Here is a 72,089-nt window from a genome sequence, read left to right as displayed (position 1 = left end):
TTTTAGTAAAAATAATTAGAATAAATAAAATTTATTATAATTACAATATTCAAAATTAAAATCCAAGAAAATAATTTAAATTATTAATTTTAAAATTAATTAAAATTACGTAAACTGAAAATTTCGAATTAAAATTTCAAAACGATCTAATCGCAACGCAACAACCTCACGCATCGCACGCCCATGGACCACACACACACAGCCATCGCTGGCCATGTGCGCGCGGCCCATGCGCTGCCTTGCATCGCTGCTGCTCACCATCGCAAGGCATCACGCATGGTGCTCGCTGCGCGCGCCAGCGCTCGACGCACGAGCATGCTGCCGCAGCCCATCGCTGGGCGCAGCGCTCGTCGCACGTCGCAACACGCACCCGCACGCCATCGCTGGGCGCAGCGCTCGTCGCACGCACAATAGCGCTCGCACGCCATCGCTGGGCGCAGCGCTCGTCGTACGCACAACAGCGCTCGCTGCGCGCGAGCGATCGATGCTTGGCGCAACACTCGTGGCACGCGAGCTTACGCTCGCTGCGCGCGAGGCTCTGCTCGCTTGCTGCCCACACGCGACTGCTCGTGCCTTGCCCTCGCCCTCGCCCATTCGCCCATCGCATACAGCCCACGACACAACGCAGGGCTGCTGCCTTGTGCTCGTGCACCATGGCCTTGCGCATTGCATTCGTACCGCATGGGCGACGAGCTCCCTTGCTCGTCGTCACATGCCCGCACTATACAACACCCCTTAAGGGTAACACGTAGCGTCCATTGCTTTGTGCGTGAAAGTTATATGAGCGAATCGCATAAAAATTTAAAATTTATATTCAAAATTAATGACAAATTAATAAATAATATTAATTTCATAATTTTAGGGCGAAAAATCGAAAATTTATTATTCAATTGATTTCCGATTAACATGGATTCAAGTCTAGGTCATAAAAATTTAAAATTTAACATAAATTTACAATTTTTATGGTGGTTTTTAATCATAGTGAAGGAAATAATGCCCTTGGTCCAAGTATGCATTCTATGTTAAGTCTAATAAATGCGGTTCAGTATTAATTAACAAGTTAATAATTCAGTGAGATCAAGTGAGCTGAATGCCTAGCTAGAGGCCGCTTCAGTTCAAGTGGAATTAATGATATTAATCCACAGCTTACTCTTGACTGAACCCGTAGGGTCACACAAATAGTACGTAAACGGATCAAGTATTTAATGGCATTAAATACTCCATCTATGAATATTCGGAACCGACGGATCTTGTTTTCAGTGGGAGCTAAGATCGTCACAGGCAAGAAATGAATACTCCGGAAATGATGATATTGCCGGAAACGGAAATATGGATCGTATCGGAAATATGAATATTATCCAAGTCGTAGATGTTGCCGGAAACGGAAACATGGTACGTATCGGAAAATATTATTGGAAATGGAAATATTACCAGAATCGGAAATATTGCCGGAAACGGAAATATTGTCAGAATCGGAAATATTGCCGGAATCGGAAAATAATTCCGGAAACGGAAATATTAAATATTTGTTCGAAACAGAAATTAATTCCGGAATCGGAAATATTAAATATTGTTCGTATCGGAAATAGATTCCGGAAATGGAAATTTAATCGGAAGCGTATCGTACGAATTAGCATCGGACGAGGCCTGCCAGACGAAGGCCCAGCACGAAGCCAGGCCGTCGCCCAGCAAGCACGCACGCCACAAGCCCAGCGCGCGCCAAGGCCACGGATGCGTGGGGCCTTGCTGCGTGGGCTGCAGCTCGCACGCATGGGCAGTCCTTGTGGCTGCCGTGTGTGTGTGAGTTTGTGCTCATGCGTGATTCCTGAATCTGCAAGAGTCAGTGTATGATTAAATGTCTATTCCTAATTGGATAAATTAATTAAATAGAATTCATGTAGGATTCTAATTCCAATTAATTCGCATCCTACTAGGATTACGATTCCTTTTCCATAACTCTATAAATAAAGGCCTAGGGGTCATAATTTATATACAAGTTTCAAAATATTCAAAAGTGAGTTTTTTTTTTTTTTTGAGAGAAAATTAAAACACATCTTGCTCATAAAAATGCCGAATTTTCTAGAACCTTAAGGGCGATTCTAGTTGGTCAATCTTAAGGCGGATCCGGACGTGCTGTGGACTATCTACGGAGGGACGACATTTGGAGTCCTAAAAGACTTGTTCTTGTTCGGTTCGGGCGCAGCTAGGGAGGGCACGCAACAAAGAGTATGCATCTAATTATGCTATATGATTATGTGTAAATAATATGATTCCTGGGTTAATGGTTGTTTCCGCATGATTTATGTAAATGTCATATGTATCATAACCTAACAGTGGTATCACGAGCCCCTTATTATTTTCATAATCTAAATTGCATGAACATGGTTAAATATTACAAATTTGCAAGAATTAAAAGGGGTGATTAATTTTCGTAATTGTTAATTAATTGCAAATTGCGTTTATTTAATTATATGTACGCAGTTTTTCGGCAGTTTCTTCATTACTCATCCGAATTGAGTGATTTTTGTGTCAATTCCGCATGTAAAAGGCATTCTAAAATTTTGACAAAAATAGTATTTTTCTGCCGAACCCAGAATTCTCAAATTCGAAGCCTAACTATGACTTTTCGAAGGTTTTAGTTTTTCGGATGCAAAATTTCGTAAATTTAAGATGTTAAATTAAATATTTGCGATTCCTGTTGATAAATCTTGAATTTTTGATTGACCTACTGCATATGTTTAACAAGTTTGAATGCCTAGTCTTGTTAATTATGCAATCTAATTTGTAATTATGATTAATTTGTTGAAAATTAGAATAATTTAGAATTAATTTGATTTTCATAATTAATTGTAATTTAATTAGAAACCTATGATTAAAAACCACCATAAAAATTGTAAATTTACGATAAATTTTAAATTTTTATGACCTAGACTTGAATCCATAACAATCGGAAATCAATTGGATAATAAATTTTCGATTTTTCGCCCTAAAATTATGAAATTAATAATATATATTAATTTGTCATTAATTTTAAATATAAATTTTAAATTTTCTTGCGATTCGTTCAAATAACTTGCACGCACGAAGCAATGGACGCTTCGTGTTACCCTTAAGGGGTGTTGTATAATGCGGGCATGCGACGACGAGCAAGGGAGCTCGTCGCCCGTGCGGCACGAATGCAATGAGCAAGGGCGTAGTGCACGAGCGCAAGGCAGCAGCCCTGCCTTGTGTCGTGTGCCACGAGCAATGAACGTATGGGCATGGGCGAGGGGCGAGCCAAGGCAGTCGCGTGTGGGCAGCAAGCGAGCTGCGCCACAACGCGCGCTGCCTCGCACAAGTGCGCGCAGCCTCGCGCACAGCGAGCGCAAGCTCGCGTGCCACGAGCGCTGCGCACAGCATCACTCGCGCGCACAGCGCGCGATGTCGCCCGCCCAGCGAGCGATGTCGCGCACCAGCGAGCGATGGCTCGCGCGCGCGCAGCGAGCGATCTCGCGCGCCAGCGAGCGATCTCGCGCGCCAGCGAGCGATCTCGCGCCCCAGCGAGCGATGGCTCGCGCGCGCAGCGAGCGAGCTTGCGCGCCCAGCGAGCGATCTCGCGCGTCAGCGAGCGATGTCGCGCGCGCGCGCTGCGAGCGATAGCTCGCGTGCGATGGGCGCTATGCGGAGGCTTGCGTTGGGACAGCAGCAGCTATGCTACGAGCGCATGGGCTGCGCGCACATGGCCAGCAATGGCTGTGTGCGTACGGCCCATGGGCGTGCAACGCGTAGGGTGTTTGCGTTTCGATTAGATCGTTTTGAATGTTTAATTTGAAAATTTCAGTTCACGTAATTTTAATTAATTTTAAAATTAATAATTTGAATTAATTTCTTGGATTTTAATTTTGAATATTATAATTATAATAAATGGAATTTATTCTAATTATTTTACTAAAATTAAAATCATGAATTAATTTAAATGCGACTGAAATTAAATTAAATTTTTGGATTCAATTATAAATTTATATGAGCTTTAAATTTTAATTAAATTTGTATGTTTCCGGTTAGACTAGAAATACAATTTTATGTTTAAAATTAGTAAAGCATATGAATTTATTGGTTTGAGTGGGAGCGTTTTTAGTCATAAACTCTTGATTAGGTCTACAAATCCTTAAGGTTAAAACAACTCGATTAGAATTAATAAGGACTGAATAATTGGTAGATTATTGGTGACCTTGATTAATTGCTGCAAATGTTTACGTGATGCATAATGTGTTTTACTAACCAGCTATGTGGGCCATTCATGATAATGAATGGGTGAATGGTATATATTGTATATGTACTGTTTTGCAGGTTATGAAGTGACTAGTATGGCCCAAATAGGATAGAAAATATGGTCTGCGTACCATTAATTTGAATGTAATTGGTCTAAAGTACCAAAGTTATTTTTCAATTCAAATATGGTCTGCGAACCATCAAATAGTTGTAATTGGTTATAGCTTATCCTATTTGAAGAAAATGGTGCCTCCCACGGAGATTTTCAAGACGGACTTTGAAGTCAAAGCTTCAAGATGAAGTCGGGCCATACTAGATCACAAATATCTTATGCATGTTTTAAGTTATTTATTGCTTTAAATATGTCTTAAAATGCATGAGATCAAAAGCTTGATTATGTTGCATGATTAAGGATTTTAGTTCACTTAAAATCTAACCAACATAGTAAGAGCCTTAAGTTCCAAACTTAAAAATTGAGTTAAAAGGTGCCATGCCAAAATATACACTTGCTTGGATATCCTTTACATCAATCTAGTAATAGTTTTCGCTCAGCGAGGTGTTACTTATTGGTCCTAAAGGGGCAAGGTACACAAATAATTGTGAGTACATGTTAGTTTTGGTGAAACTCAACGATATAAGTAAGGAGTCCTTTTATGTCGTGGCAAATTCGATAGGTTTACCTAATAAGTTCTTAGACGTACCTATCAACCAAGAATAGTTTCTAGACTATTAGCAAAAGGCTTTTGCTTACCTAAGATGTTCTAGGATTAAGTCGACAAACTGTGCTTAGTTCTTCAATGATTTTAGGATCTTGGAATCATTTTATTCACACCTGCCGGAACACATAACTTGAATAAAATGCTTAATAAACATTGAATTATGCATGTATGCTAGAATTTAAGTTTATTAAGAGAAACTGTGAATGGTTATTTATTTGTTTATTCTTTTCAATTGTAGTTTTAATATGGCAAACAACAATCAAAACATCATCATGGGTTCTGAGCTTATGGTCAAGCTGAACCTGACAAATTTTCTTGAATGGGAAGCTAAGCTAGTTGAAATAGTCAAACTCAATGGACTTGAGTATGTACTATCACATCCCATGCCAAGCTACTATGCCAGAGACATGACCCCTGAGAGATTTTACGCCTGGGATGCGGATCTCAAAAAGGTTATGAGTCTCATGCTGAACAATATCCCTGATGATTGGGCTAGAAGGTTTGTAGCCTATGAACCTTTTACGCTCATCAAGAATCTGAGGGATATCTGTCGTGGAAGTACGGAGGACAGGGACCTGAACGTCCATGAGTTGATTGAATCAATGTCTGGGCTAAAGGTTAGTTCTCCCAACAGGTGTTATAGGATGGAGGTCCAAGAAACACATGTTCAGCTCCTTCGCACTAAACAGAGGGTAGGCGTCCCACTGAGGTTCCATGTGGATCTTATGTGTTCATATTTTGATCGCCTAAGTCTACTAGGAACACCAATAAGCGAAAGGATGGCAGTCTCTGTCTTGCTCAATTCACTACACAGTGGGTTTGGTCGCTTCAAGCAACAATACCTAAGTGAACCAAGAGAAGAAACAGTTGCAGAATTTATTCACCTTGTCAGAAAGGCTGAAATAGTACTGGACTGTGAAGCCAAAGATTTACTCAAGGCTAGAAAGAGACCATTCAAGAAAGGTGGAAAGTCCAAGGGCAATGCTAAATCAAAGCAGGACAAGTCCACATCAAGCTGTCTTTATTGTGATGGAATAGGCCATTACAAAAGAGAATGTCCAAAGCTAAAGGAAGATCAGAAGAACGGAACAGTCGTTCCATCTTCAGGTATTTTCGTTATAGACTGTATACTTGCTAATTCAACTTCTTGGGTATTAGATACTGGTTGTGGCTCACACTTATGTTCCAATCCACAGGGACTAAGAAGAAGTAGAAAGTTAAGCAAGGGTGAAGTCGACCTACGAGTGGGAAATGGAGCACGGATTGCTGCATTAGCTGTAGGAACTTACTATTTGTCGTTGCCCTCCGGGCTAGTTTTGGAACTGGAAGAATGTTTCCATGTTCCAAGTCTTACTAAAAACATCATTTCAGTTTCTTGCTTAGATGCTAAGGGATTTTCCTTTATAATAAAAGACAATAGTTGTTCGTTTTATTTTAAAGAGATGTTTTATGGATCTGCTAGATTAGTCAATGGACTTTATTTATTAGATCACGACAAACAAGTATATAACATAAATACCAAAAAGGCCAAAAAGGATGATTCAGATCTCACCTATCTGTGGCATTGTCGATTAGGCCATATAAACTTGAAACGCTTAGAAAGACTTCAAAGGGAAGGAATTCTAGAACCATTTGACTTAGAGGATTATGGTAAATGCGAATCATGTTTACTTGGCAAAATGACAAAGCAACCTTTCTCTAAAGTTGGAGAAAGAGCAAATGAACTATTGGGTTTAATCCATACAGATGTATGTGGACCAATGAGTACAAATGCTAGAGGTGGTTTCAGCTACTTTATCACTTTCACTGATGACTTCAGTAGGTATGGTTATGTCTACCTAATGAAGCATAAGTCTGAATCCTTTGACAAATTCAAGGAATTTCAGAGTGAAGTAGAGAATCAATTAGGCAAGAAGATCAAGGCACTGCGGTCTGATAGAGGCGGTGAATATCTGAGCTATGAATTTGATGACCATCTGAAAGAATGTGGAATTCTATCAGAATTGACTCCTCCTGGAACACCACAATGGAACGGTGTGTCAGAACGGAGGAACAGAACCTTGCTAGACATGGTCAGGTCAATGATGGGTCAGGCCGAACTTCCATTAGAATTTTGGGGACATGCACTAAATACAGCTGCACTCACTATAAATAGAGCTCCGTCTAAAGCTGTCGAAAAGACTCCATACGAATTATGGTTTGGAAAGCCTCCAAATATGTCTTTTCTTAAGATTTGGGGATGTGAAGTATACGTCAAACGATTAATTTCAGACAAACTTCATCCAAAATCTGACAAATGTATCCTTGTGGGCTATCCAAAGGAAACAAAGGGGTATTACTTCTACAATACATCTGAGAACAAAGTGTTTGTTGCTCGAGATGGTGTCTTTTTGGAGAAGGATCACATTTCCAAAATGACAAGTGGGAGAAAAGTAGACCTCGAAGAAATTCGAGTCGAACAACAAACTCTAGAGAATGCTCAAGATGACATTCAGGATGAAACTCAGAGATCTTTAGAAGAATCTGGTGAGAATCATGGTCAATCTAGAAATGTTACCCCGCGTAGATCGCAAAGATATAGATCTCAACCGGAAAGGTACTTAGGTATTTTGACGAACGAGAGCTATGACGTTCTATTACTTGAAAGTGATGAACCTGCGACTTACAAGCAAGCTATGACGAGCCCTAGCTCCAAGCAATGGCAAGAAGCCATGCAATCTGAATTAGACTCCATGTCTGAAAACCAAGTATGGGATTTGGTCGATTTGCCAGATGGCTACCAAGCCATTGGAAGCAAATGGGTTTTCAAACTGAAAAAGGACAAGGATGGGAAACTTGAAGTTTTCAAAGCTAGATTGGTTGCAAAAGGTTACAGGCAAGTCCACGGTGTGGATTACGATGAAACCTTTTCACCAGTTGCAATGCTAAAGTCTATTCGAATAATGTTAGCAATCGCTGCATATTACGATTACGAAATATGGCAGATGGATGTCAAAACTGCTTTCTTAAACGGCGTTTTAACAGAAACTGTGTTTATGACACAGCCTGAAGGTTTTGAGGATCCAAAGAATGCTAAAAAGGTATGCAAGCTAAAGAAATCAATCTACGGATTGAAGCAGGCATCCAGGAGCTGGAATATACGTTTTGATCAAGCGGTCAGTGACTTTGGTTTCATCAAGAACGCAGACGAATCTTGTGTATACAAGAAGGTCAGTGGGAGCAAAATTGCTTTCCTAGTATTATATGTCGACGACATATTGCTTATCGGAAATGACATTCCTATGTTGAACTCTGTCAAGATTTGGCTTGGGAAATGTTTTTCGATGAAGGATCTAGGAGAAGCACAGTACATATTGGGCATCAAGATTTACAGAGATAGATCTAAAAGGATGATTGGACTTAGTCAAAGCACTTATATCAATAAGGTGCTTGATAGGTTCAAGATGGCGGACTCCAAGCGAGGCTACCTACCCATGTCTCATGGAATGACTCTAAGCAAGACTCAGTACCCAAAAACACTTGATGAGCGTAGACGAATGAGTGGGATTCCATATGCATCATTGATTGGTTCAATAATGTATGCTATGATATGTACACGCCCGGATGTTGCGTACGCACTCAGTGCTACGAGCAGATACCAGTCAGACCCAGGAGAGGCGCATTGGACTGCTGCCAAGAACATTCTGAAGTACCTGAAAAGGCACAAAGATGACTTCCTGGTCTATGGTGGAGATGATGAATTAATTGTTAAAGGCTATACGGACGCAAGTTTCCAAACCGACAAAGATGATTTCAGATCACAGTCTGGGTTTGTCTTCTGCCTCAACGGAGGAGCAGTAAGCTGGAAAAGTGCTAAGCAAAGCACCATTGCGGATTCTACAACTGAAGCGGAGTACATTGCTGCACATGAAGCAGCAAAGGAAGCTATATGGCTAAGGAAGTTCATAGGAGAACTTGGTGTAGTCCCCTCCATTAAAGGACCAATAGCCCTGTATTGTGATAATAACGGAGCTATTGCACAGGCAAAAGAGCCTAGACACCACCAGAGAGTCAAGCATGTACTTCGTAGATTTCACCTTCTACGAGAGTTCGTTGAAAGAAAAGAAGTCGAGATAAGCAAAATTGGAACTGATGACAACATATCAGATCCATTAACTAAACCTCTGCCGCAAGCGAAGCACAACTCGCACACTGCAGCTATGGGAATCAAGCATATTGGAGAATGGCTTTGATGTCTCTGTTTAATGTTTTAAAGTTTTAGAGTTTAAATCTTTGTAAAACATTATTGGTTAATCATTCACAATAAATGAAAGGAATTCATTTTTCCATTTAATTTGTGGTTTATTAAATGATGAGTCCCTTCAACTTGACGATATATTCAAGATAGACTGTCAGGACCAGTCCTGTGACTAAGAAATGTCTATCAAGTGAACTTGAATGTCAAAAGTTGAAAATGGTCCCTAATCGGAGTTTTCTATAAAATTGGACGCATAGAAAACGTTAGACGATTAGAATGCAAGATGACTAGTAGTTCTGTTTCTTGAACTATGTGGACATGGCAATGTCATAATCATTTGCATAGATACTTACTTTGGGAAGACTAGTATCGGACAAGACCTATGAAACTTTACTGTAAGAGATGAAAGTCTGTCATAAGTAAATTTCATTAAATTATTAGACACTAAATCCTCAATACCTGAGTGATTTGAGATTACTTGTTTGAGAACTGGTTGCTTTGACGTTGACCAACCGTCGCACCGTAAAAGGAGGCTATAAAGGCAACGCTCAGGTAATCACCTATCAAACGAAGTCTAATCTCAAGATCGCAAGATTGGGATTGTCCTCCCATAAATCGGGATGAGATGCTTAAAAGTTGTACAAGGCCACTCGGAGAGCTAGAAACTGTGAAATGCATGGCCGTGCTCGGATGAATCATAGGCTATGATTATCTGTTTATTTGATCAGTTGAACTCTGAAACCGAGGAACACCTCTGGACATAATAAGGATGACAACTCTTACCTTATGTTCAAGAGCAAGCATCGAGCGACAAAGGAATTAGGAAATACACACTTGTCCCTAAGGACAAGTGGGAGACTGAAGGAAATAATGCCCTTGGTCCAAGTATGCATTCTATGTTAAGTCTAATAAATGCGGTTCAGTATTAATTAACAAGTTAATAATTCAGTGAGATCAAGTGAGCTGAATGCCTAGCTAGAGGCCGCTTCAGTTCAAGTGGAATTAATGATATTAATCCACAGCTTACTCTTGACTGAACCCGTAGGGTCACACAAATAGTACGTAAACGGATCAAGTATTTAATGGCATTAAATACTCCATCTATGAATATTCGGAACCGACGGATCTTGTTTTCAGTGGGAGCTAAGATCGTCACAGGCAAGAAATGAATACTCCGGAAATGATGATATTGCCGGAAACGGAAATATGGATCGTATCGGAAATATGAATATTATCCAAGTCGTAGATGTTGCCGGAAACGGAAACATGGTACGTATCGGAAAATATTATTGGAAATGGAAATATTACCAGAATCGGAAATATTGCCGGAAACGGAAATATTGTCAGAATCGGAAATATTGCCGGAATCGGAAAATAATTCCGGAAACGGAAATATTAAATATTTGTTCGAAACAGAAATTAATTCCGGAATCGGAAATATTAAATATTGTTCGTATCGGAAATAGATTCCGGAAATGGAAATTTAATCGGAAGCGTATCGTACGAATTAGCATCGGACGAGGCCTGCCAGACGAAGGCCCAGCACGAAGCCAGGCCGTCGCCCAGCAAGCACGCACGCCACAAGCCCAGCGCGCGCCAAGGCCACGGATGCGTGGGGCCTTGCTGCGTGGGCTGCAGCTCGCACGCATGGGCAGTCCTTGTGGCTGCCGTGTGTGTGTGAGTTTGTGCTCATGCGTGATTCCTGAATCTGCAAGAGTCAGTGTATGATTAAATGTCTATTCCTAATTGGATAAATTAATTAAATAGAATTCATGTAGGATTCTAATTCCAATTAATTCGCATCCTACTAGGATTACGATTCCTTTTCCATAACTCTATAAATAAAGGCCTAGGGGTCATAATTTATATACAAGTTTCAAAATATTCAAAAGTGAGTTTTTTTTTTTTTTTGAGAGAAAATTAAAACACATCTTGCTCATAAAAATGCCGAATTTTCTAGAACCTTAAGGGCGATTCTAGTTGGTCAATCTTAAGGCGGATCCGGACGTGCTGTGGACTATCTACGGAGGGACGACATTTGGAGTCCTAAAAGACTTGTTCTTGTTCGGTTCGGGCGCAGCTAGGGAGGGCACGCAACAAAGAGTATGCATCTAATTATGCTATATGATTATGTGTAAATAATATGATTCCTGGGTTAATGGTTGTTTCCGCATGATTTATGTAAATGTCATATGTATCATAACCTAACACATAGGTATCTAATTAAATTATAATTAATTATGAAAATCAAATTAATTCTAAATTATTCCAATTTTCAACAAATTAATCATAATTACAAATTAGATTGTATAATTAACAAGGCTAGGCATTAAAACTTGTTAAACATATACAGTAGGTCAATCAAAAATTCAAGATTTATCAACAAGAATCGCAAATATTTAATTTAACATCTTAAATTTACGAAATTTTGCATTCGAAAAACTAAAACCTTCGAAAAGTCATAGTTAGGCTTCGAATTTGAGAATTCTGGGTTCGGCCGAAAAATACTCTTTTTGTCAAAATTTTAGAATGCCTTTTACATGCGGAATTGACACAAACATTACTCTATTTGGATGAGTAACGAAGAAACTGCCGAAAAACTGCGTACGTATAATTAAATAAACGCAATTTGCAATTAATTAACAATTACGAAAATTAATCACCCCTTTTAATTCTTGCAAATTTGTAATATTTAACCATGTTCATGCAATTTAGATTATGAAAATAATAAGAGGCTCGTGATACCACTGTTAGGTTATGATACATATGACAATTCATAAATCATGCGGAAAAACCATAAAGCCAGGAAAGCATATTATTTACACATAATCATTTAGCATAGTTTAGATGCATACTCTTTGTTGCGTGCCTTCCCTAGCTGCGCCCGAACCGAACAAGAACAAGTCTTTAGGACTCCAAGTGTCGTCCCTCCGTAGATAGTCCACAGCACGTCCGGATCCGCCTTAAGATTGACCAACTAGAATCGCCCTTAAGGTACTACTTATTTTCGGCTAAATGGGCAAGAGATATGGCTGATTTTTCTGCTTAAAAATCCTAGCTTTGAATACTTGAAAACTTGTTTATAAACAATGACCCTAGGCCCTTATTTATAGAGGTATGGAAAAGGAATTGGAATCCTATTAGGATACTTATTTATTTAATTAGAATCCTGCTAGGACTCTATTTAAATAAACTTTATCTAATAGGTTTAGGATTTAATCTTTTATTGAATCCCGATAGCTTTAGGATTCGCACACGAGCATCGCACGAGCACCGTACACCCGCGCAGGCCTTGCGGCCCACGCTGAGCGCACAGCGCTCGGCCCATGCTTCTGTCCGCGCGCGCCCATGGCTTCGGCTGGGCCTGGCTTGCCCTGGGCCTGGTCGAGGCTTTGGCGTGTGTTGGTGATGCGTGTGGCTTGTTGGGCGATGGCCTGGCTTCGTGCTGGGCCTTCGTCTAGCGAGCCTCGTCCGATGCTAATTCGTACGATACGCTTTCGATTAAATTCCCGATTCCGGAATTTATTTCCGACACGAACAATATTTAATATTTCCGATTCCGGAATTAATTTCCGTTTCGAACAAATATTTAATATTTCCGTTTCCGGAATTATTTTCCGATTCCGATAATATTTCCGTTTCAGACAATATTTCCGTTTCCGGCAATATTTCCGATTCCGGCAATATTTCCATTTCCGATAATATTTTCCGATACGTACCATGTTTCCGTTTCCGGCAACATCTACGACTTGGCTAATATTTATATTTCCGATACGATCCATATTTCCGTTTCCGGCAATATCATCGTTTCCGGAGTATTCATTTCTTGCCTGTGACGATCTCAGCTCCCACTGAAACCAAGATCCGTCGATTCCGAATGTCCATAGATGGAGTATTTAATGCCATTAAATACTTGATCCGTTTACGTACTATTTGTGTGACCCTACGGGTTCAGTCAAGAGTAAGTTGTGGATTAATATCATTAATTCCACTTGAACTGAAGCGGCCTCTAGCTAGGCATTCAGCTCACTTGATCTCACTGAATTATTAACTTGTTAATTAATACTGAACCGCATTTATTAGACTTAACATAGAATGCATACTTGGACCAAGGGCATTATTTCCTTCATCAAGTCCTCCTGTTACTTCTTCAGTTTAGAAGTATGTCCTTTTTTCCTTTTCCATCAACTCTTTACATATTTGCTTCTAACCTCACCTCACCCCTTATTGTATACTAATACTAGACAAGTATTGCCTTCTAGGTGTTTACTATACGAACCTGTCCAACTATACAAGTACACTCTCCCCCCTTAAAGCACTACATTGAAAAAATAGGTATTGTTAGTTTGGATGAACACAAAAACAGCCTGCCAAGTCAAAATTCCTTATAGTAATTCGAAGAAAGCTTGCTCTTCTACTACATCTTTTAGGATGTTAGTTGTAATGCGGTACTCAATGAAAGAGTGGATTTATAAATGCTTTATGTGGAACTTAAAGACTCTGGTGAAATTCCTGCTACCAGAACACTCATTAAGCCACCAGTTCCTGCTACATAGTAGCAATACACTTCTAGCTCTTCTTAGTTCTCATAACTAGTTTTCCACGTGTCCATTCTCATTCCTTTCGTCAAATCTTTGAACGGCTATTTGTCAAGAAATGTAAGTTAGTGTAGCAAAACTAACAGGAAATCTAAGGAGATAACTGAAGTAAATAGGTGAAACGTACCTTGATTTCTAAGGGATATTGTTGGCAAGTGTCAGCCAAGGCAACATCAATTTTTTCATGAGGGTATCTATCAAAGATGTCCTCGAGCCTCTTTTCCCAGTTATCCAACACAGCTGAGTCCATGAGACAGGAATTCGGACCATCCACCAGCTCATCAATCCTCTGTGTCCAAGTTGTCAACCAGGGCAACATAGTATTATCCGCGGAGCCTCGGTGAGAAATATATATCTCAAAAAAGAAAAGAAAAAGATAGCATGATTACACTTCAAGTGAAATGATATATGTTATTTGGAATTGGATAGGTTTTAATCCACTGTGTAACTTATGGCCAGAGTGCAGCTAGCTCCTAGGTGAAAATTAAGACAATATCTATGACAAAGTTCTTGTTTAAGTAAGACAAAATCTATGGAAACAAAGATAAAAGTAAAAAAACCAAACAGATGAAGTTTGCATTTTGTAAAGTAATACAGAAAACAAAATTTAAAAGCCTCCACATTTTAGAGTTCCAAGTTTCAATTCTGTTGAGTATTCTCTATGAACCTGCTTAATATTTGCGCCAAAATCCTCTAATACAACAATTAGCGTCCAAAATCGGAATTAGGGTAACCTATTCATCTCAATCATCAGCCAATAAAAGTAAATATAGGAGAGAGATAATATGCAGTTATCCATATTGCGGTTCTGATGTTGGGGAGACAGCCATTAGAGGTTAGATTGTTGGGTTGGTGATGTTAGGTTATGATACATATAAACGAATATTAATCATGCGGAAAAACCATAAACGCCAGGATTCCAAATTAATTGCCACATAACAATTAGCATAATTAGGATGCATACTCTTTGTAGTGTGCCCTCCCTTGCTGCGCCCGAACCGAACAAGTCTTTAGGACTCCAAGTGTCATCCCTCCGTAGAAAGTCCACAACACGTCCGGATCCGCCTTAAGATTGACTAACTAGAATCGCCCTTAAGGTTCTAATATTTTCGGCTATTATGGGCAAAGTGTATGACTGAAGTTTGCTCAAATTCTTACCTTCGAATACTTCAAAACTCGTTAAAAATTATGAGCACTGATCTCATATTTATAGGCTATGGAATAAGCAATCGAATCCTACTAGGATACGAATTAATTAAGTTAGAATCCTAGCAGAACTCTTATTTAATTAATTTATCTTTTAGGATTAGGAATTTAATCATCAAACGAATCCTATATGCTTTAGGTTTCGTATGTGAACACAAACACACACGCACACACAGCAGCCCACGAGGGGTACCATGCGCGCGCGCGCGAAGCTTGAGCAGCGACGCAGCCCACGCGGCCACGAAGCCCACGAGGCTTGCCTACAGGCTTGGGCGCGCGCTGGGCCTGCCTTGCGGTGGGCCTGGCGCAGCCTTGGGCTGTTCGTGTGTGGCGCGCCATTGCTTGCTGGACGCGGGCCTGGCTTCGTGCTGGGCCTTCGTCTAGCAAGCTCGTCCGATGCTAATTCGAACGACGCGCTTCCGATTAATTTCCCGATTCCGGAATTCATTTCCGATACGAACAACATTTAACATTTCCGATTCCGGAATTAATTTCCGTCTCGAACAAATATTTAATATTTCCGTTTCCGAAATTATTTTCCGATTCCGATAATATTTCCGATTCTGACAATATTTCCGTTTCCGGCAATATTTCCGATTCCGGCAATATTTCCATTTCGGATAATATTTTCCGATACGTACCATGTTTCCTTTTCCGGCAACATCTACGACTTGGATAATATTTATATTTCCGATACGATCCATATTTCTGTTTCCGGCAATATCATCGTGTCCGGTGTCTTCATTTATTTGCCTTTGACGATCTCAACTCCCACTGAAACCAAGATCCGTCGATTCCGAATATCCATTAGATAGAGCATTTAATGCCATTAAATACTTGATCCGTTTACGTACTATTTGTGTGACCGTACGGGTTCAGTCAAGAGTAAGCTGTGGATTAATATCATTAATCCACTTGAACTGAAGCGGCCTCTAGCTAGGCATACAGTTCACTTGATCTCACTGAATTATTAACTTGCAAAATTAATACTGAACCACATTTATTAGACTTACCATTGAATGCATACGTGGACCAAGGGCATTATTTCCTTCAGTCTCCCACTTGTCCTTAAGGACAAGTGTGCATTTCCTAATTCCTTTGTCACTCGATGCTTGCTCTTGAACATAAGGTAAGAGTTGTCATCCTTATTATGTCCAGAGGTGTTTCTCGGTTTCAAAGTTCATCTGATCAAATAAACAGATAATCATAGCCTATGATTCATCTGAGCACGGCCATACATTTTACAGTTTCTAGCTCTCCTAGTGGCCTTGTACAACTTTCAACATCTTATCCCGATTTATTGTAGGACAATCCCAATCTTGCGATCTTGAGATTAGGCTTCGTTTGATAGGTGATTACCCGAGTGTTGCCTTTATATCCTCCTTTTACGGTGCGACGGTTGACAACGTCAAAGTAAGCAGTTCTCAAACAAGTAATCTCAAATCACTCAGGTATTGAGGATTAGTGTCTAATAATTTTAATGAAATTTACTAATGACAGATTTTCATCTCTTACAGTAAAGTTTCATAGGTCTGTCCGATACTAGTCTTCCCAAAGTAAGTATCTATGCAAATGATTACGACATTGCCATGTCCACATAGTTCAAGAAACATAACTACTAGTCATCTTGCATTCTAGCCGTCTAACGTTTTCTATGCGTCCATCTTTATAGAAAACTCCAACCAGGGACCATTTTCAACTTTTGACATTCAAGTTCACTTGATAGACATTTCTTAGTCACAGGACTGGTCCAGACAGTCTATCTTGAATATATCGTCAAATTGAAGGGACTCATCATTTAATAAACCACAAATTAAATGGAAAAATGAATTCTATTCATTAATGTGAATGGTTAACCAATAATGTTCTACAAAGTATTAAACTCTAAAACTTTAAAACATTAAATAAGGACATCAAAGCCATTGTCCAACATGCTTGATTCCCATAGCTGCAGTGTGCGAGTTGTGCTTCGCCTGCGGCAGAGGTTTAGTCAATGGATCTGAGATGTTGTCATCAGTTCCAATCTTGCTTATCTCGCCTTCTTTTCTTTCAACGAACTCTCGTAGAAGGTGAAATCTCTCTGGTGGTGTCTAGGCTCCTTTTCCTGTGCAATAGCTCCATTATTATCACAATACAGACCTATTGGTCCTTTAATAGAGGGGACTACACCAAGTTCACCTATGAACTTCCTTAGCCATATAGCTTCCTTTGCTGCTTCATGTGCAGCAATGTACTCCGCTTCAGTTGTAGAATCCGCAATGGTGCTTTGCTTAGCACTTTTTCAGCTTACTGCACCTCCGTTGAGGCAGAAGACAAACCCAGACTGTGATCTGAAATCATCTTTGTCGGTTTGGAAACTTGCGTCCGTAAAGCCTTTAACAATTAATTCATCATCTCCACCATAGACCAGGAAATCATCTTTGTGCCTTTTCAGGGGAGAATGTTCTTGGCAGCAGTCCAATGTGCCTCTCCTGGGTCTGACTGGTATCTGCTCGTAGCATTGAGTGTATATGCAACATCCGGGCGTGTACGTATTATAGTATACATTATTGAACCAATCAATGATGCATATGGAATCCCACTCGTTCGTCTACGCTCATCTAGTGTTTTTAGCACTGAGTCTTGCTTAGAGTCATTCCATGAGACATGGGTAGGTTGCCCCGCTTGGAGTCTTCCATATTGAACCTTTCAAGCACCTTATTGATATAAGTGCTTTGACTGAGTCCAATCATCTTCTTAGGTCTATCTCTGTAAATCTTGATGCCCAATATGTACTGTGCTTCTCCTAGATCCTTCATCGAAAAATATTTCCCAAGCCAAATCTTGACAGAGTTCAACATAGGAATGTCATTTCCGATAAGTAATATGTCGTCGACATATAATACTAGAAAAGCAATTTTGCTCCCACTGACCTTCTTGTATACACAAGATTCGTCTGCGTTCTTGATGAAACCAAAGTCACTGACAGCTTCATCAAAACGTATATTCCAGCTCCTTGATGCTTGCTTCAATCCGTAGATTGATTTCTTAAGCTTGCATACCTTTTTAGGATTATTTGGATCCTCAAAACCCTCAGGCTGTGTCATAAACACAGTTTCTGTGAAAACGCCGTTTAAGAAAGCGGTTTTGACATCCATCTGCCATATTTCGTAATTGTAATATGCAGCGATTGCTAACATTATCCGAATAGACTTTAGCATTGCAACTGGTGAAAAGGTTTCATCGTAATCCACACCATGGACTTGCCTATAACCTTTTGCAACCAATCTAGCTTTGAAAACTTCAAGTTTCCCATCCTTGTCCTTTTTCAGTTTGAAAACCCATTTGCTTCCTATGGCTTGGTAGCCATCTGTCAAATCGACTAAATCCCAAACTTGGTTTTCAGACATGGATTCTAATTCAGATTGCATGGGTTCTTGCCATTGCTTGGATCTAGGGCTCGTCATAGCTTGTTTGTAAGTCGCAGGTTCATCACTTTCAAGTAATAGAACTTCATAGCTCTCGTTCGTCAAAATACCTAAGTACCTTTCCGATTGAGATCTATATCTCTGCGATCTACGCGGGGTTACATTTCTAGATGGTCCTTGATTCTCACCAGATACTTCAAAAGATTTCTGAGTTTCATCCTGAATGTCATCTTGAGCATTCTCTAGAGTTTTTTGTTCGACTTGAATTTCTTCGAGGTCTACTTTTCTCCCACTTGTCATTTTGGAAATGTGATCTCTTTCCAAAAAGATACCATCTCGAGCAACAAACACCTTGTTCTCAGATGTATTGTAGAAGTAATACCCCTTTGTTTCCTTTGGATAGCCCACAAGGATACATTTATCAGATTTTGGATGAAGTTTGTCTGAAATTAATCGTTTGACGTATACTTCACATCCCCAAATCTTAAGAAAAGACACTTTTGGAGGCTTTCCAAACCATAACTCATATGGAGTCTTTTTAACAGCTTTAGACGGAGCTCTATTTATAGTGAGTGCAGCTGTATTTAGTGCATGTCCCCAAAATTCTATTGGAAGTTCGTCCTGACCCATCATTGATCTACCCATGTCTAGCAAGTTTATATTCCTCCGTTCCGACACACTGTTCCATTGTGGTGTTCCAGGAGGAATCAATTCTGATAGAATTCCACATTCTTTCAGATGGTCATCAAATTCATAGCTCAGATATTCACCGCCTCTGTCAGACCGCAGTGCCTTAATCTTCTTGCCTAATTGATTCTCTACTTCACTCAGAAATTCCTTGAATTTGTCAAAGGATTCAGACTTATGCTTTATTAGGTAGACATAACCATATCTACTGAAGTCATCAGTGAAAGTGATAAAGTAGCTGAAACCACCTCTAGCATTTGTACTCATTGGTCCACATACATCTGTATGCATTAAACCCAATAGTTCAGTTGCTCTTTCTCCAACTTTGAAGAAAGGTTGCTTTGTCATTTTGCCAAGTAAACATGATTCGCACTTACCATAATCCTCTAAGTCAAATGGTTGTAGAATTCCTTCCTTTTGAAGTGTTTCTATGCGTTTCAAGTTAATATGGCCTAATCGACAATGCCACAGATAGGTGAGATCTGAATCATCCTTTTTGGCCTTTTTGGTATTTATGTTATAAACTTGTTTGTCGTGATCTAATAAATAAAGTCCATTGACTAATCTAGCAGATCCATAAAACATCTCTTTAAAATAAAACGAACAACTATTGTATTTTATTGAAAAGGAAAATTCCTTAGCATCTAAGCAAGAAACAGAAATGATGTTTTTAGTAAGACTTGGAACATGGAAACAGTCTTCCAGTTCCAAAACTAGCCCAGAGGGCAACGACAAATAATAAGTTCCTACAGGTAATGCAGCAATCCGTGCTCCATTTCCCACTCGTAGGTCGACTTCACCCTTTCTTAACCTTCTACTTCTTCTTAGTCCATGTGAATTGGAACATAAGTGTGAGCCACAACCTGTATCTAATACCCAAGCAGTTGAATTAGCAAGTATACAGTCTATAACGAAAATACCTGAAGATGGAACGACTGTTCCGTTCTTCTGATCTTGCTTAAGCTTTGGACATTCTCTCTTGTAATAGCCTATTCCATTACAATAAAGACAGCTTGATGTGGACTTGTCCTGCTTTATCTTAGCAAGGGTCTCCATTTAGCCTTGAGTAAATCTTTGGTTTCACAGTCGAGTACTATCTCAGCCTTTCTGACAAGGTGAACAAACTCTGCAACTGTTTCTTCTCTTGGTTCACTTAGGTATAGTTGCTTAAAGCGACCAAACCCACTGTGTGGTGAATTGAGTAAGATAGAGACTGCCATCCTTTCGCTTATTGGTGTTCCTAGCAGACTTAGGCGATCAAAGTATGAAAGCATAAGCTCCACATGGAACCTCAGTGGGACGCCTACCCTCTGTTTAGTGCGAAGGAGATGAACATGTGTTTCTTGGACCTCCATCCTATAACACCTGTTAGGAGAACCAACCTTTAGACCAGACATTGATTCAATCAACTCATGGACATTTAGGTCCCTGTCCTCTGTGTTTCCACGACAGATATCCCTCAGATTCTTGATGAGCGTAAAAGGTTCGTAAGCTACAAATCTTCTAGCCCATTCATCAGGGATATTGTTCAGCATGAGACTCATAACCTTTTTGAGATCTGCATCCCAGGCGGCAAATCTTTCAGGGGTCATGTCTCTGGCATAGTAGCTTGGCATGGGATGTAACAGTACATACTCAAGTCCATTGAGTCTGACTATTTCAACAAGCTTAGCTTCCCATTCAAGAAAATTCGTTATGTTTTGATTGTTGTTTGCCATAGTAAAACTACAATAGAAAAAGAATAAACAAATAAATAACCATTCACAGTTTCTCTTAATAAATTTAAATTCTAGCATACATGCATAATTGATCATTTATTAAGCATTTTATTCAAGTTATGTGTTCCGGCAGGTGTGAATAAAATGATTCCAAAATCCTTAAATCATTGAAGAATTAAGCACATTATGTATTTAGACTCAATTCTAAAATATTTTAGGTAAGCAAAGCCTTTTATAATAGTCTAGAAACTATTCTTGGTTGATAGGTACGTCTAAGAACTTATTAGGTAAACCTATCGCATTTGCCACGCCATAAAAGGACTCCTTACTTATATCGTTGAGTTTCACCAAAACTAACTTGTACTCACAATTATTTGTGTACCTTACCCCTTTAGAATCAATAAGTAACACCTTGCTATGGCGGAAAACTATTACTAAGATTGATGTAAAGGTTATCCAAGTAAGTGTTATTTTGGCATGGCACCTTTTAACTCAATTTTAAAGTTTGGAACTTAAGGCTCTTACTATGTTGGTCAGATTTTAAGTGAACTAAAATACTTAATCATGCAACATAATCAAGCCATAAACTCATGCATAATTAAGACATATTTAAAAGCAATAAATAACTTAAACATGCATAAGATGTAAATGTGATCTAGTATGGCCCGACTTCATCTTGAAGCTTCAACTTCAAAGTCCGTCTTGAAAATTGATTGGAAACTCCGTCTTGAATTTCACCATGGGAGGCGCCATTTTCTTCAAATAGGATAAGCTATAATTTAAACTAATTACAACTATTTGATGGTACGCAGACCATATATAAATTGAAAAACTTTGGTGCATTAGACCAATATTACATTCAAATTAATGGTACGCAGACCATATTTTCTATCCTATTTGGGCCATACTAGTCACTTTCAATAACCTGCAAAACAGTACATATACAATATATGCCATTCACCCATTCATTATCATGAATGGCCCACATAGTTGGTTAGTAAACCACATGTTATGCATCACATAAATATTTGCAGCCATAATCTCATGCATAATTAAGACATATTTAAAGCAATAAATAACTTAAAACATGCATAAGATATAAATGTGATCTAGTATGGCCCGACTTCATCTTGAAGCTTCAACTTCAAAGTCCGTCTTGAAAATGGATTGGAAACTCCGTCTTGAATTTCACCATGCATGGGAGGCGCCATTTTCTTCAAATAGGATATAAGCTATAATTAAACTAATTACAACTATTTGATGGTACGCAGACCATATTTAAAAGCAATAAAATTTGGTACTTTAGACCAATATTACATTCAAATTAATGGTACGTAGACCATATTTTCTATCCTATTTGGGCAATAATAGTCACTTTCCAATAACCTGCAAAACAGTACATAACAATATATACCATTCACCCATTCATTATCATGAATGGCCCACATAGCTGGTTAGTAAAACATGTTATGCATCACATAAATATTTGCAGCAATTAATCAAGGGCACCAATAATCTACCAATTATTCAGTCCTTATTAATTCTAATCAAGTTGTTTTAACCTTAAAGGAATGTAGACCTAATCAAGAGTTTATGACTAAAATGCTCCCACTTAAACCAATAAATTCACATGCTTTACTAATTTTAAACATAAAATTTTATTTCCTAGTCTAACCGGAAACATACAAATTTAATTAAAATTTAAAGCACATATAAATTTATAATTGAATCCATTTAATTTATTTTCAGTTGAATTAAATGAATTTAAATTAATTCAAGGGTTTAATTTTAGTAAAATAATTAGTATAAATTAAAATTTGTAATAATTAGATTATTCAAAATTGAATTCCAAGAAAACAATTTAAATTACGAATTTTAAAATTAATTAAAACCGTTTCCGAACTAAAAATTCAAAATTAAAATTAAAACGAACCAATCGGGTCATGACAGGGCTGTGGGCTTGCGCCCATGCCTCGTCAAGTCCAACAAGCAACAAACCCCTTGTCACTCGATTGATCGTATTGCAAAGCCCAAGCAACGACGCACCAATGCAGCAGGCCCAGCGAGCCACGCTTGCGCGCAGCCCACTCGCCCACCGCACTGGCACGCGGCTGGGCAACGCTGCTGGACAGGCCAGCCAACGCTGCCCGCGTGCACGTTGTGCTGCGCTTGTCGCTGCCTTGGATGCTCCCTTGGCGTGCTTGCTGGGCGAGGCAATGCACGTTGTGGCGCAGCATCCATCGCTGCCCACGCGTGCTTGCCTTGCTCGCTACACTGCTCGCCCATCGCCCATCGCCCCACACGCGTAGCACACAGCCCCTAGGCAGCCATTGCCTTGTGCATGCCACGCTCGTTGCTCGCTGCATTCGTACCGCATGGGCGACGAGCTCCCTTGCTCGTCGTCGCATGCCCGCACTATACAACACCCCGTAGCGTCCATTGCTTTGTGCGTGCAACTTTTATGAGCGAATTTCATAAAAATTAAAACTTTTTAATTCAAAATTAATGACAAATTAATAAAATATATTAATTTCATAATTTTAGGGCGAAAAATCGAAAATTTATTAATCAATTAATTTTCGATTATCATGGATTCAAATCTAGGTCATAAAAATTTAAAATTTATCATAAATTAACAATTTTTATGGTGGTTTTTAATTATGGATACCTAATTAAATCGTCAATTAATTATAAAAATCAAATCAAATTCTAAATTATTCGAATTTCAACAAATTAATTACAATTACAAATTAGGTTGTATAATTAACAAGCTTAGGCATTTAAATTTGTTAAACATATATAGTAGGTCAATCAAAGATTCAAGATTTAACAACATGAAGCGCAAATATTTAAATTGAACATCTTAAAATTACAAACTTTGCGTTCGAAAAACTAAAACCTCCGAAAAGTCATAGTTAGGCTTCGAATTTGGGAATTCTGGGTTCGGCCGGAAAAGATTAATTTTGTCAAAATTTTAGAATGCCTTTTACATGCAGAATTGACACAAAAATCACTCGATTTCGTTGAGTAACGAAATATAATTAAATAAACGCAAATTTGCAATTAATTACAATTACGAAATTAATCACCCCTTTTAATTCCCTGCAAATTATAAAATTTAACCATGTTAAGCAATTATTATGGAATTAATTAGAGGCTCGTGATACCACTGTTAGGTTATGATACATATAACTGAATATAAATCATGCGAAAAAACCATTAAAGCCAGGAATCCAAATTAATTGCCACATAACAATTAGCATAATTTAGGACGCATACTCTTTGTAGCGTGCCCTCCCTTGCTGAACCCGAACCGAACAAGAACAAGTCTTTAGGACTCCAAGTGTCGTCCCTCCGTAGAAAGTCCACAGCACGTTCGGATCCGCCTTAGGTTTAATTAACTAGAATCGCCCCAAAGGTACTATGTGTTTTCGGTTTTATGAAGCAAATAAATGACTGAATTTTATGGCTAAAACTCTTATGAATACTTGGAAAAAACTCGTTATTAATTGTGAACTATAATCACATATTTATAGGGTATGAATCGGGTATTAGAATCCTACTAGGAAACGAATTAACTAATCTGAATTTAATCTAAATTCTATTAATTAATTTATGTAGTAGATTTAGGAATTTAATCTTTAAACAAATCCTACATGATTAAGGTTTCGTACGCAAGCACAAACACACACGAGCATGACCCGCATGCGCGCAGGCCATGCCCGCGCATACGAAAAGCCCGCAGCAGGCTACGAAGCCCACGCGTGCTCGCTGCCATTGTGCTCGCAGCCTTGGCGTGCTGGGCCTGGCCTTGCGTTGGGCCTGGCATGGCCTTGGGCTGCTGTGAGGCGCGCTAGGCTTGGTGGACGTGGGCCTGGCTTCACGTTGGGCCTTCGTCTAGCAAGCTCGTCCGATTTTTATTCGTACGACGCGCTTCCGATTAATTTCCCGATTCCGGAATTCATTTCCGCTACGAACAATATTTAACATTTCCGATTCCGGAATTAATTTCCGTTTCGAACAAATATTTAATATTTCCGCTTCCAGAATTATTTTCCGATTCCGATAATATTTCCGATTCTGACAATATTTCCGTTTCCGGTAATATTTCAGATTCCGGCAATATTTCCATTTCCGATAATATTTTCCGATACGTACCATGTTTCCGTTTCCGGCAACATCTAAGACTTGGATAATATTTATATTTCCGATACGATCCATATTTCTGTTTCCGGCAATATCATCGTTTCCGGAGTATTCATTATTTGCCTTTGACGATCTCAGCTCCCACTGGAACCAAGATCCGTCGATTCCGAATATCCATAGATGGAGTATTTAATGCCATTAAATACTTGATCCGTTTACGTACTATTTGTGTGACCCTACGGGTTCGGTCAAGAGTAAGATGTGGATTAATATCATTAATCCACTTGAACTGAAGCGGCCTCTAGCTAGGCATACAGTTCACTTGATCTCACTGAATTATTAACTTGTATAATTAATACTGAACCGCATTTATTAGACTTACCATTAAATGCATACTTGGACCAAGGGCATTATTTCCTTCAGCCATAGGGAGTTTGGCCTTGATAGCCTTGCCCCCTATAGTTTCTCCGACCTTGGTGATCAAACCCTCCTCCTTGGCCTTGGTCTTGGTAGGAACTACCTTGGTAGGCATGCATAGAAGGTCCTCTAGGTGCTTGTTGCCTATTGAAATTAGGGTTTGGGGGGCCCATCGTACCTAGTTCTTTCATTAACAGCATTTGCATACTCAACATCAAAGTCTTGCTCATAAGATGAGTCATGTTCAACAAAGGAAACATTTTGCAATAGATGACACATATTAGGAAAATGATCGTGTCCAACGCAAATATCACAAAACGATGTATTAGGAGGCATGCTGCTGTAGGAACTAACCTTGCCCTTTCCTTTAATGAGAAGGGTGGCCGACGGTGGAGGAATTGTCGATGGAGATATTGGTTGACTAAGAGCACTCTTAAGCTTTTCTAGGCGTGAGTTAAGCTTAATTTTCAATGATGTTTGCTTTCTCCAATGCATAAATCGATCCTTTCCCATCTTCACACTTACTTTTACCCTCATAGTTCCTCGTTTCTACGTACCAAGCTTGATAATTCTGCACCACATCCTTAATGATCTCTTCAATTTGGTCCTCCGTTTTGTTCATGATTGGACCACCCGCCCTCGTATCAAGGCTAGTCTTTGAAGTCGGGCTAAGTCCCAAGTAGAAGTTTTGGAGGAGGAGCCACTTGGGAATCCCATGGTGCAGACATTCTCTTTGGTACTCTTTGAATCTATCACAAGATTCGAACAAGGACTCATCTCGTTTCTGCTCAAATGATTGTATCTTGTGCCTGTATTCGGCGGTTTTCCCATGAGAATAGAATTTGCTAAGAAAAGCACTAGTGACCTCATTCCAAGTTCGTAGTGAGTTTGGCTTGACCTACTTGTCAAGACAATCACTAGATCTCCCTAGAAGCGAAAACAGAAACAACTCAAGCCTCACATACTCGGAAGTGACCCCATTATGCGTGATCGTGTCGCAATAGTGCTCGAATTGCTTCAAATTCTCATGCGGCGACTCACTAGCCTTCCCGCAAAATGGGTGGCTTTGGACTAGTTTGATCAAAGCAGGCCTATTCTCGAAAATTATTGGCATTTGTAGTTGGTGCTTGAATTCCACATGTGGCTTCAAAACCCCCCAGAATTCCCAAGTTCTTCACCGGCAAAGCCATACTCTCAATTGTAGGACTTATAGGCTCTTGGTCCGGATTCTCGCTTAAGGTAGCAAATCTGTTGTAGCTTGAAGATCGGGTTCGAATTCTCCTTTAACTCTGCAATGTCCTCTCTAACTCCAAGTGGAGAGGATAGAGAGGTCGATGACGGCTTCGCCCTCGATCTTGCATACAACTCAAAGAAAACGTGAGCAATGACTATTACACTAAAGGCAAGAAGTAAACTAGTTAAACTAGACTCAATGTTAAGCTAAAATCAAATACGACTACCGTTCCCCGGCAACGGCGCCAATTTGATAGGACGCTTTTTGGTCGTTGAAACGAACTCCGCCTACCAAACAAAATTTATAAAACTCCTAATCCGACACACTATATCAACTATAGCGGCAAGTTTAGGGATCGTCCCAAGAGAACGAAGCGACTTGAGTTTAAAACAAACAAGCTATCTTAGAAGAGTGGTTGAATTGGTTTGGACGAAACTAACGAATCTAAACGTATATGGTAAACAATCAATTATGGAAAAGCTAGGGGGATTGGGGATCCACTTGAGTTTCATTGGGGAAAACGAATCGAATAACATACATGATGATACAAAGACATACCTTCTAGGGAGCAACAACCTATATTAGCGATTCACCCCTCTCGGTTAGAATGCCTTACCAATTCTAGTTCCTACGGCACGCTCTCGCGTCACCTAAGTCCTAAAATGGTTCATGAAATCAACTAGCTACTCATATGCAATCAAACACTCTCAATATCTTGACAAGCATATGATGAACACTCCAATTTCAATAACATTCATGGCATTTGCAACTACCAGTCATGCCAAACATGGAATTCCCATCTAGCATATCACAATTTAATCACAAAATCAACAATAACTCAATTCTACATCCCCAACTACTTTTCAAGCATCACCCCTAACCCTAGCATGAAAACTACTCACTAAACATTGGAAGAGAAATTAAGCTAAGGTTTAGAACTATACAATTGAACATGTTGATAGAATTGAAAGCAAAATTGAGAATCAAACAAGAAATTTGAACATGAAATCCTAAAATTCAATGCAAATCACAACCAATAGAAAGTGTAGAAATCAAGAACTCAAGAAATTAAGGAAAGCAATGAAAGTGCAAAAGCAAAAGATTTAAGGAAGAAAGAATTACTATGAAGCTTCAGAAATCTTGAACAAAACTTGAGAATTGAAGAACAAACTTGAATTTAATTGAGTTTCTCTCTTTAGAAATTTGGGAAATTACAAAGTGTTTAGAGAAAAGGCTGAAAAACTAAATCGAAACTAAAATGAAAGCTTCCTTCTGAAAATAAGAAATGAAATCCTTTTTATATGCTTCCCAAAAATAGAGGTTTACATTACGAAAAAGAGCCAGCCCGCGTCATCGTGCGGGCGCACAAACTAATGTGTGTGGGCGCACAGAATTTTCGTGCGTCCACACAAAGCAAAGAGTGAGAAGTCGCGCACTGTGCGTGCGCACAGAAATTCTGTTTGGGCGCACATTTTAAAATCAGGCTTGGGCTTATTCCAGCTCTTGTGTGAGCGCATAACAGAGTGTGTGGGCGCACATGGTAGTTAGTGCGGGCACACCGTTGAAAACTGTGTGGGCACACGATTTTTGCAGGAAGTCTTGAATTTGGGACTTCAAATCTGTGCGAGCGCACAGAAAACCTGTGCGGGCGCACTGTCTGGAAAATCGTTCTATGACCCTTTTTCTTCACCGTGCGCACGCACAGCTGACTTATGCGCGTGCACATGCCTGTTTCCTGCACTTTCTACCTTGGAATTCCACGTTTACTCAACATTTTACCTATAAAAGATCAAAGTGGATAAAGCATATAAATGGCCAATACATTATACAAAATCACACAAAATGTAATAAAAATGGCAAGAAATCCTAAGCTAAGAGCGACATAAATGCCGCTCATTAGTATTTGACATGAAAGGTACTTTGAGGAGACCTACAGTAGAATTGACAATTATAATCATCCCAGACATTTGATGACCATTTTCTTTTGCGAGTCTCAGATGACGCATTAGTTACTTGTCCACTCTCAGCACCACCAGTTGTATCACCAATGCCCTTGTACCACCCACAGTAACATTAGGCTCAACTCCTACAAAGAAATTAAAATGATACTGCTGTTAGAATTTAGAATCAGAAGGCAAAATGTCCACTTGACTTGTGTTTTTAGACTCATTCTTAATTTTACAAAAATACACTCCAGAAGCTGCTTTTTAATTTTACAAAAATACACTCCATAAGCTGGGATTTATACGAGGTCATCAATCATACCAACTTTTGTTCACAATACAATCATGAAATCAAACAACTTTCCTCATTAGCCATCAACTTCAAGCAAACAAATCAAACAAGATGCGGGTTACAATACAAACACGTAGAATTTGATTATTTTCCTAGTTGCCAAATTAATTTAATTAACAACATGCAGGTTACATTCCAATTAAAAATATTTAGCCCAAATAATCAGAATTGAATCCAGGTAACCTGCATGTTGTTAATTAAATTTAAGTTGACAACTTGGCAAATAATCATATTCTACCTGTTTGTATTGTAACCTGCATCTTGTTTGATTTGTTTGCTTGAAGTTGATGGCTAATGAGGAAAGCTGTTTGATTTCCTGTTTGTATTGTGAACAAAAGTTGGTATGATTGATGACCTTGTATAAATCCCAGCTTAGGGAGTGTATTTTTGTAAAATTAAAAAGCAGCTTCTAGAGTGTATTTTTGTAAAATTAAGAATGAGTCTAAAAACACAAGTCAAGTGGAAATTTTGCCTCCTGATTCTAAATTCTAACAGCAATATCATTTTAATTTCTTTGTAGGAGTTGAGCCTAATGTTACTGTGGGTGGTACAAGCATTGGTGATACAAGTGGTAGTGCTGAGAGTGGACAAGAAACTAACGGGTCATCTGAGACTCGCAAAAGGAAATGGTCATCAGATGTCTGAGATGATTATAATTGTCAATTCCACTGCAGGTCTCTTCAAAGTAACTTTTATGTCAAATACCGGTTTCCCTTTGAAAAGGATCTTTGTAAATTTGGTTGATATGGACAGGGATAAAATTTGATTTGGATATTTGGGTTACAATGAAATTTAATTTAATGAATCATAAATTCATAATGTTCCCTGATTTTGCAAGCTTAATTAATGGGGATTAATTCATTTGACTTATTGAAAATCTAATGGAAACAGAGATAGTTTACCACAGTACCAGTCTACCATGGAGATTTCATGCACGTAGTCAACCACTAAATTCAATTCTTGATAAAAAGTTGGTGATATGATAGAGCGCGCTTAACTTGTAATTTTTCTTTTATGTTGCATTTGTTCAACCCGAACCCGTAAGAAAAGCATCTAATAGTAAAAAAAAAGGCGTTATAAAAAAAGGCGCTAAAAAATCTCTAAACCCGTTGGGTCAACCCGAACCGAAACACTCTGGGTCCTGAACAAGCATTTGTCAACCCAAACCCGATAGAACCCAAACCTGATAGAACCCGAACCCAAAAGTGACCTACTCTAACCGACCCGACTCGACCTGTTTCACAGGTCTACCTGCAATACATAATAATATAAAGTTTTTTAAAAAAAACTTTGCTACCAATCCTGCTGCCAATCGAACACCCAACAATGTAAAACTAAAAAAAAAAAAAAAAAGGACCACTACCATAGCTCAGTAGCTTACTCTTCCACCTATTTCCACACCTAAGCCACCTACACCACAACCCGCGTTTACCAGATTACTTTCTCTCACCTCCTCCCCCTCCACCACTTTAATGGTGAGAATAATCACCACCTTTTCCCGGTGAAATATACATTAACTATTCCATAATCAACAATCTATCACAAAGCTAATTCAATTTGAAATAATAGCAACAAATTAATTAAAATTGATGAAGAGGCATTGGCGGAGAATCGTGCTGAGCACAACGAGGAAGGGGGAGAAAGAAAGAGGCATTGGTGGTGAGATTTTAAAGGAGAGAAAAATAAACGCCAATAGAAGGGGGAGAAATTAACGGCAGGGAATGGGGAGCGGTAATAATAGTAGGGAAGGGGTTGGTTAAATGTCAAAGGCTATAAGCCACCACATCATCAAGTTAACCTATTTCAGCAGGTAAAAAATGTCACTTGACCTGTTATTAGAAGACTCTAATTAAACGTTGGATTAATTAGAATTAATCGATTTTTCGTACTGTTACTAGAAGAGCGGGAAAATATTGGATTATTTTTATCAAATTTTCCTAATATTAATGGTTTATCCAACATTAAATAAGAAGTATGTTTTAAACAGCCCCATCACCATTAGATATCGCCAAATCGGGGTATCAAATAAGTCTCAAAAATAAAATAGTAATTGGATCTCACCACTGGACAATAAAAAGTACTTATGTAAGGTTAATGATCTTCAAATAAAGGCTCACCATTGGTGATGCTCAAAGAACTCGGGATAAAATGAAAAGTTTTGGTAGCATGGATAATTACGATCTTCATTCCTAAAGGTTTTTTACGCATTGAAATATGTGTAAAATATGAATACTATGGAGTATGACCGTAAATATCACTAACATGTACATCAAAATATTTTCATGTGAGATTTTGGTGAACTCGCTTCGATATACTTCATCTGTTTCAAAAGATTTACAACACTTTGACTACCCCGTTTGTCAAGATACAACTTTGACTATATTATATCTAAAAAAGCATAAAACTTAATATTATGAAAGTATACATAATTGAATATCTTGCATTTTTTTATGAAACAGAGGAAATATATACTTTTAAGATACTCTTTTTTAAAATATTCCAGATACAAAATTGAATATATTATAATCCGTGGAAATAGTAAGAGAATAACTACTTCCTCTGTTTCTTATTAGATGACACAATTAGGTTTTGGGTGCTATTCACACAAGCTTATTTGACTTGCATTTATGGTTTTTACTTAAGAAAAAACATAGACGTGTGAGTCTTATTAGATTTGTTTCAATAAATATTTTTTAAATCTCAACTTTTATGATTTGTTCTTATCCGTAATATATTAAAGGTATTAATGTTTGAAATCGTACATTAGAAAACGTGACTAAATAATTGTGTCATCCAGAACTGGGAAGTATTAAAAACTTATGTATATCGATCAGAGTATGGCATATAGGATAACCAACCATAGTATTCCTCGTCTTATATATATACATTACGTGTGACAATTCCAATATAATTTAATCAAAAATTATATGTTCAAAATATTAATTCTTTTAAATAACTTTCACTTTATTCATAATTACAAAATTTAGTAATTAAATTTATGCATTGATGAAGGAAAAGTCAAAGAAAAAATATTAAAAAATTGGGAGCCTAATTTTAAGCGAACATTCTTGTTATAAATTTTAATTAGATGGAAAAAACGCATAAGTATTAACACTTGTTTTTTTTTTTTTTACTTATACTATTCACACACTCTCTTTTATCAAAATTTGTAATTTACACATAATGAATTATAGAGTCACGTAAAATCTTGTTATATTCATCATTGGAATATATTTTCAAAATATCAACTTTTATAATTGTAGCTAAAGTCTAATGAAATATTAATAGCTAAAATTTGTATTGGAAAACGTTAAACATCAAATGGTGCAAGTAAAAAACGGAAAAATAATAATATAGAAGAATAGAAGAATGTAATGCATAGCAATTTAATTATACTTTGATTTATCAAAGTGATATATGACCATTTTTAATAATATTTGATTATACTTTAATAATCTAAACATAGTGTTTTTCTAAATATAGTAAATCAACATTGTTCTGAAGAGCATTTGACGAATCATAAACGCTTTATTAAATATAATCCTCTTATTCTCCAAAAGTTAATCAACCCCAAAATAAGTTAGCGTAAATAAAGGATTCAAAACACTTTATTTTTAGAAAAATGTCCACCACATATTAGCATTGGATGCAATTGATGCGCTATATCATTCTTTATTTTCTTTTTTCCTCACTATATAAACAGTTTTTCGTTCATCAATCTCAATCATCATTTCAAAGCCTACTTGGGGCTTCCTCAAATTTCAATAAGAAATAAAAAAATAATAATCTGAGCCCCAGCAGCTCTACTAATAATACACAAAAAACAAAAAGAAAAAAAAATAAAAAGTTGAAAAAATGGCAAAGAGCCCTATTGTTATAGCTATCTCGGCAATATGTGTGGTGGCATGCGTGGCGGCTGTGACAATTGGTGTGTCTAAGTTCGGGCAAAATGATAACGACAAAGCGTCTCCAAAAGGTGGCGATGATCACAAGATTGCCTCTGGTACAAAGGCAGTCCAAAGCATTTGTCAACCAACACGTTACAAGCAAGCTTGTGAGAGCACGTTGACAAATTCTGCAGGTAACACCACTGACCCGAAGCAGCTGGTCCAGGCAGCATTTAGGGTGGCTAAGGATGAAATAACCAAAGCATTGGAGAAATCCAACACTATCAAGGCTGCTAAGGATGATCCTCGTGCCGCCGAGGGTTTGGAGATATGTAAGGAAGTCGTTGGTTATGCCATTAATGATCTTGATAGAACCATAGATTCTATGGGTGCCTTCACTATGGAAAATGTGGATGACTTCCTTGAGGATTTAAGGATTTGGATTGGCGGTGCCATTACTTATCAAGAAGTTTGTTTCGAGGCGTTTGAGAATTGTACCACTGATGCAGGCACTAAGATGCGCAGCTTCTTCAATGTGTCACGTGAGCTTAGCAGCAATGCATTGAACATCATCACTGAGGCCAAGTCTATGCTTCAATACCTTGACATTCCCGGGCTTGACCTTAGTGCACTCGGTAATAATGCTGGTAGTGGTGCTGCTTCTGCTGCTAACAGACGTCTCCTTAAGGAAGGAAAGGGTGTGTGGGTTGCTGGTGAGATGCCAGCTTGGGTCAACGACCCAAAACGCAAAATCATGGATGTCCCTGTTTCTCAAATCAAGCCTGACGCTACTGTTGCTCAGGATGGTTCAGGGCAGTACAAGACCATTGGAGAAGCCGTAGGAAAGGTTCCATTGAACAACCCTACACCCTTCATCATATACATTAAGGCTGGTACTTACAAGGAGTATGTACTCATCGAGAAGAAGCATACAAATGTCGTTTTGGTCGGTGATGGACCTACCAAGACTATCATCACCGGGAGCAAGAGCTTTGCTGATGGTATTCAAACTTTCAAGACCTCCACCGTCGGTAAGTATATACACATATAAATATATAATATATGATTTTATAGAGGTACTGTACGTTTTGGTGTTTGGTTATCTAATATATAATTGGTATTATTTATATTTGAATTTTACAGGTGCTGTTGGAGATGGGTTCATGGCTAGGGACATAACATTTGAGAACACTGCAGGACCCGATGGACACCAAGCCGTAGCCCTAAGGGTGGTGAGTGATTTCGCCGTCCTATACAACTGTCACATTGTGGGAAACCAAGACACATTGTACGCGGTGAGAGGGCGTCAATTCTACAGGGACTGCACTGTGTCAGGAACAATCGATTTCATCTTCGGTGATGCACAAGCTGTGTTCCAAAACTGCAAGTTGTTCGTAAGGAAGCCAGGACCTGACCAACAATGCATGGTAACAGCCCAAGGAAGAACTGAAGAGAAAGGACCAGGAGCATTTGTGTTTGAAGGTTGTACCGTATCTGGTGAGCCTGACTACAAGGCCGTTAAAGATCAGTTCCCAGCTTTCTTGGGACGTCCATGGAAGGAATACTCTCGAACCATCTTCATGTACTCTAATATTGATGACTCCATAGCTCCTCAAGGATGGACAGAATGGAGAGGTACCTTTGCACTAGACACATTGTTTTATGCCGAGTACCAAAACAAGGGCACAGGTGCTGATACAACTAAGAGAGTTAAATGGGCTGGGCTTAAGACTTTGACTGCACAACAAGCTGATGGTTTTACTCCAGCTAAGTTGTTTGTTAATGGTGATAAATGGATCCCTCAATCTGGTGTGCCATATGCTGCTGGAACTTTTTCTGCTGTATAAACTCATTATTCTATTAGAGGGGATAAACAATTTAAATAAATATGTTGCAAGATGAGAAATTCTTTGTAACTATACAAAAAAAAATAAAGAAGTAGAGCTCTTTTTAAAATCATTTATAAATCGGAAATTTAATTTGTTGAATTGTAGCGTACTCCGTATTTTCTTTTGAATAACAAATAATTATTAATTTATTTATATTATTATAATATATAATCATTCTCTATTTTTATTTAAATATTATGTGATTGGTGAAACTTAAAGGATTTATATATAATGTAACATTTGAATTTCGCAGTAGGACGAAAAAAACTTTAAACATTTGATGAATACTGGAAAAAAAAAATTTGCCCTGAAGACTGATTAAATTTATGCATAGTAAATTAGTAATCATATGTTCCCCTCAAAAAAAAATATGTTCATGTTTCCAACTAATGACTAAAGTTATGTCAAAAATAAAAAGATTGAGCAAAGGAAATTAAGTACTCCCTCCCTTACATAAAGTTTCCTTTTACTATTCATGTGTTCAATTTTTTTTATATAACATTGACCGTAATTTATATTTAACATATTCTATCCATTTTTTTGACTTGCACCATTTATGTTGGGCACAAACATAAGAAATGGATTAATATAAAAAATGCCTATGTCATAATAAAACAATTAGGTAGAACACGTTAGGAACTAATGGCAAATGTAAAATATGTAAACAGTAAAATAGGTATTTGGTTTGTTCAAAAGCATATGATCGAATGCACCATAAAAGAAAATGGTGCAACTAAATTAAATGAAACTTGCAAAAAAGGAAAATTATGCAACTAGAAAAGGAGGAAGTATTAAATAAATTATTACTATGTATATTGTTGGATGTCATTGGACTCACTTCAATACAAATTGTTTTAAATATCAAACTATATAAATTTTACTAATACATATTTAGAGATATTCGTGGTCAAAGGAGTGCATTGGAGACCGCACATAATGCAAAAGGGAGAAAATATGAAACAGATGGAGTACAATTTAAATAAGCATATGATAAATGAAATTAAATATTTCCTCAAATTTTCTTTACTTGTACCATTTGGGTTGGACACAAAGATTAAGAAAAATTGTAAATATCAAAATTGCCCATATGATAACAAACAAAAGAGAAGGGGCACGTTAGGTACACTACAAGAAATTGATTAATTTTCGACCGCCAAAAGTAGTTGGTAAAACACGAAATACGGTTGGTAAATGTTTTAGCGACCGCCAACAGTCGTAAAAGGGCGGTCAGTGTTCACCTGGACGGTAATTAAGAAAACTCCGACTGTAAAGCGGTCGCTAAACTTTACCGTCTGAAATAGCGACTGCTTAGGAGTTGGTATTTTATCGACTGCCGTTACAGTCGGTAATTTAATTTAGCGACTGCCATTGCAGTCGCTAATTTAACGACTGCGTTAGTAGTTAGCGGTCGGAAATTTACTAATTTACCGACCAACTAAGCAGTCGGTAAATTACCGACTGCTTAGTTGGTCGGTAAATTAGTAAATTTCCGACCGCTTTGGCAGACGGTAAAGTTAATTAAAAAAATAAAAATAAAAATCAAAACCATCCAACTGGAAAGAAAACCAGCGAATGGTTTTGATTTCTTTAAAGCAAAATCATTTGAGTTGGCGTGCTTCAATGGTCTTCAATATCCAAATCCAAGATTCACAATTGGGGATAAATTAATTCCCAAAACAATAACCCAACTCTTAATTAAGAACAATTACACAGAACAAAGAAAATGGTATGAATTAATTACCAACATACACATATAGAGATAAAATAACAATTTATAAAGAGAGTGCTTAAATAAATCCAATCCAAAAAATAGATTTATATATCTGAATAAAATTAATTACAAGGATGCAAAAAAATAACCACCCAAAAATTAAGACTAATATCAAGAATAATCTTAAAAAATCTAGATCTACAACTAAAACATGAAAATCATGTACAAAAACCACTATTCTTGGATTTTTCACCAAAAAACATCAATCTTGGATTCTTTATCAGAAATCCAAATCTTTTTCACCATAAAACATCAATCGGGATCCTCCATTCTTTGACTAAAACCTAAAAACCAACCTTTTTCAGTGATATTTTGTCGGAGATGGAAATGCAAGTCGGGATCCTCCATTCTTCCACATGTGATTTGGTAGATAGAACGATAATTTTTGGGGATTACAGGGCCGCCGCAACGCGGAGGCGGAGGTCGAAGGTAAAGGGCAGAGAGGTTTGATTAAGAGAGGAGGCGGAGATCGATGGTTGGGGTTGATACTAAAGGTAGGCAAATCGATATAAAACACCAAAGTTTGATGTTATTGTGTTGAATTTTTAGTAGGAAAAAGAGTGGGGGAGATGAAGGGGGAGGTTTCCTGGTGAGAGAAAGAGGAGCTTGTGAGAGAAATAGGGATAAAGAGGCGGAGAGGATGGGATTTCTTAGGGTTTTAACACGAGAGTAGTAAGTTACATATTCTCAGAAAAACAACTTTTTTTACCGACTGTTATTGTGGTCGGTAAATGATTTTTACCGACTGCCTTATGTGCGGTCGGTAAATAGGTTTTTTAGCGACCGTTCAAGCAGTCGGTAAATAATTTTTTAACGACTACCTAGTCTACGGTCGGTAAATTACTTTTCACCGACTGCTTGGGCGGTTGCTAAAATGTTAAATTTATTTTGGAAATAGTCGGATTTTTACCGACTGCTATTTAGTCGGGACACATGGGGGAGAAGTCGTTAATTTAGCGACTGCTGTAGAGGCGGTCAGTAAATGTAAAAAATAACGACTGCTTCTAAACCGGTCGGTAAATTAACGACCGCTTCCAAAGTGGTCGGTAAATTTTGTTTTACCAACTACTTTTCTGGCGGTCGGTAAATTTAGTCGGTAATCAAGCGCTTTCTTGTAGTGGTAACAATGATAAATAAGATTGTGAGTAAGGGTAAAGTGGGTATTTAGTGTTTGAACACACCATAAAGCATGTGAAATTATACAATAAAAGAAAAAATGGTGCAACTAATATGAAAATTCTATAAAAGAAAAATGGTGCAAGTAAAAATAAAATGGTAGAAGTATATTTTAGAAAAACACTAGTTAGCACCCATGCAATGCATGGTTTCATTAAAACAATTATCAGTTAGTTCATTCAAATGTTACATTAATATGAGTAGCAATAGGTAATTTCAAAGTGGAGATTAGTTAATAATTTATAATGCCAACAACTAAAAAAATGAGTTGTATTTAGACGCAATAAAATAAAAGGGACCATCTTCGTAATTTACTCCACATTAAATAGTTTACAATTATTATTTTTTTCAAAAAAAATAAATGAGTGGTTGTACTTAATTTCTAAAAGAGAATTAAATTAAAATATATATTAAAAAAATATGGGTAACGTTTGGAGGGGAAAAAACTGCGCTTTAGTATATATATATATATATATATACACACGAAGTACTTCCTCCGTCTTATAATACTCGCAACGTTTGGACTTTTGCCACTATTCATATAATCTACTTTGACTATTCGTAGCGTTTTTTATATAAGATAAAACATAGTCATGTGGATCTTGTTAAATTCGTCTCAATGTGTATTTTCAAAATATCAACTTTTTATAATTTTTTGCATAAAGAGAATTTAAGATATAAATGATCAAAGTTGTGCATTGGAAGTATAAGATAATGTTTGTCTTTTAGTTAAAACTAGATTTTTGCCCGTGCGATGCAGGGTTCTATTAAATTATTATGTTTAAATAAAACTCCTATGTATATACCAATTTATATATTAGATTATATTAATTTTTTATTTTGCATTGAATTTCATTTTAGATTTTTTTAAAAAATTATGAGAGTGTTTGTTTTTGGATGAAATATATATGCGTAATATTAATAATTAATTAATAAAAATACCTACGTGGCACTTGACTATTTATCTACGTGGCACTCAAATTTTTTAATTCAAAATTTATTTTAAAATGTTATTTTTCATTGGCCGATACCATTAGAATTTCTATGTGGCGCTCTAATATTGGATTAATGTTTGATTTTAAATTGAATTTATTTATTTTATTTTAGATTAGTGTTTGATTTTGGATGAATTTTATTTTAACTTTATTTTTAATTATTAGAGTTTGATTTTAGATGCAGTTGTATATATTAGTAATTAATTAATTAAAATATTTACGTGGTAATCGATTTTTTTAATTCAAAAATAAATTAGAAATCTTATTTTTCATTGGCCGAAACCATTAGAATTTTATTTTAACTTTATTTTTTAATTATTAGAGTTTGATTTTAGATGGAGTTGTATATATTAGTAATTAATTAATTAAAATATCTACGTGGCACCTAATTAATTATCTACGTGGCAATCGATTTTTTTAATTCGAAAATAAATTAGAAATCTTATTTTTCATTGGCTGAAACCATTAGTAATCCCAGGTGGCGCTCTAATATTTCAACAAATATGCCTCCTTTATATATATATATATATATATATATATATATATATATATATATATATATATATATATTAGATTGGTATACTTAAAGTTTCAATTCATAGAGCAATAGCAATATAGAAAACGTGAACAATGTTTATTTTATGCCACATCATCATTTTTATAACCTTCACTTCTAACAAACCTATTTAAAATTTATGTCGGGACTTCTATATCATTGAACTCACACAAAAACTAAATATATTGTTAATAATATATATTTGTTTTTAACTTTATGAGATACAATAAGTTGTATTTCCTTTATGAAAAACTCAGGCTAGCAATAGTAGGGTTTTTATACAAACCTCAGAAACATAAAACAAACCTCTTAAAAAACCTCATAGTGCTATTGCTCTTAATTATTACTCCCTTCGTATTTATATAGAAGTTATAATTACTGTTTTCGGCCAAATTATTTTAGGAGATACAATTCCATTATTTGGTGACTTTTACCCTCCACTTCACAATATATACCTATAATTAAAACTCCAAGACAATCTACGTAATCTCTCCACGTGTCGCGATAAGTTGGGAAGAGAGATGGGTCGCCGCACCATGACATACGTACACATTATTGTTTATCATATCCTCACAAAAAAATATTATTATCCATCTTCGAACTCATGACCTTTCATACGTTAATACAAAATTTTATCCATCACTCTCACAATATAACTTATGAGAAAATTCGTCCTTATATATGTATAATTTTTTAATGTCCAAATTTATGTATTTGAATAACAATTTATAATAAAAATTTGTTCTTCATTTTATTCATTAGATCAAACATAAAGCTAATAAATTAAATGAGAAAAGAATAGAAAAAAAATATTGTTGCGTTTTTTTTAGCTAATCAAATGTGTTTATTTCCTCCAAAATGTATTTTGCCTTTGTAACTCAATATACAAATGTAACTGAAAAATATTTCTTATAAATTATAAGTAAAGTAGTATAGAAAATATATTTTTACTCGATCAAATAATGTAAATTACTCAAAAATTTAGTTTATCGGTTGTTGGTTAACCAATTTTATTCTTAAACTGCATATACATAATGAAATTCATACGAAGTAGTATTCTCAAACTGCATACGAAGTATATAAATAAATTTATAAGTGAATTTATAATGAGTAAAAGAAACTCAAATTATATCCAACACTAAGGAGCGTCGCCCGTGCCTTTAACCCACTAGTTGTTTATTATTTTCTACTTTCCTATTGACCCACTTAAATTAAAAATAAATTCACATTGTTGGTAACTTTTACAACCCGCTAGATTTTTTCTAATTTTTTAATTGTCAACCACCGCATTTATATTAATATTATATCGAATTCAAACTTCCTTAAATTTGTGCAGGTTATCATGTAACTATTAAAATATTACAGAGGGAACACGTGTATTTCATGACTTGAAAAAATAAGTTTATGAAAAAGGAAAAATTAAAAATATTATCTCAGAAGTTTTGTTAAGAGATTCAATAGATAAGAAATTTTACAAATTTAAATCTATCATTTTTGTAGATTACCGCCGACACTTACTTAATTGCCAACTATCATATGCCATGTTACCCATTTTCTACCCACCTTGCATACTATTTCCTCCGTCTCTAAAAGATTGTCTAGTGTAACTTTTTGTGTCAAACTTAGAAAACTTTGACTATGAATTATCATTAGCGTATAAGAAATAATATAGTCATATATGTTTGGACTTGTTAGATTCGTTTCAATGTATATTTTCGAAATATCAAGTTTTTATAATTTTTACACGTGTGTAATTAGATATATTTACGTTTTAATTTGTGTTTTAGAGATCGTGAAAAGTGATATGAGACAATCTTTTAGGGACAGTTGGAGTATCATACAAGGTATGACAATTAAATAAGGATAAAACGATATGCTAGGAGAGTAGAAGGGATTATTCTTGCTTGGACTTTATCCACAATAATATTAGTGTGGACCCAAAATAATAGTTTGCTCTAACATATTTTTACACACATAGAGACCTGTATTGCTCATATAGTGGCTATAATAAATTAAACACTAAAATTCTTAGGTATAGTAACCAATTTTTGAATCATAGTAACCCTATGTTTTTAAAAGTGAATTGTGATTTAAATCAGATTATTCAAGCATAACATGTATCAAAGACACGAATTTGATAAATTTTTTTCAAAATAATCCTAATAAACATGCCAAAATAAATTAGAAATAAATTGTTGACCTTTATTTAGAGTATGGTTTATAATAAATTTAGTGTGGACCAAGTCTATTTAAAAAATAAATGATGTTGGAAAAATATTTAAGTAGAAACTTTCGTGTATTATCTTTGACTAGATATAAATGCACTCTATTGTTAGAATTATTAAAATTCTCTCTGTAACATGTATAGAATATCTAACTAGAATGATTAAATATGCGTTAGGATTAAATACGCATAGAATATCTAGCTGCAAAACTTCAGTTTTCACCTTAGGTATGAGTTGGGATTTACTGCGATCTAATCAAAGTGTGGATTAAATCAACAATAAAAGATCTCATGTAGTACGTAAAAGTCTAGATTAAGCACTCCCGTTTTCTCACGACCAGGTTACCAAAACTCAAGGACACCAATTGTCGTTCCCCTTCAAGTATTCTCCTTTACGTTCGTTAGCTTAGAACGATAGAGAGCTAGATTCACAATGTCACTTACTCAAGACTTGTAATCTATGGCTAAGGATAATAGACAGATCTAGGTATTGTGTTTATCATAATACATACTGTTTGGGCTCCCAATTGATATTCAATTGGGCCACTAAGTCCAAAGCCCAATGGCTCTAAACAACAACATCAAACCTTACCACTATGGCTATTCAGCCATCCATTAAGGCCCAAGGCCCAATAGCAATAAATGACCTATGGGCATTTATTATGCAAACACTATAAATAGGCCACCAAGGCTCACACCTCAAGGTACGTCCAATTTATCGCCTTAAGACTACTCTTCTAGAGAACTTCTCTCTAGAATCCGAGCATCGTTCTTACTTAGGCATCGGAGGGGCTTTCCTCGGAAACACCCCCGAGGCTAGTGACTTTACTCTTGTGCAGGTGAATTCGGACTCAACTCATTCAAGCAAGCAAGATCTTCAACACATACGAAAGGGCCTTCATTCGAAGCCCATTGTTTCCATCTTTACAACACCGGAACAATTTGGCGCCGTCTGTGGGGAAGAATACTTCAAAGCTTTTGAAAGACATTAACCACCTCTTTCTGCAAAATGGTTAATGATGTTATCAACAACAATGATGACGATATGATAGTGCGGTCAGATTCGGAATCTGACGAAGAGGAGCACCCTCAATCGGTGGCGAGGTCACATCCAAGCAGAGCTACGACCGCCACAAACGCAGGACCTCCGATTCCAACTAGGGAAGAGCTCACTGAGGCCATGACCATCATGCAAAACTTCCTCTTCAATGAGAAGCAGCAAGGATTGGCAAAAGACCGCAGAGAAGAGAGGAGGACCAGGCGAAGGCTGAACGAGCCGCCCAGTGTAGAAGTGTCCAGACCCGAACGAGAGCTCCTTCCCTCGACAGGAACACACCTGACGTCGAGATGGATGGAAAGCACGTGGGACACCCATAAAAGGGCACAACAACAACCAGATTGGTTCGCAAGACCATCGCCTACTCCAACAGCTCTCCAAAGCGAATCGACTACTCATAACACTCGGATCCGAAGCTCGGTGCTCAGCAGGTTGAGGCCCTCGGTCCACTCAAGGTTAAGACCCTCGATCCATACGAGACTCGGGGTAGGCGAATCAAGCAGATCTGGCGAACGACCCGAGGTCAGTAGCCGAGAAAGAAGAAGAGACAGGAGGCATGATCGAACCCCTAGCCCCCTTCGTACGCCCGAACGTTCTAATCACAGAACCTCGGCGAACGAAGGCATCAGGGCTAGACTCGGGAAAAGAATCATGACTCCCACGTCACCCCCTTTCTCGGACGAGTTGATCATGGAAGAAATACCGAAGGTGAGACTGCCAGCACACCTGACATATAGCGGAATCATAGATCCGAGGGATCACGTCATCTCCTACGAACAGCAAATGTTCTTGAGCCCCTACTCCGAAGCATGTTGGTGTAAATATTTCCCAACCACGCTAACCGGAGTGGCGGGAGAGTGGTTTAGATCACTGCCGAAGGGATCGATCAAAAGCTGGAAGAAGCTGAAAAAGAGATTCTGCACACAGTTCGTGAGCAACAATCGCCCCGAGCGAACCACAGCAGAACTGACCTCAATCCAACAAGAAAGAGACGAAAGTCTAAGAGAGTTCATGGCCAGATTCATGAAGGAATCAACAAACATACCAAACTTGCAGCCAGACGTGGCCATCTTCGCCTTGAAGCACGCGCTCCAGGAAGGGAAATTCCGTGACAAGCTCTCGATGAAAAACCCCTCCAAAATAGCCGACGTGCTCCAAATGGCTGATGCGTTCATCAGAACCGAAGAGTTCAACAAAGCCGCTGCAAGGTTGAAAGGATCGTCGGATCCGAGAGACACAAAAAATGCCCAGAGCAAGCCCGAGGGCGGCTCAAGGAAAGGGAAGGAGAAAGTAGGAGCTAGAGAGATGAGCCTGAAGAAAGACGGGAGAAGGGGTGAACTTCAACCCAAATACACTAACTACACTCCACTAACTCTGCCCCGAAAGGAAATCTTTAGCCTCAACAGAAATGATGAAAAGTGGAAACTACCTGGGAAGCTCAAGTCCAACCCAGCTCGGAGAAACAAGAACAAATGGTGCGAGTTTCATGATGACTTCGGTCACCACACCGAAGAATGCAACTCGCTGAAAGACAACATTGAGGACCTCGTTCGCCGAGGTTACCTGAAACAATACTTGTTAGACCGAAGGGAGGAAAAAGAAAAGGCCGCAAGTGGCAAACAACACGAGCAACCCCAGAAAATGGTCTACGAAGTAACAGGGCACAAGAAGAATGACATCCTAGTGGTGTTCGGGGGACAGAAGTCTGGCCAGGCCAGCAAGAAACACCTAAGAGCTCTCACCCATCGAGTCAACTTCAGCGCAGTGGGAGACAACCAACCACACCCCCCGAACATGACCTTCACTGCCGATGATTGCTTCGGAGTCCAGTACACACATGACGACCCTCTAGTCATTTCCAAGGACCTCAATAACCAGAACGTACACCGAGTGTTGGTCGACGGAGGAAGTGCCGTCAACATCATCTTCAGAAACTGCTTCGAGCAACTGATCCTCGAAGAGTCAGAGGAAGCATTGACGAAAGTCAGTTACCCCCTGATCGGATTCAACGGATCCGCAGCTATCCCTCGAGGAAAGATCACCCTGCCAGTCACAGTGGGCGAAGGCCAAGCAGCAAAAACCCTTCGGGACGAATTTTTGATCCAACTGCTCAGGGATCACAAAGACATTTTTGCATGGTCAGCAGCAGATATGCCAGGGATAAATCCGAAGCTGATTTGTCACAAGCTGGACGTCAACGCTGAAGCTCGGCCAATCAAACAAAAGAAGAGGAATTACTCCTCGGAGAAAAACAGAGCCATCGCCGAAGAGGTGAAAAAGTTGCAGGAAGCCGGATTCATCGAGCCATCCATGTACCCAAAATGGTTGGCCAACGTGGTGATGGTCAAGAAAGCGAACGGCTCTTGGCGAATGTGCGTGGATTTCACAGATCAGAACCGAGCCTGCCCCAAAGACTGCTATCCCCTGCCAAGGATAGATCAATTGGTTGACTCCACCAGCGGCCATGCACTGCTCAGCTTCATGGATGCCTTTTCAGGCTACCATCAAGTGTTCATGCACCCCGACGACAGGGCAAAGACAACACTCATCACGAGCGCAGGAGTGTTCAACTACAAAATGATGCCCTTCGGCTTGAAAAATGCCGGCGCTACCTACCAGAGGCTAGTTGATCACGTCTTCGCCGACCAGAAAGGGAGGAATGTCGAGGTCTATGTGGATGACTCCATCGTAAAAAGCATCAAGGAGGAAGACCATGTCAAAGACTTGGCAGAGACCTTCGGAAATCTGAGGAAATACAGCATGAAGCTGAACCCAAAAAAATGTGTCTTCGGGGTGAAGTCAGGGAAGTTCCTCGGATTCATGGTGAGCGAAAGAGGAATCGATGCGAACCCGGACAAAGTCCAAGCGGCGTTGGATTTACCCGAGCCGAGGACCAAGAGAGACGTGCAGAGGCTAACCGGCAGGTTAGCCGCACTAACAAGGTTCATATCAAAAGCCTCGGACAAGGGAGCCCCTTTCTTCAAAGCACTAAAACCAAAGAGCCTCCCCGGGGGAGAAGCAGAACCAGTCAAGAAAAAGGGGGTCCCGAGGAAGGTGGATCCCGAACTGATATGGGAGCTGGAGCAAAAAGAGGGTTTTCAGCAACTCAGAGCCCACCTAGCTCAACTGCCGACACTGGCCAGACCAAAGGAGGGGGAAACCCTGTACCTATATGTCGCAGTCAGCCCTGGAACCGTCAGCGCAGTGCTTCTTCGGGAAGAAGAGAAGAAGCAACAGCTAATCTACTTCACCAGCCGAACACCCACAGGGGCCGAAACTCGGTACCCGCTCATCGAGAAAGTTGCATATGCAGTGGTGGTAGCTGCACGAAAACTGAGGCCATACTTCGACTCCCACCAGATCACAGTACTAACTGACCAACCGCTCGAGAAAGTACTCGACAAAATAGAGAGGTCAGGAAGATTGGCTGCCTGGGCCTTCGAACTATCAGAGTTCGGCATCAAATATCAGCCGAGGACCGCCATCAAAGCACAGGCGTTGGCAGACTTCTTGGCCGAGTGCTCATACCAGGAAATGCTGGATGATACGAAAAGCACTTGGGAGGTCTTCACTGACGGATCTTCCACAGTAAACGGCTCAGGAGCAGGAGTTGTACTAATCCCCCCAACGGGGAAAAGCATAGAGTATGCATTGAAGTTCGGATTCAAAGCAACTAACAACGAGGCCGAATATGAGGCCGCAATCGCAGGGATAGAGCTTTGCTTATCCCTGGAGGCCGAGCATGTTTGCCTCAAAACTGATTCCCAGCTTGTAGCCAACCAGATCCGAGGGGAGTATGAGGCCAAGTGGCCCAGCATGACAGCTTACTTAGCAAAAATTAAATCCTTAACGTCAAAGTTAAGATCCTTTGAAGTCATTCTCATCCCCCGAGGACAAAACACGCAAGCAGACGCACTGTCAAAACTCGCAAGCTCAACACTCATCGACCTAAACAGGTCGGTCCACGTGGAAGTTCACCAAGAGAGAAGCATTGACTTGCTACCCACCACAATATGCAGTTTACGTACCGAACCCAGCTGGATGGACGCAGTAATTGCATACAAAGAAAGGGGAGAACTTCCAGAAGATAAGCTACAGGCGAGAAAGCTGAAAAGATTCAACCAGTGGTTCATCATCAGCGCCGAAGGAGAGCTCATGAGGAAATCATTCCCCGCTCCACTGCTAAAATATGTGGGTCCAACAGACGCTGACTATATCCTAAGAGAAATCCACCTCGGGATATGCGGAAACCACATCGGAGGCAGGACATTGGCACACAAAGCCTTTCGGGCTGGATACTGGTGGCCCACTATGGTTTCCGAGGCAAAGCAGATGGCAACGAAATGCGAGAAATGCCAAAAGTTCGCACCAGCTATGCATCAACCAGCTCAAACCTTACAATCAACACTGTATCCCTTACCATTCGCACAGTGGGGGTTAGACATCATTGGTCCCTTCCCCTCAGCTACGAACCAGAAGAAGTGGTTGATTGTAGGAGTCGACTATTTTAGCAAATGGATCGAAGCTGAAGCTGTCTCCTCCATCACCGAACCTCAGGTCCGCAAGTTCATATGGCAGAACATCATCACAAGGTTCGTCATACCAAGACTGATGGTCTTCGACCACGGGAAACAGTTCGACAACACCCCGCTACAAAAGTGGTGCAACCAGTTCGGCATACACCTAGCTTACTCGGCAGTTTTCCACCCACAAAGCAACGGGCAAGCCGAAGCTGCTAACAAACTCATCCTCAACGCACTCAAGAAAAGAGTCGAGGATAACAAAAACAAGTGGTTAGAAGAGCTACCCGGAACGCTATGGTCCCTTCGGACCACCGAGAAAGAAGCTACTGGGCAAACACCGTTCCACCTTGTATACGGATCCGAAGCTGTCATCCCTGTGGAAATCGGAACAGAAAGCTTGAGGATCCAGGCATACAACAGGTATGATGGACTCCAAGGAGAAAGCAACAACCAACTTCTGTCCGAAGCTCTCGACCTACTAGACGAAGCTCGGAACGATGCGAGGACACTCAACGCAGCTTATTTGCAGAGGGTCAACAAGCATTACAATCGAAGAGTCAACGCCAGACCCCTAAAAGTCGGTGATCTAGTACTCAGAAACGCCGCCTCGGTTCAGAAAGGACGGATCCATGGCAAACTCTCAGCCACCTGGGAAGGACCATACATCATCCATTCCGAAAAAAGGCCAGGCACGTTTATGCTGAAACAGTTAGATGGAACAATCTTGAAGAACCATTGGAATACCGATGTTCTCAAGAAATATTTTGTATGATCTCTGTCTGTAAACCAAGTAAGTTGTTTAATGAGAAGAGGAAAGCCGTTTGGCACCATGTGTTTCATTAAACCTATCTCTATATTTCAAATTCATTGTCCCTTTATATATACATGCAGCCTCGGATCTGATCAATCCGAGACTAAAAGCAGGTTGACTTTGCCCATTCCTTGATAAAATGCAAGAAATGACCAAATCATACACTTCGGGGAATCGTCCAGAATCCTCGGATTCGCGATACCCAGAAAAACCTTGTTCGCAACAAACAGTCGCTCGAATCAAGTTATAAAACTTCGGCTCAGATCCACGGATCGCCAAAGTCATAACTAAGAGGCAGACTAGCGATCTCTTGCCCATGTTTCCGAACCACAAGAGATCGGAAGAACAATCCAGACCTCTGAGCAGATTGACGGATTTGAAGAGTCTGGAAATTAAAGAGTCTCTTAGCAGATCTACGGATTTGAAGAACTCGCAAAATTAAAGAGTCTCTTAGCAGATCTACGGATTTGAAGAACTCGCAAAGTTAAAGAGTCTCTTAGCAGATCTACGGATTTGAAGAACTCTTAAAATTAAAGAGTCTCTTAACAGATCTACGGATTTGAAGAACTCGCAAAATCAAAGGGTTTCTTAGCAAGTCTACAAAAAGAAGAGCTCGAAAATCTACAGATTCAAAGACTTAAAACTTCGGAAGTGCAAAAAAATTGAAAAGAGGCAGCCAAGTAACAAACATTCATTTTTCATTCAATATTTGGGGGAAGTACAAATACATCAAACAGCTCGGTACATACCCGAGGACCCTCAAAAATTGAAAACAAAATGAAACAGTTAAAATCGGCAGCCATCAACAGACAATACCGGCCTACCGAAGTACTAAGAAAGCAAAAAGAAACAAGTACAACGCAGCGCCGAGGCAAAAGGGGGAAAGGCAAGCACACATTCGGAAGTCCTCAACTGGAACCGACCGACTCTGAAGAAGATGACTGCCCGAATCCCTAACTCTTGGGAGTCTCAGGAGCAGCCCCTAGGGGAGCATCCTTCGAAGAACCCCCAGCAGTAGTGTCACCTTCGGAATTCGCCTTCTGGGCCCGAGCCTCTGCAAGAGCAGCTTGGCGTTCAGCTTCAGCTTCGTCTCGATCAGCTTGGCACTCCACCAAGTGATCCTGGGCCCGCATCCAGAGAGGAACTTTCTCATTCCAAGGGAAATGAGGCATATGATTCGCAAACATGCGCCGAGCACCCAGGATGCCATTCCAATACTGCTCTCTACACTGATCAGCGGTGTAGAGGTCAACTCGCTCTTGCTCCAACTTCCGAATGGCCGCATCCTTCTCTCGGATCTTCAGCTGGAGAACAGGCACCTTGTCAGCTTGGTTCTGAATAATCTCCCGATGCTTGACAAACTGCTGAAGCCTCGCCTCCGCATCCTGGCTCTGCTTAACGGCCGCCTCAAAGTTGGACGTCATCTCCTTGAGAAGTCTGTCTTTTTCTTCAAGTTCGCTCGCAAACTTGGCGGCCATATCTTTCCTCTCCTTGTCGAAGGAAGCTATTTTTTCAGCATCCTCTTCGACTCGGAAGGTGAGCTTTCCAACTTCGGACCCGATCTGCTCAGCAGAAGCTCTAGCCTCACGACTGTACTGAAGGTACAGCTGCTTGACCTCCACAAGCTCGGAGAAGAGCTGCCCAGCCTTCTGGTCCAAGATAGGAATATCACGAGCATAAGCCTCCTGATATCTCCTCAGTTGTCTCTCCTCAACCGAGCTGCACTCGGAAGCGAACGAGGACCAGAAAACAGCCTTGGAGCGAAGGAAAGATGAGCAGAAGTAGGAAAAACATAAAACAAAAACACAACTCAAAGAGAAAATCCAACACTTACCTCATTCAGGTAGTACTGGGCCATCATAGCCGGGTTCCTCTCTTCAGCTCCAGGAACCCTCCACTGCGGGTTGGCCCGAAGAAGATTCTCCCGAGCAGCTTCGGGACCCACCAAAGATCCCACGTGAGCCATGGGATTCTCTCCCAAAACCGGAGCCCTAGCATATCGAGCCATCGCCTCCCTTACTTCCTCGGGGATCCGCTTCAGCGGAACATCCGAGCAAGGGTCAACATGGATCAATCTATCCAGGGCCGAGGTCGAAGTAGAACCCAAAGTCGAGTGGCGCCTCTTCCTCGTCAGACCCTGTTCGGGCTGCTCCTCCTCAGCAGAGGGAACATCCTTCTCAGCCTCGGGAACCTCAACATCGGGGCCTGTGAGATCCACCATCTCCTTATCTGGACTTCTCTCTCTTTCGAGAGAAACGTCAGCAGATTCCTTCTTCTCCTCGGCCATGATAGGGGCATCCGAGCCAGGAACAAAGTCGGCTTCAATCGCCTCCATCACCTTGGTGATATCCTGGATCTCGATCCCTAAAGCAGTAGACGGCTTCAGCGGAGAGGGGATGGTATCTTCCTCGGCCAACGGTTGATCCACGGGTGGCGGTTCCGCAACCACCACACTCTTTAACTTCTGCCCTGGCAAGGGCATGAAGTGAAGAAGATTCTTGGGAGGAGGCATGTCTTCCGAAACCGTTTCCTACAAAACAAGCGTTCAAAGATCAGCTTCGAAAAAGGGAAAGACGGACTACAAGAAAACCCCCAAGTCAGAGCAAATACCTTCTCCGAGGACTGAGAAACCTTCGCCTTCTTCGGATGCGCGGAAGACCTCAGAAGAGTGCTACCCTTCCTTTTGCTTTGATCCTAAAAAGGGAGACCAAGGGTCAATAAATTTAGAGGAAGACAAAAGAGGAAATAAAGAAAAAAGGTGAAGTACCCGGTTCCTAGATAAAGAGATATCTATCCGAGCCGGAGATGAAACCGAAGGAACGGCACGCGGCACAGCGTCAGTCCCAGGACCCTAGAAAGATGGTCCAGGACCAAGACGTTAGCCGACGGCCAACCAAAGAGAAAGAAAAGACAAAATAAAACCGAGCCTATAGAAACACTCACCGGATCTGAAGTTGTCCTCAAAACAGGAAGCACGACCTTCACTGGAACAGCTTCGGGAGAGGAGGCAGAATCCCACGGATCAGCTCGAACTTCGGATATCCGGGCAACACCCGAAGGAGACAACACGTAATCCTTCAAGCGAGGATTACGAGGATTCTCTTTCCTGAACTTGTAATCAGGAGCCGAATCGTGAATAGTCTTCAGATCCAAAGAGATGCCCAAAATCGCAGGATCAAGGCAGCTAAAGCCGTACTCTGCAAAAACAAAGCACAAAAACGAGTCAGTAAAACGAGGGAAGAAAGAGGAGGACAAACTCACTGAAACACGGTCCCAGCCGAAAGACACCTACCCCTGTCAAAAATCCTGCTGAGACCGGCGACAGCAAGAATGTCCTCCCGCAAGATGTAGTTGAGGTTCGGGAGCCAGCTAGACGGCAGTTTATAATTATCCTCCCGAGCCAAGAACCACTGGAGGAGATCCACGTAGTGGTGATGGTTCCGATCCGGAGCAGCCACGCCCCCCATATCAGGATCAGGAGTCACAAACCACTTTGGAGGGCGATAAAAATTAGGGTGCTTCGGATCCGTCGACACGCGAACAAGCAACCACTCCGTCTTCCAATGATGGTCAGAACTAAGGTAAGGGTATGCCGTAATATAGTTCGGCTCCCCTCTCCTTCGGGACTTTTTGTTGATGATGGTCCATCAACCATACCCATCACCCTTGGAAGCATGGTTGAAAGACAGATCGTGGAGATCCCGAAAAACGGCGACAGAGCAGGGAAAGTTGACGAAGTCGCACACCCTTCTAAATCAGGATGATGTGCCTCATAGATTTGGGTGTAAGTTGGGCCAAAATGATGTTGTACAACACCAGGAGCTCGGAAATGAATGGATCCAAGGGAAAACGGAGACCGTTCTCCAAGTGATGAGTGTACACAGAGATGAACCCCCTCGGCGGATGAGTCACCCGAGGACGCTCCTGATCGGGAAGCTCACACCAGTACCCCAAAGCGTGCTGGATTCCGTATAGCTCCTCGGCCCTCCTATGGTAGTTCCCCAGCTTCGCCTCCACCAACCAGTCACCATTGACCGATTTTTCCAACGGACCATCAATCTTGGTGGTCTCATGCAAGATCGGGGCATACTTGCCCTTCGGATCAGCTTCAGTCCAATGAACTGGAAACTCAGGGTAAGGACGGCGTACACCCGAAGAACCAGCTTTCTTACCAGAAGTAGCACGTTCAGACACACCAGACCCGCCAACAGCACCATCTTTGGAAGCATCCCAACCAGTCGAACATTTCTCCACCGGCCTCTCCGAGGGTCCACCCCTTGAATTCTTATGTACCCTTCCCGAGGGCACATCCTCCCTCTCACTAGAAGAACCAACGACGAACTTACTTTTTCCCCTATTCTTCGCCATGGTCGCGAATTCTCGGTCTAGGGTTTAGATTGAGGAGTAGAGGAAAGAGCGAAAAAGTAAGGAAAATTCAGAAACAAGTTACCTTTCTCCGAAGCGGAATTCGCCGATAAAGCGAACGACACAAGTTCCCGAAGTCCAGAACTGACCAAATTCCGTAGATCTGAAGAAACCCGAAAACTGCGATCGCTAGAAAAAGAGAGGAAATGTGTTTGAAAGAGAGAGAAAGTAAAAGTTTGAAGAGAGCTAAGCGCCCAGTATTTATAGAAAAAAAGAGGCGCACCAACTTCTTTTCAAACCCACGATCTCCACGACACAATACAAGTCCCAACACTTGTCATCAATGCAAATCATCCCTTTTTAAAAAAAGAGAGGGAACTTTTGGACTTCTGACAACTGGAAACCCACCCATTTAATTCTAAATGGACCGGGTCTGGGGGGCATGTTGTTTGGGCTCCTAATTGATATTCAATTGGGCCACTAAGTCCAAAGCCCAATGGCTCTAAACAACAACATCAAACCTTACCACTATGGCTATTCAGCCATCCATTAAGGCCCAAGGCCCAATAGCAATAAATGACCTATGGGCATTTATTATGCAAACACTATAAATAGGCCACCAAGGCTCACACCTCAAGGTACGTCCAATTTATCGCCTTAAGACTACTCTTCTAGAGAACTTCTCTCTAGAATCCGAGCATCGTTCTTACTTAGGCATCGGAGGGGCTTTCCTCGGAAACACCCCCGAGGCTAGTGACTTTACTCTTGTGCAGGTGAATTCGGACTCGACTCATTCAAGCAAGCAAGATCTTCAACACATACGAAAGGGCCTTCATTCGAAGCCCATTGTTTCCATCTTTACGACACCGGAACACATACTACCTCTGTTTCTCCGTTTCATTATGTTCTTTACTCTTTGAAAAATGTGTCCAACAATCAAAACTTGGATCCCAAATTCTCACTATTATATCAATAAAAAATTATCATGAGATATCTTGTTAGATTTTTCTCAAAATATATTTTTTAAATATCAATTTTTAATAATTTTTTGCCATACATAATTGGATATATTAACGGTCAAATATTGTACCGGAGTTCGTGCAAATAGTAAGTGTAAAGATTTTTTGAAACGGAGGTAGTATTAATGTATTATACTTAATGAATAGGATGGGAATATATTATTAATTCCCTTGTGTTTAGTGTATATCCTAGACCTACTAGGATATGACGTACGAGGTGAGCTCCAAAATGGTAGGACATGTTGGAAATAATGCAAAGAAAGGAATTTTACCATTTTGTGAAAATGTCCCACATTGGTAGAAATAAAAATTAGGCATTTCAAGTGGAGTATTTAAAGAAAAGGGCTTTGTCCCACATGGAAAGAAAATGAACTTTTCCTTTTGTTTAAATATAGGGAAGTAATGTTTATACTTTGAAGTACTTCCCCTAGTGGTGTGGGCTAGAAGGGGGCATCCCCACGCGCGCCGCCGTTGCCCGTCCGGCCGGTTCGATTCCTGTTCGTGGCACGTGTGCGGTAGTTATTATGAGACCGTTCAGTTACGTAGCTCACTCCATAGCCTTAATGACATAATCGTAACCGCCGCTTGATTTACGTTAAACGGTTCCATGATTCTTGCCTACGTTTTAATCTCCCATTTAAATTCTGATCTTCGTTTTAAATGTTTTAATTACGTCATTAAAACGTGATTTTCGGTTGCGAAATGTTGTTGCTATATAAATCAGGTTTTGGGATCAATTCAAACACACCGAAAATTCGAACTCTCTTTCTCTTCATCTAAATTCTGAGCATTATTATGAGTTCCAAATTCCTCCTTGCTTGAGTGCACATTTTGGAGGAACGCTGTGTTAAATTTTGGGGGGCAACGCCATTTTTGATTGCACCATAGTCGGGGCGAATTTTGCTTCTAAGACAGTGTTTTATAACACGTCACAGCTTTACATACATCAAATATTCGGCCCACATTTTAGTATCATTTTTAGATTTTACGGTATCATTTCGTACAATTTAGAAGCAAAATTTTCCTACAGTGAAATCTGATTATGGATTCATCACTCATCAAAACTCTTCCTGATCTCTCCAAATTGGAACCTCTTGATGGTACCAATTACAAACGATGGGCTCAAAAATTAATGATCTTTTTTGAGCAATTGGAGGTTGACTACATCCTTGTTCAAGACTGTCTTCAACGTCCTCTCACCGAGACATCTGATGCTGCCACTGCCACACCAAATATTGATGAACATATCGCCAAGTACGAGAAGCACAACAAGTTCGTTAGAGGTCACCTTCTCAGTCATATGGGTAACTCCCTTTTTGATCTTTTCATCAATAACAAATCTGCTAAATCTGTTTGGGAGACATTGGAAAAGAAATATGGTACAGATGATGCTGGGAAAAAGAAGTGTGCTACTGGAAAGTGGCTACAGTTCAAGATCGTTGATGACAAGCCAATCATGGATCAAGTCCATGAGTACGAAAATCTGGTTGCTGATATTCTGGCAGAAGGTATGAAGATGTGTGAGGTGCTGCAAGCCAATGTTCTGATCGAGAAGCTTCCTGATTCAGGTCCAATTACCGCAATGATCTCAAGCACAAGAAGAAAGACATGTCACTTGAAGAATCGGTCAGCCACATGAAGATCGAAGAAGCCAACCGATTGAAGGATAAGGATTCTTCTCCTTATGAACTTTCTATTAAAGCTAACATTGTGGAATCTTCTTTCCCAAAATATGACAGGTTTAATAAACAAAACAAGAATTCTGGAAATTTCAAGAAGAAGAATCAGAATACCAAGCAACTTGGTGTTCAAGGCAAGAAAAGTGGAGACTTCAAGAAAAATGGGAAGTCAGAGAAAGGATCTAGTGGCTGTTATGTTTGTGGTAAGTCGGGCCATAAGGCTCGGCAATGCTACAACCGCAAGGATGTTGCAAGCAATGGCCAGAAACCGGATCAAACCAAGAATCAAGCTCATATTGCTGAAGATACTAAATGTAATTATTGCTGCTATAATTTCTGAAATTAATTTAGTTGATAATAAAACTGAATGGATTGTTGATACAGGTGCAACTAAGCACTTCTGTTCAGATAAGGAACTGTTTGCATAATTCAAAGATGCTATGGGAGGTGAACAGGTCTTTATGGGAAATTCAAGCAGTTCTGAGGTGCTTGGCAAAGGGAAAATTCTCCTAAAGCTGAATTCTGGAGAATCTTTATCTTTGCAAAATGTACTGTATGTCCCTTCTCTTCGCAGGAACTTAATTTCTGGTGCTCTCCTTAACAAAGCTGGTGTGAAACTTGTTTTTGAGGGTGATAAACTTGTTTTATCTCGTAATGGGGAATTTATGGGGAAGGGATATTTGTTTGGTGGTTTGTTTATTTTAAAGACTGTATCTGTTATTGATTTTATGAATAAGACTACTTCTTCTGCTTACTTGCTTGAGTCTGTTGATCTTTGGCATGGTAGATTAGGACATGTCAATTATGGCTCTTTAAAACGTTTGCAAACAATGTCTCTAATTCCTAATCTGAATAGTAATGGTCATAATAAGTGTGAAATTTGTGTTGAGGCTAAGCATTCTAGAACTCACTTTAGACCAGTTACTTCTAGAAAAACTGAATTGCTTGAATTAATTCACTCAGACTTAGCTGATTTTAAGAATACCGAAAGCAGAGGCGGCAAACGGTATTATATCACTTTTGTAGATAACCATTCTAGATATACCAAAGTGTATCTGTTAAGGACCAAAGATGAGGCAGAACAAAAGTTCTTAATTTATAAGGCAGAAGTTGAAAATCAATTAGACCGTAAGATTAAAAGGTTTAGGTCTGATAGAGGCGGTGAGTATGGTACAACCTTTTTAAAGGAGCTTTGTGAGCAGAATGGAATTATTCATGAACTTAGTTCTCCCTATACTCCCCAACAAAACGGCATTGCTGAAAGGAAAAATAGAACCCTTAAGGAAATGATGAATGCAATGTTGATTAGTTCTGGCTTACCTGATAACATGTGGGGGGAGGCTGTACTTTCTGCTAATCATGTGTTGAACAAAGTACCCCATAAGAAGTTAGAAAAAACCCCTTATGAATTGTGGAAAGGTCATGGACCCAACCTAAAATACTTGAAAGTGCGGGGGTGTTTAGCTAAAGTTGGTTTACCTTCTTTAAACGGGAAAACATTGGTCCAAAAACCTTTGATGCTGTGTTTGTTGGTTATGCTGAAAATAGTGCAGCGTATAGATTTATGTGCTTGAATGATAGATCAATGTGTGAATCTAGAGATGCTGAATTTTTGAACATATTTTCCCTTTAAAGGATAGTGTAGTTCAACATGACAAGACACATGATACTTCACATGATGTCTCTCCTTCTGTTCCCTCTTCATCTTCTATGCCTTTATCTTCTCCTGTTGTTCAACCTGATATTGTGGAACCTAGGAAAAGTAAGAGGCGCCAAACTGAAACTAGCTATGGTCCTGATTTTTTGACTGTATTTTTATCTGAACTCAATGATGTGGATGAAATAGATGAATTAGTTGTATTTCTTCACTTGTTTGATGATGAGCCTAAAACTTTTGATGAGGCCATGAGTTCAATTGATGCTAGTTTTTGGAAAGAGGCGGTTAACAGTGAAATAGAGTCCATTATGTCTAATCATACATGGGAACTAGTTGATTTACCTAAAGGTAGCAAAGCCATTGGTTGTAAATGGATCTTTAAAAGGAAAAGGAAAACTGATGGTACAGTTGACAGGTACAAAGCAAGACTTGTAATTAAAGGTTTCACACAAAAATTTGGTGTTGATTTCTTTTATACTTACTCACCTGTAACTAAGATCGCCACTATTCGTGCTTTACTTGCCTTAGCTTCAAGTTATAAGTTAATTGTGCATCAAATGGATGTAAAAACTGCTTTCTTAAATGGCGACTTAGAAGAAGAAATTTATATGGTTCAACTACCTGGGTTTGTAGTACCAAGACAAAAGCATAAAGGGTGTAAGTTAAATAAATCTTTGTATGGTTTGAAACAAGAGCCAAAACAATGGTACGAAAAGTTTCATAAAACTATTTTAAGTTTTGGATTTGTTGTGAACCGTGCTGATGCTTGTGTGTATTAAAAAATGTTTGGTTCTGATTGTGTAATTGTCTGCTTATATGTAGATGATATGTTGATTTTTGGTACACATATTGATGCTATCAATGAGACTAAAATGTTTCTATCCTCTAAATTTGAAATGAAAGACATGGATGAAACTGATGTGATTTTGGGTGTTACAGTCACCAAAACTAGTAATGGTTTCTCATTGTCTCAATCTCACTATGTGGAAAAAATGTTAAAGAAATTTAACAGTTTTGATGTTGTGCCAGTTAAAACTCCTTATGATGCTAGCATACACTTGAAAAAGAATAAAGGCAATAGTGTGTCTCGGTCTGAATATGCTAAAATAATTGGGAGTTTAATGTTTATCATGAATTACACTCGACCTGACATAGCCTATGTAGTGAGTAGGCTTAGCCGATATACCAATAACCCTAGTAAAGATCATTGGAATGCTCTTTGGCGTTTGTTAAGGTATCTTAGGGGTACTATGGATTGGGGTTTGCATTATGTTGGATTTTCTGCTGTTTTAGAAGGATATTGTGATGCAAACTGGGTATCTGACAATGATGAGGTAAGTTCCACTAGTGGATATGTATTCACCTTATGTGGAGCAGCTATCTCTTGGATGTCTTCTAAACAGACTTGTATTGCCCGGTAAACTATGGAGTCCGAATTTATTGCATTGGACTTGGACGGCCAAGAGGCGGAGTGGTTGAGAAATTTATTGGCTGATATTCCTTTGTGGGGACGTCCCGCTCCACCTGTATCTCTACATTGTGATTCTCAAGCTGCTATTTGTGTTGCTAAAAACAGTTCTTATAACGGCAAAAAGAGACATATTCATGTGAGGCATGAATCTGTGAGAACACTAATAGAGAGTGGTGTAATTACTATGGAATTTGTGAGATCTGAGAGGAATATAGCAGATCCTTTAACCAAGGGACTAAATAGAAGATTAGTCCTTGATACGTCGAGGGGAATGGGGCTTAAGCCCGTTAGTTGAGGAATTCATGGTGGACACCCGACCTTGTTCGCACAAGGTTTCTTGTGGTCTAACGAAGCCATGGAAAGACTCATTCTTGTACACTTCCCATTCTTATGACTTGTTGACAGGCTAAAGTCGTATTACCTAATAAAAAATAACCTAAGGTCCACCAGCTAGGTAGCAAGGGAAGTCAGGATCGAATCCACAGGGAAACAATGTTCTTTCTACTATTAATCAACTAAACTAGACTATTGGGAAACAAGAATTGGTTGGTTTGTATGCTAAGACTACGAACGATAATTAAACAATTAAGAATTCAGGAATTAAAGGATCTAGGGCATAGGTTCACCAACGAATAACAATCTAGGACGATAAATGATCACAATAATCAACAAAGCAATTAATTAGACTAGCATGCTCTCTCGAATCGATACTAATCATAGACTTAGAATTAACGGGCTCTCGTTACGTATTAATCCTAATTCCACCTATTAACACAAGCCTAAACATCAAATTGCATCTCTCGAATCTTAACTTGATATTGCCAAACTACCACAATTAAACCTGCGTAAATCTAATTGTATAGTAATAATAACCAATCAATAGGAATTAATTACAATGCCAACAATCACAATTATTCAAGTCTACCTAAGATTATGGGAATTTGAGAATCCTCCTGCATGTCTAATACTACAAAGTGTACAGGTATATAGAATTTACCTACTCTAACAGGGACGTCCTCTAAAACACCTAAGGGGTATTTGACAGAACGGTCGGCCATTTGCAGAGTGATATTGGTAACCTTAAGCTCACCCATATTCAGTTTAGTACAGACAGACAAAGGCATGACAGACACACTAGCACCTAGATCACATAAAGCTTTATCAATAAAGACGGTGCCAATGTTACATGGGATGGAAAAACTCCCGGGGTCCTTAAGTTTAGGTGGAGACTTGTTTTGCAAATAAGAACTACATTCCTCAGTGAAAGCTACAGTCTCTACCTCACAAAAAGCACGTTTCCTGGTCAAAATGTCTTTCATGAATTTAGCATAAGTAGGAACCTGTAAAATTAATTCAGTAAAAGGAACCGTTACCTGCAAATTTTTGACCACCTCCAAGAATCTGCCAAACTGCTTGTCCAGCTTATTCTTGAGTTGTCGGTTTGGGAAGGGGAGTGCAATAGGTGGTACTTGAATATCCGCCCCCTTCTTAACCTCAGTTGTAGCCTCGTTCTCATTGATTACCTTTTCAGCTTCCTTTCCATCCATAACTATCTTCGGGATTTCCTCACTGACCAGATCACTAGCAGACACCCCAGAATCAACCTCAACCGACATAGCAGTCATAATCCCTACCACTCCTCAATGTAATTGCATTAGCAGTCTCCCTATTTTTGGGCTGTGAAGGAAGTTGGCCCGGTGGCCTCCCTGCAATAGTAGTAGCCATCTGTGCCAACTGTGTATCAGTGATCTTGTTATGGGCAGTAAGAGCATCGATTTTTGCATCCTTTTCACTTAGAGATTTTCGCATTTGTAGCATCATGTTTCTCATCTCTACTAGCATAGGGCCAGGCTGTGTGGTTTGAGGTGGTGGTGGTGGAGGTGATGTGTGTTGTCTAGGGAACCCAGGTGGTCCACTAGACTGTTGGTTGTAGTTGTTCCGTGGTTGGTAGGGTTGGTATGGTTGTTGTGGTGGATGTTGGACTTGGTGAGGGTTCTGGATATTGTTGCTCCTGTAGGATAGTAGAGGGTTATTTTTGTAGCCCTCATTGTAAGAGTTGGAGAATGGGTTATTTTGTTTGTAGGATTGAAATACGTGACATTGTTCAACAGAGCTCCTACATTCCGGTGCATAATGACCAGACATTCCACAACTTTCGCAAACAGTAGCAGGTTGGGCACTCATAGCAGCTACACTAGCAGGTTGGACAGATTGAGTATTGGCTGCTTGCATATTATCAAACTTATAGTGTAAAGCAGTCAATTGGGCAGTTAATTGTTCAATAGAATTTAAATCATGCTTACCACCCCTGTTAGATAGACCTCTAGGATTTCCATACTGGGCATTGTGAATGGCTATCTCCTCAATCACCTCCATAGCTCTAGGCACCTCAAGTTGCATGAACCTCCCACTGGCAGCTGAATCCAACAAACATCTAGACTCATTACCCAGACCATTATAAAACTGCTGAATCAAGAACCAATCTTCCAAACCATGGTGCGGGCATTCTCTTTGCAAATCCTTGAATCTCTCCCAGACCTCGAACAAACTCTCATCCGCTTGTTGTGAGATACCTAATATCTGACCCCTCAGACGAGCCGTTTTCTCAGGTGGAAAATATTTAACATAAAAAGCAAGAGCCAAGGATTCCCAATTATTGATTTTCAAAGCCGCCCGATTCAACCCATTAATCCACAGTTTAGATTTCCCACTCAAAGAGAACGGGAAAAGTATCTCCATAGTCTGCTCCGGAGTCAATCCCTTTTGCTTGATGGTGGAGCAATATTGGATAAAGGACTGAATGTGAAGATTCGGATCTTCACCTGGTTCCCCACCGTACTGGCGTCTCTCGATCATGTTAATCAATGCAGGCTCAATCTTGAAGGTCTCAGCTGCAATAGAAGGCATGATCGCCTTTGGTAGCACGGACGGACTTGGCTTAGAATAGTCTGTAAGCCGTGGGGTAGGTGGCGGTATCAGGTTTTCGTCACCCATCTCTATCTCTGAAACTGAATCTGTATCTGAAGGAAAAAGATCGCCAATATTATGATCAGAATCAGAGTAATTCCCACACTGTGCAATGAAAGTTCTTCGTCTACGAAAGGTTCTTTCGGGCTCAGGATCGAATGGAGTAAGATTACTAGTACCTACGGTCCTGGGCATAGACAAAGACTAACAAAACAATGTGAGATCTAGTCTCAAGGAACGTGAGTTCCTTGAGTAGTAACAAACAATAATCTAGGATAAGCAATCAACAACAGAAAATAAAACCGTCTCCCCGGCAACGGCGCCAAATTTTGACAGGCTAAAGTCGTATTACCTAATCAAAAATAACCTAAGGTCCACCAGCTAGGTAGCAAGGGAAGTCAGGATCGAATCCACAGGGAAACAATGTTCTTTCTACTATTAATCAACTAAACTAGACTATTGGGAAACAAGAATTGGTTGGTTTGTATGCTAAGACTACGAACGATAATTAAACAATTAAGAATTCAGGAATTAAAGGATCTAGGGCATAGGTTCACCAACGAATAACAATCTAGGACGATAAATGATCACAATAATCAACAAAGCAATTAATTAGACTAGCATGCTCTCTCGAATCGATACTAATCATAGACTTAGAATTAACGGGCTCTCGCTACGTATTAATCCTAATTCCACCTATTGACACAAGCCTAAACATCAAATTGCATCTCTCGAATCTTAACTTGATATTGCCAAACTACCACAATTAAACCTGCGCATATCTAATTGTATAGTAATAATAACCAATCAATAGGAATTAATTACAATGCCAACAATCACAATTATTCAATGTCCCTTCATATTATTCATGGATTCCCAAACCCTAGAAATTAGACTACTCAAGCATATTAACAATAAACAAAGCAATTGGCATGATTGAAAACATAATTAAAGCTTAAACAAAGAATTGAAATAAAGAATAATACCTAATTAAAGAACAATGGCAAATGAAAGCTTGAATTTTTGATTGAAAATAAACTAAGTGTTTAGAACAAATTAGAGAGAAAAACTAAGTGTTTAATACTTGAATATGAGATAATAATGTCCTCCACTAAATTAACAAAGGCTATATTTATAGTTTAGCCCAAAAAGCATTAAGAAAAAACCGGAAAAACTAAGTAAACCGCGCGCACAAAACGCTCCTAGGTTGTCGTCGCCGGTCGGGCGGCCTCCCGCCCGTCGGGCGACCAGCTCGTAACCCGCCCGTCGGGCGCAGGTCTGCCCGCCGGGCGGAGGGAGACTTCTGGAAATCTTCTCCGCGCGCCCGGTCGGGCGGCTCTCGCCCGTCGGGCGGAGGGTGATTTCTGCTGCTGCTGCTGCTTCTGATGGGCGCCCGGTGGGCACCGGGCGAGACTCCGCCCGTCGGGCGCCCTCTGACGACCTGATCCTCTGCTTGCTCGCCCGATGGGCGAGGGTCAATCCACCGGGCGGAGGGCTAAGTGATCCTCCCTTCGTCCACAACACCGAGTCTAACCTCCGGGGCTCGATCATGAACATCTAGGGCTCCCGTAAGTCGACAAAAGTCATTTGACGCATAAAAGTACTAAGGCACCTAGGAGCTCATTTGACGCATAAAAGTACTAAGGCACGGGGGGTGAAAACAATATATAAAACGCGCATATCACTTGTATATTTTTTTTACGAGATTAAGCCTTTTTTGCCTTTTAATGAAACTCATATCCCAGGATTTGAGTGGTCCTAATGAGAAGGACTTGATGAGTTCACCGCTTGTGTGTTGAGAGGTTGAGCGGTAGCTCTTAATGATTTCATATCCCAGGATATGGGCGGTCTATGTGATAGACTTGATGAAATCACCTACTTGAGTGTGAAGGTTTGACCACCTTCTATGGAAAACTTGGGCAAGTTTTTCTAGAGCACACATGAGCATCCCAAGTATAATGGCCCTTGTTGATTGGCTATCGCGGAACTCATAATAATCTAAGGTATGGTATGTGTTATTGTGTTTTATTTCTTAGTTGGGGTAGTTCCAGATTTGTTCACTTTCTCAATAAAGAAATTGCCTTCTTCACTATGTGTTGGTTCAGTCGAAAGACACCAACATTTAAGTATCAAACCTTCCATTAAAATGCTCAGAATTATTTTTCTTATTTTTTCAAATGGGTCTTTGCATTTGTGGGGGGATCGTTAGAATAAATGCAAAGATAGGAGTTTTACCATTTTGTGAAAATGTCCCACATTGGTAGAAATGAAAAGTAGGCATTTCAAGTGGAGTATTTAAAGAAAAGGGCTTTGTCCCACATGGAAAGAAAATGAACTTTTCCTTTTGTTTAAATATAGGGAAGTAATGTTTATACTTTGAAGTACTTCCCCTAGTGGTTTGGGCTAGAAGGGGGCATCCCCATGCGCGCCGCCGTCGCCCGTCCGGCCGGTTCAATTCCTGTTCGTGGCACGTGCGCGGTGTGGTGTGGTGGGCCTACTTTTTGGGCCAAGACGTAACTGACGGTCCAGTTATTATGAGACCGTTCAGTTACGTAGCTCACTCCATAGCCTTAATGACAGAATCGTAACCGCCGCTTGATTTACGTTAAATGGTTCCATGATTCTTGCCTACGTTTTAATCTCCCATTTAAATTCCGATCTTCGTTTTAAATGTTTTAATTATGTCATTAAAACGTGATTTTCGATTACGAAATGTTGTTGCTATATAAATCAGGTTTTGGGATCATTTCAAACACACCAAAAATTCGAACTCTCTTTCTCTTCTCTTCATCTAAATTCTGAGCATTATTATTAGTTCCAAATTCCTCCTTAGTTGAGTGCACATTTTGGAGGAACGCTGTGTTAAATCTTGGGGGGCAACGCCATTTCCGATTGCACCATAGTCGGGGCGAATTTTGCTTCTAAGACAGTGTTTTATAACACGTCACAGCTTTACATACATCAAATATTCGGCCCACATTTTATTATCATTTTCAGATTTTACGGTATCATTTCCTACAGGACACCTGCACGCACAAGCACGTGGCTCGTGATTTCCATTCCACAAGGGGATGCATGCTGCATGGCTTGCTGCAAAATGGGCCAATGATGCCGCACAACGGTTGCACACTGGCTGAGTTGTTTGTTGTGCGCGCGAGCTTGCTGCCTCGCTCAATGATGGAAATCAGGCAATTGTATCTCGTGAGCCAGTGGCTAAGCAGTTGCATGCGCGCTTGCGGAAACGCCTAAGAATCATGACCTTGCTCCAGTGATGCTCTAACCATGTAACAAGGCCTTTGGCCCATTGGTTCTAGCATGCACATGGAAGTGGTCCGTCTAAGGGTCACGTCAAACTCTTAGATTTATTTAATCCTTTTACCGACTATTTGGGCTACCGAATTTTGTATTTTATTTGTGACCTTGTGGGTTCAGTCAAGAGTAAGTTGTTAGGTTAGCAATTGATCTTACTACATCGAAAGGCTCCTCCAGCTAGACATCCCGATCACTTGATCTTATTGAATTAATTATCTATGTTAATTAATCTTCACCATGTATTATATTAAAATCACTATGGATGAAGGAAACATATCCTTCAATATCCCACTTGTCCTTTTAGACAATGTGCATTTCTATTCCTTTGTTTCTTAATGTCTCTTTAAATATAAAGTACGATAACCGGCCTAGTAATCCTTATAAGTTCACAAAGAAAGCAATGTGTCCTTCACCAAAGGTGCATTGGTCTAATACAAAGGTTCAAAATCATCGGAATAATTAATTCTGCGAGATCAAGCGATCAGAAAACCTAGTTGGAGCAATGCTTCCAATCAGTGAGTTTTAATCCTTATTAGACTCATAACTTACTTTGAGTGAAACTACAAGGTCATACCAATGCTACATAACTGTTCTCCGGATTAAATGAACTGGAGATTAATTCATTTAATGGGTAATCGAAAATTTAGTACGGAAAAAATTCAACGTACGATATGTTGTTGGACTGTAATCGTATATCGTATTGCGTATTTCATGGCTGGGCGGCACCAAAAATCGCATCGTACAACATTGTATCGTCAAGTTCTATACGATAAATAATGGTAATAAGGCCATGAGCATGCATATGAAGGCTACGAGAAAATGCTGCAGCCCACGAGCCAAGCACACAAGCGTGCTAGGCCTATGGGCGCTACAACAACGCACTAGCCAAGCACGACCCAAGGCCTGCAGGCCCAACGGCTGTGCGCGCTAGTGCGTGCTGTTGGGCTGGCGTGGCCGGTCAAGGCATTAAGCCTTTGGTCGGTCACTCCTTGATTTGTGCCTAGGTTTATTAGCTTAATCCTAATATGTTTTCCTAACACTAGACCTAATTCACACACAACCCTAATTAGTGTTTCGTCTCGGGTGAGAGAAAAACCCTAAGTGTAAATATTTCCTCTATAGCTAAAAACCTTGAGAAATTTCTAAGCTAACGGAATCAAGGCGGATCAGAACGTATCGATGGACTATTAGAGAAGATTTACACGTGGAACTCTTGTTCGTGTTTGTACGGCTAGTGGGAGTACACACATCGAATGTATGCTACGTTTAATTCATACTTTTACACCGATCTTGGTTTCGGGATTGTTTTTTCGATTTGTTAATTAGTTTAGCATAAATCTCAAAATGCGGTATTATGAGCTACGTGTTTTAAGTATGATTTATTGATTTTCTTGAATTAATATGTTGGAATGAATGGTTTTAATTTCGAAGTTTAAAATCAGATTATTGGATGAGTTCGTAGAAAAACTGCAGGATTTTAGAAAATCGTCGGATATCGATTCCTTGGTGTTTTCTAGGTAGAAACAACATTCTAAAAAAGATCCAAAAACCAATTTTAGGGTCTGCCCGAAAAATCCGAAATTTGGCTCGGAAAGTGGTTCTTTCGAGGGTTTTTATGTTATGAGATTATTAAATTTTGAATAAACCGAGCATTAAAAATTAATTATGATTGCTAATAAATTAATAATTAATTGTGACTTTTCCTAGTGTTTGTTTGTAATTTTTATTATGTTTATTAATTGGATTGGTTGTTCATAAGTAATCATAAAACCTTATTCCACAAAACCTAAAATTTATTAATTTGGCTAATCTTAAACCCTTATTCAAGAAAACCTAAAATTTAACAATTTGGCTAAGTCACTAAAACTTGCATTTTAAAACCATTTATCCCCGAAAAACTCCATGACAAGTTGTAGACACCTAATTTGTGTCTCCCCTAATGGGATGATGACTAAACCATTATCCTTGCTAGGTGGTTGGTACAGCACCACACTGAAGTCCCAATTGCTAAGACATATTCCAAAATCCAAAATCCAAATTCCAAATTCCAGTTCCCGAGCCCGTTCACATTCCGGAACTCGGTACAAAATTCAATTTCCAAAAATCAAATTCAAAACCCAAACACAATCTCACCCAGTGGGCCTCTCCATTGGTTTTACAAGGCCGTTTCCAGTCGAAATCCATTAAGCAATAAAAAATCGGGCGCCGACCCATAAAACCGAGCATGTCGGTCCCCGTCCCGTAAAACCGAGTCCAAAGTACAAAACCCGAGTATAAAAAAAGGGGTGTTTTTAGTCGCAAAATGCCTTAACCTTCAAGCAAAGCTACGTGCCAAATTCGTACAAGGTACAAAGCTACAAAGCTACAATACAAAAGAAACGAACGGCGTCATCGTCCTTGTTTGACAGGACCTGAGACACGTCACCTGCTCCAGACGCTACAAGGCGCTGGACGCTGACGTGGCTTGGCATGTAGCCGCATAATTTTCTATTTAAACCCCTAATTTTCACCCGAATGAGGGGGGAACAACAAAATACAACGTCGTAACACTGGTTTTTCCTCTCATATTCCAAAACAAAATCCAATCTTCAATCTACAATTTTCCTACAAATTTTTTAAAATATCAAAGCAATTGGGAGTACGATTCGGAAAACTAACCTAATCCTAAATAGGTAAATCCGGATCCCTAATAAAATTATCATGATATTATTTACTTTTCTACCTTTCTAAATTCAATATTCAATTACTATGATGTTTTCATTTGAGAGGCACACTCATTATAAACTAGGAAAAGTGTTCAAATTAAAAGTGCAATCTTTGGGAGGATTCCACTCTTGGAATTCCTCCTAAATGATTTTCTAAGCACATTTTCAATATCAATATGCAAGATTCAAGCTTTATTTTCAAAAACAATTAGTAAAGTAGGGAGCTTTCATACTTGAAAGGTTTCCCCTTTACAATAATCATCATACAAATTTAGAAAATACCAATCTTTTCAAAAGTTCATGGATGTTTGGAAAGGTGCAAACCCTCTTCCAAACTAGAACACATGAACATTCAACTTTCTATGTTCAAATACAAGTTGTACTTTCAATATTCAATGATGTTTAAGTGAGATCAACTTCTCTTTAAACTAGAATCAATTTCAAATCATGGAGAATATTAAAGGTGAAGCCTTTTAAACATGTAAAGGTCTAATCTTTAGAACCAAGCCTCCTAATTTCAATATTCAAGTTCAATATTCAAGTTCTATTTCAATAATTAAAATCAATGATGCTTTATGATGAGAAACTCATCTAAATTTAAGATTTTTAGAGAATTGAATCCGTGTCGGACACACTTATTATTAAGTAGTTTTTTGGCATTCGGATTTCAAATACAATAATACAATATCAATATCGTCATTTAAATATTGTCATTTCAATATCACATTTCAATATCGCACTTTCAATATCGCACTTTCAATATCACATTTCAATATCGCACTTTTAATATCGCACTTTCAATATCGCATTTTCAATAACGCACTTTAAATATCGCACCATTATTTCCTATGTTTGCAATTTCAATTCCGCACTCTTTACTCGCCTTTTTTAAGGTGATGTAGTTTTGTACACATTTCGATAATTCCTACTATTTGTGATGATGCTTTACATGTTTATTGCTTTCATCACCTAACATGCTAAATACAACAATATACAAAAGGTTACATCACGCTTAACAAAGATAATTTTTGGACAAACCGGCCTTAGGTTCCCTTAATCAACTTTAAAGCAAAGTGACCACGTACAAATAGCAAATACAATGTTCTAAAATGCATGATTCAACCAACCTAGTGTCATGAATAGGATTTCACGAAAATGATCCTTGTCTTGTATTTTAATATACTTTTAAAGCTTTCCAAAAAAAAAGCGGTTCGTTCCGGTACCCGAATCTCACACATTCGGTTTCAAGATTCAATGCCTTATCCAAAAAGATTCATACTAAAGTCTTTCCAAACTAGACCCTTAAACTTGTTTGGTGGCTACTCCTTCAAATTTCAAAATTTCAAAAGCTGTAGGGACAAATACAAAAAAAAAACACTACAATTTGGCGACTCGCTGGGGTTAAATTTCAATTCTAGTATACGAGCACCTTATGAGCAATCTGCCACTGCTGTGCTCAAGTGTTGAGTACGTGCCAGCAGTAGCGTTGGGCGCTGTGCCTACGTCTGGCGCTGCCTCCTGCCCTCAGCACACTGGCTTCCAGTGGCTGGTTGTCTATTTCTGCCCAAACACTCGAGTGGGAGTTTAGCTCAGAAATTTTGAAATTCGAAAGGGCACTCCCAAACTTCGAGAATGAACGTCGAAGGGCAAGCTTTTCAAGTACAATTTTCAAATATGATTGTGTTTTAAGCATATCATGCATGTTTTCGAAAATACTATTTGCGCAAAACGAATTTCTACCTTGCCCAACATGAATGTGTTCTACATTCGGGCTAGCCCCGGCGGTAAAGGAGTGGTCATTCTCCATACGGTTCCTGATCAAAGTGTTTGACCACTTCCGAGCCCACCGAACCTTGACATTTTCTTGATGTTCCTGACATCTTGCATGGAGGTCGTCTACCAACAAACACTTCTCTTAGGTGGATGTGAAACAGTTTTTTCCGGATCCGTCTGTTAGTGAAGGACCCTTTTGCCTCCTAAGCCGACCACTTGCATCATACAAAACTTAGACCGACCTTAGGTTGAGAGCATGTCGCATTCATATTCATGCTAGTGTGACAACATGCTATTTGTCAAAACCATTAGCCTCCAACTAGGAAACCTAACACTAGGAGCATCATCCAAACCCCATGCATCTAAAATCACCAACATAGGGTCTTCTAGGAGTGGTGCCAGCCATGCCAATACCCATCAATATCACGATCATTGAAGCAGCGATGTCGCTATCAAAAATCAAATCTACGACAGGGCCTGTCAAATCCCTGGCGCCAACAGATCTCCATATCAATCTGGAGTCAAAAGCAATCTCCCTCTCTGGAAACGGGAGGCTAGTGATCATGGAAAACTCGAAGGGAGTGAAAGTAATCTCCCCCCAACACATGTGCAACTTGTAAGTGGTGTCTCACTACCACTCCAAGAGATCCTGTGTCCAGGCTTTGACGCCCATCATTCCCTCAAAAGCTTTGAGCGCCTCCCAAAAGGTGGCAAAGCTGGTCCGCGCTCAAATGCCTCGGGCCTCCTTATCATCATGAATGGTCTAAAAAGCATGCAAGAGGTCCTCCCTCGACTAAAACACCTGAATCACCGTCCTATCGGTCTGCAAAAGGGGCAAGTCAGTACAAATGGATACAACTTAAAATTACAAAATCAAAGGTAGGGTACAAGGCATACCACGCCGGTACGTGTCCGCTAAGACAAATGATATCTCGGATGGAATACAAGCTCTGACGGCCGCCAACCACGACCATCGAAAGTAGGCCTTCCTTGAGGGGTCATTCTTGAAGGAAGCGCCTCCATCTCAACAGCCTCATTGTCGGAAGCATCCTCCATAGCTGCTCGACTGCTCGAGCACTCAACCAGCTTCCTCCGAGTATGGTGAGGCATACTAGAAGCATTCAAATACAAAGTCTACATCCAAATCTGGGGGCTATCTCATACTAGCCCGTACAAAATTCGATAAACCCAAAACATCCCCAGTTGCAATACAATCTTAGCCAGGGACTCCTATTTCAAGATACTATTCAAGTCATACACCAACGCTTAGGCTATCCATGCTGAAGCAGGTATTCAAGTCCTACACCAATGCCTATGCTATCCATTCCGAAGCACGTATTCAAGTTCTACACCAACGCCTAGGCTATCCATGCCAAAGCAGGTATTCAATTTCTACACCGACGCTTATCCAAGCCTATTCCTATACAAGACCCTCAAAATCCCCAGTGAGGTCATCATCTACAAAGTTCTAAATATAAAAATTCAAGTACAATGTTCAACTGTGCATTATACAAAGTTCCAAAAGTTCAAGTTCGATATGGCTATCAAACAATTTCCATGCAAAGAACAAGAAGCCTACTATTATCTACGTTTCAACATGCCAGCATTTCCACAAAATTCGACATTTTCAAGAAACAAATACAACATCAACAATACAAGAACATTTCAAGTCCAACAAATTATCCTACATGCAACCCTAAGGTATTTTCAAAAGCAAAACTTGAAATTCTTACATGGACAAGTGTAAAGGAAATGCAAAAACCACAAGGTCAAAGGGAGAGAAATACTCGAACATTGAGAGAAGGAATCAAGAAAAATAGAATGTGCTCGACCAAGAGCACGCGGAGGGGGTATATATGCATAGCCCCTGCGCAAGGCGGTGGCAGCGCGCTAGGCGCCGGCCCTAGCTGTCAGCGCACGTGGAATCTTAGCGCGATCCTTATGCTGATTATACGTACTTTGCTGCTACAATTTTCTGCACCAGGCATCAAATGTTGAATCAAGCTCCTTTCCGATAAATACGGCGGACCCAAGTTCCGGGAAAGTCAAAGAAATTCAAAATCCAAGAGTCATTAAAAAACTCTTCTCCCCAGTGGGCATTTTCCCCAGTGGTTCATGCCTCGAATGACATTTCAAGCAAGTACAAACCCAGTGGATTCACTCTGGGTATCCAAAAATCCAAAATTCAAAAATTTAGATTCCAAGCTCCGAGTCAAAGGTGGAAAAGCAATACAATACAAAAATCAGAGTCGTCAAGCCGCACAGAGGTAGACTCTATCCTTTTTTTCTAACACTTGTCTTGTGCAAGTACCGGTGTAAAAAGAATATTATTGATTGCAGAACATCTTGACCATTCTCCGTCCCGATTCGAAAACTTTGACTTTCTCTTTCCTAACCGAACGCTCAGTCAAAGTGGGGGCTTCTGTAGACACCTAATTCGTGTCTCCCCTAATGGGATGATGAAGAATACTATTACTCTTGTCAGGTGGTTGGAAAACCTCTGTGCAGAAGTCCCAATTGCTAAGATGTATTCCAAAATCCAAAATCCAAAGTCCAATTCCCGAGCCTGTTCCCATTTCAAAACTCAGTGCAAAATTCAATGTCCGAAATTCAAGTTAAAAACCCAAATACAATCTCACCCAATGGACCTCTCCATTGGTTTTACAAGGCCATTTCCAATCAAAATGCCAGTATGAAATCCGAAATCGAGCGACGACCCACAAAACCGAGCATGCCTGGCCCCATGCCGTAAAACCGAGTCCAAATACGAATCCCGAACTCAAAAGGTGGGTTTTTAGTCGCAAACCTTTCCTTAATCCACAATAAAATCACTACAATCCAAATCTCATACAAAGGTACAACACCCCGGTACGAAGAAAGAACGGCGTCATCGTCCTTTTTGGGCGGCATTTGGGACACGTCAGCAGCGCCTGGCGCAGCTCTTGCGAATCTGCTGGAGTGGTTTGGCATTTAGCCGGATAATCCCCTATTTAAACCCTTCATTTTAAACCAAATGGAGAAGAATATTTTCAACATAGTATCGTAATACGAATTTTTCTTCTCAATTACGAAATTCAATCCTCAAATTTCCTACAAAATTTATAAATATCTAAGCAATTGAGAGTACAAATCGGAAATCTAACCTAACCTTAACTAGGTAAATCCGAGTCCCTAATCAAATTATCATGCATTACTCTATTTTTCTGCCTTTCTAAATTCAAGATTCAATTCCTATGATGTTTTCATTTAAGTGCACACTCATGATAAACTAGGAAAATTGTTCAAAAGTGCAATCTTTAGGAGGATTTCAGTCTTGAACTTCCTCTCAAATGATTTT

At 39.6% G+C, this 72,089-nt stretch overlaps 1 protein-coding gene and 1 non-coding gene across 2 annotated transcripts; both read left to right on the top strand.

Annotated features, from left to right (window-relative positions):
- The first annotated feature begins 32,635 nt into the window (after window positions 1-32,635).
- On the top strand, window positions 32,636-34,872 carry LOC110781344 (pectinesterase-like). Its single transcript, XM_021985548.2, has 2 exons — window positions 32,636-33,833; window positions 33,946-34,872. Exons 1-2 carry the CDS (start codon window positions 32,771-32,773, stop codon window positions 34,647-34,649), a joined length of 1,767 nt encoding a protein of 588 aa, XP_021841240.2. The 5' UTR covers window positions 32,636-32,770; the 3' UTR covers window positions 34,650-34,872.
- Window positions 34,873-60,483: 25,611 nt separating this feature from the next.
- On the top strand, window positions 60,484-60,590 carry LOC130462354 (small nucleolar RNA R71). The gene has a single exon (XR_008922449.1). It is a non-coding gene; the product is annotated as a small nucleolar RNA R71 (small nucleolar RNA).
- The last annotated feature ends 11,499 nt before the right edge of the window (window positions 60,591-72,089 follow it).

This window comes from Spinacia oleracea, chromosome 5 (assembly GCF_020520425.1).
Source record: "Spinacia oleracea cultivar Varoflay chromosome 5, BTI_SOV_V1, whole genome shotgun sequence".
In the NCBI taxonomy this organism is placed as follows: Eukaryota; Viridiplantae; Streptophyta; class Magnoliopsida; order Caryophyllales; family Amaranthaceae; genus Spinacia; species Spinacia oleracea.
The sequence above is the reverse complement of the archived record's forward strand: the minus strand, read 5'-3'. Positions and strand labels throughout refer to the sequence as shown.

Coding starts and splice junctions, on each gene's coding strand:
- LOC110781344 (XM_021985548.2), top strand. CDS start 32,771: ATGGCAAAGAGCCCTATTGTTATAGCTATCTCGGCAATATGTGTGGTG. Junction 33,834..33,945: donor TTTCAAGACCTCCACCGTCG/GTAAGTATATAC, acceptor TGAATTTTACAG/GTGCTGTTGGAGATGGGTTC.